The 72,089-nt window shown below is 43.0% G+C and overlaps 1 long non-coding RNA gene across 2 annotated transcripts; it reads right to left on the bottom strand.

The window, feature by feature from the left end:
- Nucleotides 1–43,553: 43,553 nt before the first annotated feature.
- Nucleotides 43,554–68,722, bottom strand: LOC119566472. Of its 2 annotated transcripts, none has more exons than XR_006291681.1 (5): nt 68,301–68,722; nt 53,120–53,218; nt 47,821–47,895; nt 47,245–47,305; nt 43,554–43,685 (listed from the first exon to the last, which is right to left on the bottom strand). It is a non-coding gene; the product is annotated as an uncharacterized LOC119566472 (long non-coding RNA). The 2 variants fall into 2 exon arrangements; XR_005225621.2 differs by having other exon boundaries at nt 47,847–47,895; nt 68,301–68,721.
- Between the last annotated feature and the right edge of the window lie 3,367 nt (nt 68,723–72,089).

Genomic DNA, 72,089 nt, shown 5'->3' with positions numbered 1-72,089 from the left:
TGGAAGTCTGTGCATGCGACCAGAGTATCTTACTCTGGCTAACAGGTATTTTCTTTCTCTGTGGGTTGTTTTATGCCTGATCTACGTATAAATCTTATTCCCATTTAGGGGGCCACAGAGATACTCTCACAATTTCCTTCTTATTCTTCCCTTGGCAAAGCAGAATTTGCCCCAGCTGGAAGTGGAAGGAGGTTTGCACTCCCCTCCCCCCCTTGCAGATCTTGAGGGGAGTGGGAAGGAGCTGGAGGGATGTGCCTTTTTGCCCAGAGGTCCGGTGCCTCTGCAGTGCTACTGGACCGCTTCACACACACACCATCAACTTTTCCAGCAGCATGGCAGCCTTATTTCTAGGGAGCTGTGCTTTGGGGGACTCCAGCTGCCTCCCCCGCCACCCAGAAGGATTCACAGCACTCAAGATAGTGCAGTCTCTGTCCCTTATTAACTTGCCTCAGGTTGACCCCCCGTTTTGTGGGAGACCAGTGACGTGAAGGGTGGCCTTCCCCCACTCTGGCCCAACCACTTCAGAGCTGCACCATGGACACCGCAGTAGGGGCTTTCACACAAGAGCATGTGTCAGAGCTGATACTCCCCTCTTTGCCCCAAAACACAGGCCAGGCCTGCTGGGCTCTGCTGCCTTTCACTCACACAAATAGAGGGTCCCTTGAAGCTCAAAGCCCATAAACACACAAATCTCCTCCTGTCTCAGGAGCATGGATGTTTGTGTGTAAATGATGTTCAATTAACTAAACAAAACCACCAACAGTATTCTGCTTTTGGATGCACACCAGTTCCAATGCGTCAAATTCTGATTTACGCTGCATGCAGCCATTGACTGACTCCTTCTGGAGACCTAACTTCCATGGGATTTTGGGAGGTGGAATTCCAGGGTCTGAATGAGGCCTACATGGTACAGAATTTGACCCAAGGTAGGTAACATGCATTGATCTCTGAGCCCATAATATATAAAGTAGAACAATCTCAGTTTCTCTTCTCTCATGTATGTTAACTTTTCTTAAATGTGTTCCTTTGGTTTTCATTTTTTAAAACACAGAGACGTTAAGTCTGTTGGGCAAATACCTCACCCACCTGGACTTATAGAAATGTTAATATCTTTTATTGGACCAACTTCTGTTGGTGAGAGAGACAAGCTTTTGAGCTTACCTCTAGAATATCTTGGGACCAACACAGCTACCACAACACTGCAAACATTTCTAGAAGTCAAGGCATTTTTAAAATGGGGACTGTAGCAGCACTAAAGGGCCATTACACGTTTTGTGATAAGTGTACTTAAAGACTAGTTAACTTGTGGAGACTGATTCATTCCTTAGATTGTAAAGGCTCCTTTGGTGACTCTCTGGTCTGTTTGGCTCCACCTGGGCTACATTTAGAAGTTTTGCCAGCATAGCTATGTTGGTTAGAAGTGTGAAAAATATCACCCTCCCCAAACTGACATAGCTGTGCGGGCAAAAGACCTTGTGTAGGTAAGTTATACCAGAAAAAATGTACCCAGAGCTTATTTTGTTCGGGGAACTGGTATAAGCTATACCCACAAAAGAACCCCTTTCCTGGTATAAGCTGTCTCCCTACTTGGAGGGTTGACCAGTATTGCTCCACCCTTTCTAGTACACAAGGCCATCTGCCAGCAAGTGAAGGGCAGGTGCTAAAAATAGCTATGAAATTTGTTGACAAAGTGACTTTGCATACAGAGCTGTCACCTTCCTTTACAAAAGGACCTTGTCATTTTTTATTAGTAGCAGCAACGATTATTACTTTGCATGTACGGCATGATTCAAAACTAGCCCAGATCCACATTATGCCTTAATGCTTTCTTCATTTTTTTTAAAAAAAAGCTCTTTATTTTTATTTCTAGATAACTTGAGAAGTCATCTGAAGCCACCTACCTTCTCTTTACTTTTTCTTTTTTTTAATTCAATGCAATCAAGTTAATTATTAAGATTTTTTTGAAAAATACCTTGTATGTAATTTTCAGCCTAGAGCCCATTTTTAATGTAAAATTCTGACCCCTCTAACTGGGGATTTATAATGGGAAGGCTGCTCTGTTCTTAACAAGAGTTGCTAAAAAACAGTGATAAGGTAGGATTCAGAGTAGCAGCCGTGTTAGTCTGTATTTGCAAAAAGAAAAGGAGTACTTGTGGCACCTTAGAGACTAACCAATTTATTTGAGCATAAGCTTTCGTGAGCTACAGTTCATAAAGTTACTGCCTCATTTAACTATCATGCCAACAATCTGTTTAGCTTGTGGAAACTTCTTCTTAAAGATTTATCTGTGGGGGATTTTTATTGGGTGGCGGGGGGTGGTTGTGGAGCTGACTGAATTTCTCTGATTGTGAAATAACTGCAATGTAGCTTGGGACTGGGTGTTTGTCTAATAATTATACAAAGCAAAGTCCATTAAATAACCTAACAGACTGCAAAGTTAAGTGTTTTTTGTGGATGCCTATCTTATCTTTAACTGGCTCACCTGTTGCACAGACCTATTGGTACCAGGGGATGTAATACTAGATAATAAGGGAGTTATAATTGCAATCTTCCTGCAGGATATTACTTAATGTACATCTTAATTACATTTTGAGTAGCTCGGTTGCAGAATTTTGAGGCTGTTTTCTGAAAAAAAGAGTGGGGGGGGGGGAGGGAATAACATGTCAGAGACAATCAGTGATAACATGAGAAGAACTGTAATTTTGGTTCACGAAAGGGCTGCGGTAAATAAAAATGCTTTGCACTTCTATAGCCATCTCAAAGCATTGTGGAAACATGAACAGAGTAAGCTTCACAGCCCCTCTGTGAGGTAGCTGATCACCTTAATTTTCAGATGCAGAAACTGACTCACAAACAGGGTGAGAGTGACTTTCCCGAATTTCTGTGGCAGAGCCAGGTACTGGACCCAGATTTCCTGACCTCCCCAGTCTAGTGTTTTTGAGCACAAAACCATCCTTCCTCCCGACTGAGCCATAAACAGTGCATCTGGAAGACTCTTTGGGTAAGTTGCATTGAAGTCAGTGAAGTTACTCCTTCCTTACACTTTGTGTAACTGAGATCAGAATCTGTCCCTTTGACTACACATGTATTTATGGTGTCCTTATGACAACACTCATGATTTTATTGTGATGCTTATGATAGTTTGTTTTTAAGTTCCAGCTCCTGGAGCTGAGAATCTGAGCTTTATTTCTAGCCCCCATAACTGCTGAGAAAACAAAAATAAACCCAAATTTATGTTTTTAAAATGTCATTACTTTTAAGCCAGTCTCATGATTTTGTGGGGCCTGACATGATTTTTGAAAGCTTGTGGTTGGCAATACCATGAAACCTGCTGTATGGGACCGGAGCACTGGAAGCTCTCTAAAAGTGGGAGGACCATGGGTGCCCAGACTGTGGCCTTGCCCCTCTCACACTGCCCCTTCTCCTGAAGACCCTGCCTCCACGCTGCCCCTTCCTCCAAGGCCCTGCCCCCCGCGCAACCTCTTCCCCTGAAGCCCTGCTCCCACGCCGCCTCTTCCCCTCAAGACCCTGTCCCTGCTCACTCTTCTCCACCCCTCCCCCTGTTGCTCGCCTTTAAGAGTAAAAAGTGATGGAGCCATGGCCCCCTGGCCCACCCTGAGTATGGGAAGCAGTAGTGGGTATCAACAAGTACTAAATTGTCAAGAGTGGCTGTGATGACACCAAGAGAGGCAAATTTGAAAAAGGGTCCTGTGGTCTGGTGGACAGACTGAAGCCAATGGGGCTGGGGGCACAACAGTGGTGATATCACCAGGTTGGAATACATTTTACTGTCGCTGGTTTGTTTTAGGCTAAATTTAAAAGGGATGGTTAAGGGAATTGGGCTTATTCTCCTCAGGAAAGGGAGGTCAGCAGGGTGTCTTCATAGTTCTCAAAATAATGTAATAAATCTATTGAAGTTAATGCACCGCTGAAAGGTTTCAATGACATGGGGATGAAAGGGTTGACTATCCCCTGTGCAAGAATAACAAGCCTAGGTCACTGGCAAGCATCTCTTCTCCCCAGGTGTTTTCTTTAGCCTACTAACTTTGGGCACTGGAGTTTAGCCCGGTGGAACAAGCAGGAAGTTTACATTCCTCCCTGAAGAGCCATTGACACACAGGGTTATCCCCTCACGGAAAGCCTGCACTACATTTTAAAACCTGCAGCAGCAAAGCTCAGAGCCTGGATCTACAGATGTGGGGCTTGGGCTATGGCACTAAAAAGGAGCTGTGCAGATGTTTGGGCTTGGGCTGGAGCTTGGGCTCTGAAGCCCGCAGAGAGGGGTGGGTTTCAGAGCCCAAGCTCCAGCCTGAGCCACAATGTCTACACTGCTGTTTTTAGTGCCGTAGCGCGAGCCCGCAGACCTTAGCTCTGAGACTTGCTGCTGTGGGCTTTTAAAATGCAATGTAGATACACCCTCAGAGGCCCTGTTCCTCTGCACTGCAGCCTAGCTTCCTGGGAGCATGGCTCTCTCAGAACCTTCCCTTGAACCATCCTCTAGGGACTGTCCTGTGCTCTTTGTCCTGGGCTGAATGGAGGGCAGAGGCTCTGGAGTTGGCTGCTGCTTGCCTTGGGCTCAGAGTAGGATCTGGCTGCTTCCAGCCATCACTTTGGGGTGCTCTGGCTGCCAGGCCCTACCTGAGTGTTTAGTGTGGTTGCTCCCTGTTCTTTCCTCCCTTGCTATGGGAGCTCTGGCTGTTGCACCCTGGTTACTACTTACAAACCTCTATGGCCAGGGAGAGATGACTACTGTACTGCCCTATACCACTTCAGCCATAGGTCCAAGTCTCTGGCCATGGGTGCACCGGGAAGACTGTGCTCTAGGCAGCGGCATATTAATGCCTAGGCCTAGGGTGGCAAATTTGCAGGGGCAGCAAATTTATAACAGCAGCCAGAGGCTGCTTCCCCTGGTGCCGGTTCGCAGCCCCCAGCCCTGCCCCAGCTCCACCCCTTCCCCGCCTTCATTCCCCGCCCCCTCCCTGTCCCTTTTGGTCCCCTTCCCCAAATCCCCGCCCCAGCCCCGCCTCCTCTCCTGAGCGTGCCGCGTTCCACCCCCCTCCTTCACAAAGCTGTTTTGCGCACAATCACTGGTGGGGAGAAGCGGGCCCTGGCGGTGCGCTCAGGGGAGGAGGTGGAGGCAGAGCGGAGGTGAGCTGGGGCGGGGGCGGCAATTATTTCTGGGCCTAGGGGCGGCAAAATCATTAATCCGCCACTGGCTCTAGGCTACATCTCTGTTGTGAGACATAACCTCTCTCAGCTCTGAGGCAGAGCAGAAGGCTGATAAAAGCAGGAAGGAGGCTCTTGGCTGCAGCGGGAGCCTGGGCAGGGATGAAACCACTATAATGGGTGTGAGTTTCCTTTGCAGCTTCAATTTATGTGCCAAATTTGGCCTTTGCTTTGAAAACAAAGGCCAAATCGTCAATTAAGGCTCCAGGCAGTTCTGATAGACAGATGGTGAAAGCAAAGGGAGTGAAACAATTGGAGACAAACCTAGATTTGTTCTTGAAGGAGGGGATCGTGTGGAAAAAAAATATGGTGGAATCAATATCAACCACAGGAGAGCAGGTATCTCAGGTCACATGGGCCTTCCCTGATGCTTCTTGTGTTGCCAATGTTATCTACTTGAAGGAAGCATAGTGTAGGTGGATCCACCCTTTCTAAAGACTATAACATACGTTGGATTATCTCCAGGAAATATGAATTTCCACCAAGAATATTTCAGACCTATGCAAAATAAAATACATTCTCTGGACAAATGATGATGATGATGATCAAAAAGGTATTAAGAAAATGTCTTTTGTTAGTATGCACTCTTTGGGATGGCAGTGTTGCCTAGTGGCTAGTGCACTAGACTGCGTCTAAGGATCTAGGTTCTATTCCCATCTTGGCCCCTACCCTGCTGTGTGTCTTTGAGCAAGTCACTTCACGGGCCCATGCCTCAGTATCCTCATCTGTAAAATGGGGATAATTATGTTTACCTTTGTAACATGCTTGGAGAGCTACTGGTGAAAAGTGTGATATAACAGCTGGGTATTATTATGGAAATATGGTCTAAACATTAAACTAAAGCTGGATGCCTAAATCGTTCAATAAAGGCGTTTGTTGGTTGAATCTGTTGTTTTCCATCAACTGCAAGGAATTTAGATTTTTGTTTTGCTCACCATAGGTTGTACATACATGCACACATATACCATCTCATGAGGTGCATCAATCCAAAATCTCCTAGCCATACTGACAGAATGGATGTGCAATTGAAGAAAAAGGTATGCATGGCTGGGGAGATGTGACTGAAGGTTACTGGGCACGATGGTGGCTTGAGAAGAGTAAACTAATAGGGAAGGAAAAGGAGGAATAGAAATGGGTGAAACAGGTCTTTGCTCTATGGAGATCTGACGAAAGTCTGATCATCACCCTCCCCTGCTGCCTCATAAACTTCTTACTTTTCCACTTGGGACTTGTCTACACACAAACTGATATGTATGAAAACAGGGACAGAAATAACTGAATCAATTGTAATTCCCCTCTCTAGTTATTTCAATGCAAACCTGTGTGGACACTCTTATTTTTTCAATAAGAGCACTCTATTTCAATATGCATTAAGTCATGGTTCCAGTTTCCATGTAGGCAAAGCCGCAGCTTGCCCCATAACAGAGCCAAGCTAAACTGCTCTAAGCCAGGTTTAAATGGATTTAAGAGTATCCCCACATATAGCTGGTCTGCACAACATCACGCAGCTGTATGTAGATGAAGCCTTAAAGCACAGTAGGTGCTTCCCAGCCCTGGTCCCTCCAAGAGATTCCTCTTCAGCTGATTTTCCTACTTGCCATCTTCCTCACCTAAAGTGCTTCTTCTGATCTCCAGACACAGGGAGCTAGCCCTTGTTAAATTCTAATGCTGGAGATAATTAAAATGTGCATAACAGGCGAGTGAGGGGGAAAGATAGCTAATGAACATTCTTTTCATATTTAAATGATTTTTCAATTGCATAGGCCACAACATGAAAGCACAGCTGTGTCAACAGTCTGTAAAGGCAAAAAGGTTGTTTACAGCCACGTTGGCTCTTGACAAAGATTTAAAGGGCTTGTTTGAAGCCAGCATGGCTCTAAGATTAAAGTGTGACTGTTTCTCTGCAGGGGTTATTACCAATATGAGCTTCCCAAAATCACTTTAGGCACCTGTGAAACTCAAAACTTCAGGAGGCTCCTGAGGAGGTACAGAAAGGTTAGTACAAAGAGAGACCGAACATCAGAGACTGTGGCTGAGTGCTACCTCAGATGCTAACAAGGACTCCCGGTTTGGGACTTGCTATAGAACACTGAACTCATTCATTCACTCTGCTGATAACAGAATTCAGCTTTCAATGGGGGGAAAAGGCAGATAAGTACAGCTTCAATCACAGTAGGTGACACAAACAATAGGTAAAGCTAAAGCAATGAGGGTGGGGTTCTCCCCCCCCACACTATCCAGGACATGGTGGAATGTAGCAAGGGCAGAGGTACAGAGATAGACAGCTTAGTGTGATGTATTGGATTAGTGAACAGAGAATGGAACAGAACATGTTGGGGGGACATATAAGGTTGTTATAAAGAGGATGGTGATCAATTGTTCTCCAGGGCCACTGAAGATAGGACAAGAAGTAATTGGCTTAGGGCTAGTCTATGCTGACAGTGCTAAAGCTTTAATGGGGCTTGTGTAGTCACAGCAGAGTGCTGGGAGAGAGCTCTCCCAGTGCTCTTAAAAAAAACAAACAACAACAAAAATAAAAACCACCTCCACGAGAGGTGTAGCTACCAGCACTGGAAGTGCGGCTCCCAGCACTGGTGCACTGTTTACACTGGCGCTTTACAGCTGTGAAACTTGCTGTGCTCAGGAGGGTGGTGTGAGGAGTTGTTTTTTTTATACCCCGAGTGAGAAAGTTGCTGCACTGTAAATTGCCAGTGTAGGCAAGCCCTTAGTTTGCAGCAAGAGAAATTTAGGTTAGATATTAGGAGAAACCTTCTAACTATATGGCTAGTAAGTACTGGAACAGGTTATCTAAGGAGGTTGTGGAATCCCCATCACTGGAGGTTTTAAAGAACAAGTCAGGCAAACACTTGTCAGAGATGGGTTAGGTATACTTAATCCTGCCTTAACCTGGGGGCTGGACTAAATAGTCTCTTGTGTTCCCTTCCAGTCTTACGATTCTATGAGTACAACTGTCCAAGCTGTCATGATCTGAGTCAGTCCCTCCCCCTTGTCACACTGATTTGGACCCACGTAAGCTAAAGATGGTTCTGAAGAGAGACAAACCCTTTTCCCACATTGCTGAGCTTCATTCCAGCCCCATTTGTACACTGTGCCTGAGAATTTATTTTAGCAGTAATACTTTCCTCTTTGTTTACTCATCCAAGAATCCCATGGTCATATGAGCTTAGCTTATACTAGCATGTTAACCTGCTGGTTCATTAGGTTCTTCAAGAGGGAAAGCTTTAAGAAAACACTTTGAATTAAAGTAAAATTGTGAATTTTACATACCGAGGTTAGCTGATCCTGAGATATACAGTAATATTCTGAAAATTAAAGGGATGCTCTCTACACTTCTCTGGCATTTTTTTAACCTGTTGGGGTCCAGATAATGCCTACATGTCTATACCTGAGAGATTAGACAGAAAGTATTTCTTTATTGTTTCCCGTTTTTTTGCTGTGTGCTTTTTGACATCACTTTGTTTACAGGCAGTTTTTCTGTTTCTTCTGTATTGTCAACCATTTGCCTTGTTTGTGTGTGTTTTTTGCTAAGCAACAGTGGAGAGAGGTTTTTTTTTTCTTTCTTTCTTTCTTTTTCTTAAATGGAAACTAGAATTTGTAAAACCAGAAATCATCAGGAGCACTTATTTTTTTCAAACTTGAGTGCCTAAAGTTAGATACCGAAATCTATAGTTAGGCACTTAACAAAATGACCTGATTTTCAGCATTGAGTACTTGCAAACCAAGTCGACTTGCACGATCAGGCACTCATAAATTTCCTAACAATGAGCTCTAGATATGCTTGCCTGGACTGCTTTAGGGACCTCCTCTCCCTCTTTGAGGTTGCTATGCACCTTTCAAACACCTGTAGATGGTTATAACTATGACTCTGGAAAAGCAATGAAACCTTTGCAAAGGGTTTCTTTTTTAAGCAACCTCCAGACTGCCCCAAAGTGTTCCCAAATGTACTGAGTGCAAGTTGACACCACCTGGACTAATCTGCAGGCAGGATCTGTTCTCCCTTTTCTGGAAATTGCCAAAATGTTTTGGAAGCTACTACATATACGTAATAAGACTGTAGCTTTTCAGCAGTCTCTTTCTGTCTGCCCTTAGGTGGTAGCTTAAGACAGGTTTCACTCTATTTAGTTATTTTAAGCTTTCTGTGTACAGTAAGTAATTTCCAGAGCAGTGCATCTGGCAATATTCTCTCACCTGCAAATGACTGCCTTTGGTTTTGTACCATTCTGTCATTTCTTAATAGTAATGGTTATAGATTACCTGATGGCCTCTAGGGCACATCGTACTGCCAAGTGGTGTAACCTGAGTTCTGCTCCTGCACTCACAAACTGGGAAGGATTATAAACTTTGTGGAGGCAAACAAAGTTTCCAAAGAAAAAGACCAGACCACAGTTCTGTTTGAAAACTTAGTTTTGAGTGTCCCTTTTATTTTTGTCCTGTACTTCGCACATTTTCCTGCAACTCCTTTGCAGTATTAAGATATTTTTCTGCTCATTAAATATCTTTCTCCACATAATTTTACACTGACTCTCCATGGGCTCAGGGAAATCAAAGTACCTTTTCAGAGCAGAGTGACAGATAAATTTGCAAAAGCAGATCAGCAAAGATGGCTCTGAATGAGCTACTTATTTCTTGCTGTATCCTCTGCATTTGATACTGGCAATCACAAGAAGTTGTTGCCAAGGTTACAAAATCTTGTCAGTCTAGATTCCTGTTCCTCTGTGGCTTCCCTCTTCTATTTCTAATTGTGCCTAGACTTTCTATTTAAATACTATCTGCCTCAGCTGCAATTTGCACAAGTGTCCCAAAAGGCTTAGCTCTTGATCCTCCATAATCTATCCTTTGTATGCTAACTCTCTGCAAGATTGTCTCATTACATAGAAAATGAAATTATATTTAAATAATGCTGGAACTGGGACATGAACCAACAAAAGTCAAGTCATTCAAATCTGGTGCTAACACTGTTTGGGCCAAATTTTGCCACCTGGGCTACCCCACTGAATTGAAGTTGAAGTCAAAGATATAAATTAAGGCAAAATTTGGCCCTATTTGATTAAAAGATTAAGGAGGGGGAGGTCTTAATTTCTCTACTCTATAATGCTCTACCTAGTGCATATTTTTGTTTATATTCTGCAGGCAGAGTTCCCGCTGATGTCAGTAGGAGCTCTGTGAGGAGAGTGAAGACTGCAAAAGCACTCCACATCAACAGGGTGAATCACAAAGGGCTTTAAACTGGCTGGGTCTTATGAGCTCATACATTGAATCCCTGAGATGGGTTTGGGGCAGGTTGGTTGCTGGCAAGGGGAATTATTTCAAAAATCTGTCTCTGACCTGGAGAATTTTGCTATGTACTAGTTAAATTCCATGATTGGTCACTTCCTGGAGGGCACCTTAAACATTGGAATCGGAGTGGGGAATTTTGCTTGGATATGATAGATATGCTTGGAGGTGTAAGTGTAATCAAAGACTGCAGAGGAAAATCCATTTGGATGTAGTTGTTTCCCTCTGTTGTTTGTTACACTTGCACTTCTTCGCCAGACTGCAAGTTTAGAAATGGTTCTGCAGATAACATTCTTTTTGAATATTCCATCGTTAATCTATTATCAGAGGTAAGGCAGCTAGCACCCCCATTATTAAGGTTTTGAGTCCTTATAACTTAGCTAAACTTTAACTGTTGAGACTGAAATTGTCCATCCTGGGTGTCTGTCTCAGGTGCTTCCCCCCGCCTCTCTCTTTTTTTTCTTCTTTCAATTTCAGCCAAAATGGCTCTGCTGTTTCTGAGACCAAGGCCAGGAAAAAATGTTTTGCTCATGTTAAAAAAAAATAATAATAATTCCAGTGATCTTTTCTGTGAGAAGCTCTAGCATCCCCATGCTTTGGAGTAGGGACTCGAAATTTTGTACTGGGACTTTTGTAAGTCTTTTTGTCAGGGCTGTGCCTTTTGCTGTTCCTGTGAAAATCCACCAAATTTGGCCAAGTGATAAGCCTTTGAAAAATCATAGTTTGCACATGCTTAGTGGAGACTTCCTAGAGCATTGCAGCTATATTCTTAGGAGGGGAAAATAGGGGGCAGATAGAACTCCTGGTACATGGTGGGAAATGGGAGACCCTGGCATGACGGGGAAAGGAGGAATGGGGGGCACACAACTACTGGCTTGGGGGACCCTGGAATCTGGGTCGAACAGAACCTCTGGTGGGGAAGAATATGGGACCCTGGCATGTGGGGGTGTGGGGGAGGAGGAATGGGGGACCATGGTATGGGAGGAGGGGAGAATGGGGGGCAAACAGAGCCCCTATCCAAGGAAGACTGGGGGGAGTTGCAGGGAGTCCGTGAAATAGAGGATGGGAGGGTGGCACACAGTGAGCTTGGGTGGGGAACGGAGGGATGCAAGGAAACCCTGGTGTGTGCATTGAGCTTAGCCTACAGAAGCCATGAAGCGTGCAGCCCCCTAGTTTATATGACCACATGCTGTATTTTTCCACAGGCCTCCCTGTCTCATTCAGTGCACAAGATGAACTTAGGCTGGGGTGAATCAGGGTTGTGGAGTAAAGGAAATTGTTGTTGTAGGACCCCTGACTTATTTGTTGCAGATCTTGGAAGGTGTGTAATGAAAGAGGCAGGGGATGGCAGGAAGAGAAAGGAGGGTCTCATGGCTAAGGCAGCTGAAAGTTGAACTGGATTCCATCTCTACCTCTGCCCCAGAGTTCCTGTGTGACGCTGGGCAAGTCACTTCAACCAGACTTTTCACAGGCAGCTCCCAGTGCTGGTGTACTGTCTACACTGGCACTTTACAGCGCTGAAACTTGCAGCACTCGGGGGTGTTTTTTTACACCCCGGAACAAAACAGTTGCAGCACTGTAAAGTGCCAGTGTAGACAAGCCCTAACTGTGTGTCCTTCATTTCCTGAGCGCCTGACTTGAGACCCTGGGTCTGAGCTGCAGAAGTGCTGAGCACTCACAACTGTAATGAGATGTTCAAAGCCCACTGATGTCAAAGTGCTGTATAATGCTGAGTACTCTGAAAAATCAGGTCCTAGGCGTCTCAGATTGGTGATTACAGAATTAGGGGATACTTTTGACGGTAAACTCTCTGTGCCTCACCACCCCCTCCCCTTGTAGGGGTGCTGTGAAAATCAGTCTATTAATGTTTGTGAAGCACTCAGGTACGATAGTGCTGAGCCCCCTAGATAAGCCCAGGAGGGCATTAAGAGCCCTGTCTCTCGAGCAGGGTTTAAATAGCATGCAGTAAATGGGGCATGGAGCCACCCACTGAACAATGGGAATAAAACAAAATGTTGAATAGCTGCTCATTAATTGAGCACCATTCATTCTGTGCACCGAATAAGGCAGGGGTCCCAGAGGAAATACAGTACATGATATGATTAGACTTTCATACTGCATATGTTACCCCCTTAATCACAAGACTCAGCTGTTCAAGGAGAACTTGGTTTATTCTGGGAAACCAAAATGTTTTTCTGTCGGAGCTTTGTGCGGGCTGAGACCTCCCCAGCCAGTGCCCAGCGATGGGCCACCGTCCTTTTGCAGCCCCAAAGATCTAACAGTCTAAACAAGACTGACAAAGGAGGGAAGGGAAACACTCCGAGAGAAGAAGAGACTTGCACAAGATTAGGGGAATTGGTCTTTTGACCCCCATTCATTGTCCTGTGTACTAGACCACACTGCCTCATCTGTGTGTGTGTGTGTGTGTAGGGGTTGGGGGGTGATTCAGAATGCTTGGGTAAGCCTCCTGACATCTGGGTGGGAGTTCTTGCCAAGCATCTGGATCACCCAGCACCAATGGCCCTTCCCTGGCTGCCCCATTCTCTCACACACGCACATTCCCACTCAGCTGTAGCTTCCCACCAGTGCTTCAGCCATAGCTCAGTTAAAATGATCGAAGAAAGAGGATAGCAAGTAACCACCTTATTACAATGCTGTTGCTTCTCCTGTCTCTCTCCTTGGAAAAGTCTTCCCAGGTCTGGATAAGCTGGCTTCCTTCCTCAGCACATTAGCTAATGTGACTAAAGCTGAATTAGATTGACTGCAAAGATTAATAAGAGGTTAGAGCTGAAAGATATCTGTATTCCTTACGGATGACTGGGGAATGCAGTACACACAATGTGCCCTGTGCTAAAGTATTTCTGTGCTGGAGGTTTCCACTGGGTACAAATGGAAGGTCGGCACCATTTGAAGCTGACTATCCAATAGCTATTTCTGGCCCTTATTTTACATATACCACAAACACATGTGCCACCAGGACTTCTCTGATCACTTTCTCAGTACAGTGTATAATAACCTAAACCTTGCAAGAGGAACAAAGTTGCTGCTACATCCCTTATTATCAGATGTATGTGGGAGGGAACCTTCAAAAGAGTCTTAACAAAGGTAATGGAATATTTATAAATATTCTTCAGAAAAAACAGAGGCCATGCATTGCTGCATTCTGGCGTGCAGCATATGTGTGCCCAGGGATGGGGGGAAACATCCCCTTTACACATCAAAAAGACAGGGCTGAAATACGTTGCTCATGAACCTGAGTGGCATTGCTACAGTGACAACGGTTGAGGCAATACCATTCTTTGTGTATTTCATGATCTATATTACATATGCCTCAAGCGAGATTGGGGCTTGTGTTTTAGCACTAACTGTACATAGCAAAAGATGGTCCCTGCCCCAAAGAGCTGATAAAGTGAAATAGCTAAGAGAGGCCAGAATAAGAGAGAGAGATTAAGGGCCAGATTTTCACAAGTGCTCAGTACCCATGATCAGGGCCCAATTTTCAGAGGAGCTCACCTCCCACTTAGGCACCAGAATAAATGGCCACATTTTCAAACAAACTGAGCATGGTGAGGGGGCTGATCTCTTAAAAATCTGGCCAGAAGTGTCACACTGGCTGTTTCTAAGACCTGAGCACTTCTGAAAATCTAGCCCTTATTCTGGGTGCTGATGCTGAGCACTTCAAAATCTAGTCCCATTGGACTTGAACATAAGAACAGCCATACTGGATCAGACCAATGGCCCATCTAGCCCACTATCCTGTCTTCTGACTGTGGCCAGTGCCAGATACTTCAGAGGGAATGAACTGAGCAGGGCAATTGATTAATCCATCACCTGTCATCCACTCCCTATTTCTGGCAGTCAGAGGTTTGTGGACATCCAGAGCATGGGATTGTGTCCTTGCCCATCTTGGCTAATAGCCATTGATGGACCTATCCTCCATGAATTTATCTAATTCTTTAGGCATTCTTTTTTTAACCCAATTATACTTTTGCCCAAGGTCACACAGGAAGCCTGTGCCAGAAGCAATGACTGAGCCCAGGCCTCCTGAGTCTGAACCACAAGATGATTTTCCTCTTTATTAGCTTGTTTCCTTTTTCTGAGGAGAAAAATCGAGTTTGGGCTGGCCCAAAGGTGAGTGTCTTTTTTTGGAACATTAGTTGGGACCAACTTTACGAACACATAGCAAGAATAGTACAGCAGAACCTCAGAGTTACGAACACATCGGGAATGGAGGTTGGTCATAACCCTGAAATGTTCATAACTTGTAATAAAACATCATGGTTGTTCGTTCAAAAGTTTCCAACTGAACATTGACTTAATGCAGCTTTGAAACCTTACTATGCAGAAGAAAATGCTAATTTTAACCATCTTAATTTTAATGAAACAAGCACAAACAGTTTTCTTATCTTGTCAAATCTTTTTTTTAAACTTTCCCTTTATTTTTTTAGTAGTTTAACACCGTTCTGTGCTGTATTTGCTTTTTTATTTTTGGTCTCTGCTGCTGGATTGCATATTTCCATTTCCAAATGAGGTGTGTGGTTGACGGGTCAGTTTTTAACTCAGTGTTTGTAACTCTGAGGTTCTACAGTAAGTTGCAAATGTGGGTAGCTCATCTGGTGGGTACACTTCCTAAAGGCTAAAAGAAAAGGAGTACTTGTGGCACCTTAGAGACTAACCAATTTATTTGAGCATAAGCTTTCGTGAGCTACAGCTCACTTCATCGGATGCATGCATATGCATCCGATGAAGTGAGCTGTAGCTCACGAAAGCTTATGCTCAAATAAATTGGTTAGTCTCTAAGGTGCCACAAGTACTCCTTTTCTTTTTGCGAATACAGACTAACACGGCTGTTACTCTGATTCCTAAAGGCTGTCTGTGATACATTTCTGATTAGTTAATACTTTGAAAGCTGGCATCCCAAACAGATACTAAATTTTCTGGCTCAGAAGAGAAACATAGGAAGAGAAGTGAATCAACGAAGGGAAAGTATTCTAAGCTCTGCAAAGATAATCATGTCCATCTGGAGAGGAATTTATAGTTTAACTTCTTTTAAGATTAGGGAAGGGATGTCCGCTATAAATTGACTGAATACTTTGCTTCTAACATGCAGCTTCTGCTCTTTCATGGGAAACTGAATAGGAATAGATAGAAATCAAACTACTGTAAAAGGAATGCCTAACATTTCTGACACAAAAGTCTAGTTAAAAGGATATGTCTTCACTGCAGAGGTAGCCTGGACTCTTACTCAGTTGTTGCCTCTAACTCTCTTCCTGTTCATACACAAAAACCTCCTACCTGAGGTTGGTGGTGCTTTAAAACTGGCCCAGGCAGGGGTTTGTGTTAGAGCTTATGTGATGTGTTCACCTGGGCTGGCAATTCACCCCCTCTGCAGTGAAAATACAGGCTAAATTACTTATGTGCTGCTAGTCCTCCAGTGCCTTCCCACAATTCTCCCCATGTGCTTGGAAGGACAAACAAGTTCTCTTACAATTCACTGGGAAAGAACCATAGAGTGGCTCAGCTTACTGCAGCACAAAGCATCATAGGATATGCCCTGAGATGTCCCAGCAGCACATGAAGGTGAGTGCAACATCAGCGAGGACACAGTAGCTAGTGTAGGTCTTTGCAGTGTGGTTGCTCACCCCAGGCTTAGGCTAACCTGAGTGCTCAGACTCTGGTACTGGTTGCTTCCATGAAGACATACCTGAAGAGGGGTCTACCAAGCAGATCTTCTGAGGTTATGATGATGCATACAGGAGGGTGTAAAAGCTAAACTGCTACAGAGGAATAAGGTATGTTTAAAAACCCTAACCTTGCAATTGATTCTTTGTGGGTGGAGTCCCATTTATTTCAGTCAGGAACTGCCCATGCATAAGTTGTAGGATTAAGACCCTATTGATGTCTTGCCAGTATCCTTATTACTGAAGCAAGTAATCAGCAATAATGTTTTACTGCAGCATAATCAGTATCAGGATTATTTTGGCTCACAATTTATAGAGTGGTATATTTTTGGTAGGTAGGCTGGGTATTTTTATTTCTGTGCTGTAGTAAAGAGACTGAGCCTTGATTAGAGCTAGTCAAAACAGTTTAGAGACGGTCATTGCTTCTGCAGGACTATTACATTTGGAATGTTTTACAATACAGAACAATTTGAGTAACGCAGCAGGATGTGGCTTAAATTGCCTTAGTTAGAGATTGTTCAACAGGATATACATTTTAACTCCCAGAGAGCTAGCGGTGTAGCTTTAAAGAAAGTAGTTTGAATTTCTAAGTAACAAGGAAAACTTGGTTGTTTTGCAAAATTTCACTTGCAAACCAGTGTGTGACACACAACTCACTTTGTTACACAAGAGGATGATGCAGTTTTGTTGTATATGACAGGAAGCATTTCTAATGAGTAAAGCAGAGGACTTGGAGCTGCCACAGACTTGCGTTCTGATCTCTGTGTCTTTGTTTCATCATCTGGAAGCTGTAGGGATACTTTACCTATCTAGCTCACAGGGTCAGCATGAGGGTTAATTTACTTATGTCTGTAAAGCACTTTGACCTCCTCACATGGAAGGTGCTATAAGGTGCAAGTTACTGAGACAAATCCAGCAGTTTGTGGAATGGCAGAATATAAGAACGGCCATACTGGGTCAGACCAAAGGTCCATCTAGCCCAGTATCCTGTCTTCTGACAGTGGCCAATGCCAGGTGCCCCAGAGGGAATGAACAGACCAGGTAATCATCAAGTGATCCATCCCCTGTTGCCCTTTCCCAGCTTCTGGCAAACAGAGGCTAGGGACATCATCCCTGCCCATCCTGGCTAACAGCCATTGATGGACCTATCCTCCATGAATTTATCTAGTTCTTTTTTGAACCCTGTTATAGTCTTGGCCTTCACAACATCCTGTGGCAAGGAGTTCCACAGGTTGACTGTACGTTGTGTGAAAAAATACTTTTGTTTGTTTCAAACCTGCTGCCTATTAATTTCATCTGATGACCCCCAGTTCTTGTGTTATGAGAAGGAGTAAATAGCACTTCCTTATTTACTTTCTCCACACCAGTAAGGATTTTATAGACATCTATCTTATCCCCCCTTAGTCATCTCTCTTCCAAACTGAAAAGTCCGAGTCTTATTAATCTCTCTTCATATGGCAGCCATTCCATACCACTAATAATTTTTGTTGCCCTTTTCTGAACTTCTTTTTCCAATTCCAATATATCTTTTTTGAGATGGGGCTACCACATCTACACATGCAGCTACACAGAAGCTGCAGTATTCAGTGTATGTTTTATTATCTATCCCTTTCTTAATGATTCCCAACATTCTGTTTGCTTTTTTGACTGCCGCTGCACATTGAGTGGATGTTTTCAGAGAACTATCCACAATGATTCCAAGATCTTTCTTGAATGGTAACAGGCAATTTGGCCCCCATCATTTTATATGCATAGTTGGGATTGTTCTCCAATGTGCATTACTTTGCATTTATCACCACTGAATTTCATCTGCCATTTTGTTGCCTAGTCACCCAGTTTTGAGAGATCCTTTTGTAACTCTTCGCAGTCTGCCTGGGACTTAACTATCTTGAGCAATTTTGTATCATCTGCAAATTTTGCCACCTCACTGTTTTTACTCCTTTTTCCAGATCATTTATGAATATATTGACTAGGACTGGGCCCAGTACAGACCTCTGGGGGACACCACTATTTACCTCTCTCCATTCTAAAAACTGACCATTTATTCCTACCCTTTGTTTCCTATCTTTTAAACAGTAACCAATCCATGAGAGCACCTTCCCTCTTATCCCATGACAACTTACTTTGCTTAAGAGCCTTTGGTGAGGGACCTTGTAAAAGGCTTTCTGAAAATCTAAGTACACTATATCCACTGGATTCCCCATTGTCCACGTGCTTGTTGACCCCCTCAAAAAAATTCTAGTAGATTGGTGAGGCATGATTTTCCGTTACAAAAACCATGTAGACTCTTCCCCAACAAATTATGTTCATCTATGTGTCTGACAATTTTGTTCTTTACTGTAGTTTCATCCAGTTTGCTCAGTACTGAAGTCAGGCTTACCAGCCTGTAATTACCAGGATCACCTCTGGAGCCCTTTTTAAAAATGGCAAGCTCACTGGTGCCTGTGAGGGTGGGGAGCTCATGTAGAAGGAAAAAGCACCAGGGCCCAGATCCACAAAGGTATGTAGGCTCTTAACTTACATTGATTTTAAATGGAAGTTAAGGAGCCTAAATACCTTTGTGGATATACCAAGTAAGTCTAGGAGTACGCTGTGAAAGGGGCACAAATGTGACTAGTAGCTCCGCAGTTATGTGGATCTACTGGCCGATGCTCCATGTGGAGAGAATGGGAGGGCAGGTGGACGCTGCTATAACTCAGACAGCTGTGCTAGTGGTCTGGGATAGGGGAGCAGGGAATCTGCTTCTTTGTTCAGGCTTAATCAAGGGTCAGGATTTGACTCATTACCAGTGTGATTCCAAAACTCCCTCTTAAGCTTGGTCTACACTAGCAAATTAGGTCATTTTAAGGACATCAATCAGGACTGTGAAAAATCCACCCTCCTGAGCGATGTAGTTAAGCTGACCCAAGTCCCCGTGTAGACAACACTTGGTTGACCGAATTCTTCTGTTGATCTTGCTACTGTCTCCCGGGGAGGTGGAAGATCCCCACTGATGGGAGAATCCCTCCAGTTGGCATAGGGAATGTCTCCACTGAAGCACTAAAGCAGGGGAGCTGTGGCGTTGTAAGTGTAGATAAGCCATTAGCTAGGCCCATGCTAGGGCAGCTGTGTCCCAGAGACAAGAAATGGGGGAGTTTCAGCACAAGGCATCTGTTAACACTGATTTGAATTTAAAATATTTGAAATGTTTTGGAATCAATGTTGAAAATGCAGTCTTGGCATCTGAAACAACACAAAAGCAAACACCAAATGGAGAGAGAAATCAATGATTGTGAATTATAACTGCTCCTAAGTGTTAATTAAGCCATATGTAAGTCTATGCCTCTTAATATGAAAATGTAAATCCTAAATCATGCCAACCTCTCCAGTATGTTTTATTCAAGCCTTAACTGTCTCCAGGAACACAGGTAATAATACTGCTATTGTATCCATATTCTTGCATCACCTTTAATGACTCTTATTTAATTTGCTAAGTGGCAATGTTCCATGTCACATTATGTAGGCATTATAAGGATTACTTTGTAGTCTTTAATTTTAAACATTTCTGAAATTCCAGGCATATAAATTGCTGCTTTTAAGCATTAGGTAAAAAGGAGAAAAATGAAAGGAGTATCACTGCAATTAAACAATATAGCATCTTGTGTTCTTCACAGTCTTCTTAACAATCACTCTATGCCATTGCTCTGGCCACACAAGCAGGAGCCAGCCTGAATCTCCATGTGAAAGACAGGAAGAGTTTGCCATCAGAGTTCCCCCACCTACAGCTATACAAAGCAGGAAAACATTCTAGGCCTGTCATGACATGCGAATGGACAGGAATAGGAAGTGCTGTGTAATTGCATCAGTACCACAGGAATGGGATGAAGGCAGTATTAGAGCAAGTGTGAGGAACTGGGCATTTGAAGTTTGCCATGTAATATATATTTAGGCTTTTAAATAAGTCAGTGAGGAGAGGTCATAGTAACTTTTGCTAATCCCTAGGAGGTGGAAATCTTGTAATTTGCCTTTTGATTCTTTTCCTCTGTCCCTCATTAGCCTTTGATTGCTAGAAGCTGGGAGTGGATGACAGGGGATGGATCACTGTGTGATTGCCCTGTTCTGTTCATTCCCTCTGAAGCACCTGGTATTGGCCACTATCAGAATACTAAGTACTGGGCTAGATGGACCATTGCTCTGATCCAATATGGCTCTTTTTATGTTCTAGCCCAACATCTCCCCTCTCCACAGCAGTCAACAGTAGGGTTGGCTGGAAAATAAAAATGCAGTTTCATGACATTTTTGAGGTTTCAACGTCTCCTTTTGTTCCACACCACAATGCATATTTGACCCAAAAAACAGGGAGAGAGAGACCCAATCCAGAATAGCCAATAGTGCATTGGTTACATCATTCACCTAGGACGTGGGAGAGTTTGTATGTTGGTCTTCCATAGCCCAGGTGAGTGACTATTCTGGGGTAGGGATCTCTCTCGGTTCTGTCTGGGAAGAGGAGGTAGTGGATGTAGAGAGCAAAATGGTTGGTCTTCACAATCCATGATGACTGAATACACAACTTTCCTAGTGCATCAAGGCAATATTCTCAGACCTAGTTAAGCTGCAAGGGTTGTATGCCACATTTATGGCCTCCCAGTCCTGCAGCTAGTTCAGTCCCTAGCACAAGCTAGGGCATGCAATGTCCTAGGTTTTAAACCCAGGCCTGGGCATCCCCCAGATAGCTGCCACTTCCTGGTCTCCACCCAATGGCTGCTGAAATTAACTGGGCTGAGAAGCTACTAGGGCTATAGCCAAGGCATCTCACACAGGAACTCTGGTTGGAGGATCACCCAGCTCCACTGATTGGTCCAGCTACACTATTTAAGCCAGGAGGAGGAAAAGGAAGTTTGTCTGAGCAGCAAGATGGTTTTTCTGTTGTGTCTGCTTCCTGCACTCAGTCTGGTTTCTGCTCGGCTCCTGCCTTACCCCTGCCTTTGCTCCTGTTCCCACCATGCTTGATCTTTGCCTCTCTTCCTGCCTTTATGACTTGCCTCCAATCCCCAGTGACCAGTCCTGGCTCTGACCCTGACTTCTGACCCTACCTTGACCTTTGGCTCTGGCATTTGGGATCTGCCCTTGGCTCTGACTCAGATTCAATTCTTGGTTCTGACTCTGGTTTGACCCCCTTGCTCTGGTAATCGGCAGTTGACTCTGGTGCTGACACTTGGCTTTGTTTCCCAACCTGTATGCCTGCTCCACCCACTACACCTGACCACCACCATCCCAGTCTATAACAGTGCAGCCTTTGGGCTGCTCAAGTTTGTGCTCAGCTGCAGCAGCCCCTGGAGTCATTTTAGTAGCTGGAGATCACTGGAGCAGAATTGTGCTCTGAACACACCCTCTATACTGAGGGGATTGGAAAAGGGTGATGTACAGCCTGCTATGTCAACCATATTCCACATGAAGAGTCTCCTAACCCCTCCTCCCAATCCCTTACTTGGAGGCAGCCTTGGCTCAGGCATTCCTTCCCAGTCCCTCACCTGGCAGCGGTGGGGCTCCAGCTGTCAGCCCTGGGGCAGCAGAAGCAGTGCAGAAGTAAGGGTGGCAATGAAGTGCTACGTCTGCTGTGTAAAGTGTTTACAAATATCACTTTTCATATTGTCAGCCACTCTTCTGCACTGCTGCTGGTGTGGTGCTGCCTTCAGAGCTGGGTGCCTGGCCAGCAGCCGCTGCTCTCTGCTCTGCCTTCAGATCTGGGTGGTAGTATATGTACCGGGGGGTGGGGCAGAGGAGGCATAAATGACTAGGACAAAGAAGGGGGCCCCGATCAAATAAGTTTGAGACCCATTGCACTAGACTGACAGAGTACTTGGAAATATAATACTTTTCACTCCTATCTCACTCATATCTGAAGATTTTAAAGTACTTTACACCCATGAATGAATGAAGTCTAACACTCACTCTGTGAGAGAAGGAAACATTGTCCCCATTTTAACATGGAGAAAATGAGGCCTAGGGAGGGTAACTTGCTTGACTGAGGTCATGCAGCAAGTTTGTGTCCGAGCTAGGAACAGAACATAGGCCTGCTGGCTCCCAGAGGTGTGCTGTAGCCATGAGAGCATGCTTCCTCTCAATGGTTAATGAGTCATCCTTTGAAACATTTATGGACATATACAGTTTGTTTACAGAGTTCACACGAATTTGACTGGAAAAGGAAATGCCAAAGAAAGTTCCCTGCACTGTTAGGCTCCCAGTGGTGTCTGTCTGCTCTCGTGAGTTAATGAAGACAGCCATGTCATGCTGTGCAAAGCCTTTCAGACGGCTCCACTGTTTAGGACCATGTGCATTAAACTTTAATGTGCTTTTTTTACACGTCTTGTGTTTGAAAGTATGCATTAATCGACTGAAAATGAGCTTTGTGCCAAAATGGTGCAATGCTGTTGACTCTTACTCCAAATCTTAGGACAAGTTCTCCAGCCTCTACTATACAAGAGGCTGAGTAGACCTAACCACCCATATACAAAAATTCCCCAAAGAGGTGTAGATTTTTCCCTGCTAAATTGAAGTGCTGTACTGGCATGTTGCAGATGTCTCCCCAGTACCTGTTTGTTTTTAACCCTTCCTGTTCCTCAGCTCTCATCAAAGGGATTAGATAGACAGCTTATGTAATGAGCGCTGGTATTCAGTTGTGGTACAAAGTTAGTTCACTAGCCTTTCAAGTTCAAATTCTAGGTACCTTGAAAAAATATGGTGGTCTCATTAATCCCTGGAACTTGTTTTCCATCAAAGAATGTAGGGTGTTTTCTGCAATGGATGTTGCAAATGGTTTGTTCCTATCTAGGTTTGTCCCTGTCTATCTTAACAGCCAAAGAGTTTTCAGCCCTTGTCGAGGGGTGACCATGGAGATATTTGGTAGACGATTATCATCTTTATCTTAGTGTAGGCAGGGCCTGTAGGTGTATTAAGAGAACCATGCACAACTTTTGGTCACACTACTTCCATCCCTCTAGTCTCTGTTTCATGAGCTCTGACTTCACCCACAGCATTTTGGATTTTGATCCCAGCATTGTGTGGGACATAGGTGGTGGGTGCCATTATACATTTCTAAACAAAGGGGGGTGGAAAAGGTGAGCAGGCCTGAAAATGGTAGGATGATGATCTAGGAGACAGTGGCCTTCCTTTTGCAACACACATCTTTAAATTGTCTGAAGTTTTATTTTTATAAAACTGTCAAAAGCATCAGGATAAATACACAGCTGTAGTTTTAAATGTTGAGAAGACCAAGCAATGAATGGTTTTTGGTGAAAGTCTTAGGCCCTGAGAACTTAATGACGAACAGGGCAGGCTTAAGTAACATGCTGCTTCTGACCTCTGTGAAAGATCAGCAAGAAGGTTAACACAGAATGTCGGACGCATTGGGCCACAACCATTCAGCTATTTAAAATTAAGCAGAAATAACAGCTTGAACTCAAGAGAGAGGTTGTTTTTTGTTTTTCTGGGAACAGTGTAAAGATTATGATTTAGTTGTGCATCTGGAAGAGACAAATTCTCTGAAAAAGGTGAGTGGGAATGTTCTATATGGCCTGTAGTGTGGATGTGATGTAAGCAGGGACTTCTCCAAATAAACAGCTGATATTAGGTTGATCAGGCTGAGAACGTGTAATGGTAAACTCAGTTTGGAGTCTAGGGGCTTTCCTCTGCTTTCAGCAAGAGTAAGTCCTTTGAAGTCAGTGTAAACCTGATCTGAGAGGAGAATCCTAGGCTGATGAGCATATTCATCAAATGCTCAGCACTGCAATAGCATAAATAAAAGTACTGTAGTGTTATGCCTGTGTTGTATGAATTGTGGATCTGAGGACTATAGTATGGAAAAAGAGAATCTGATATTCCTATTCCTTTATAAATTCCGTGTCGAGAGCTCTTTGCTTTGAACTGGTAAAATAAAGCACTACTGGTGTGTTACTCAGGGGATGGTGTCATGCTAGAAAATATAGATCCAAAAGTAGGAGCTACAGCTACTTACAGGATAAGTTGGTCTATGGAGTACTATGTTTTCCTGGCAACTTGTAGAAATGCTGGCATATACAGCTTTTCTGAATTACTGCCAGCATGCACAGTCCTGATAGAATTCAACATGAGAATTTTAATCACGGCGTTAAACTTTATTAAAATGCATTAAAAAGAAAAGTGGTGGGATAAAACAAAATAAAAGGCAAGTCCATAAAAAGCATTATTTACCAACACAAGCAGCTAGGGTGCAGTAGGAATCACAGGAAGCTACAGGAGTGGAAGTAGCCTCAGTTCTCTTTTGAGTTCTTCTGAGCAGAGTTAGCTGTGATTCTAGAAAAACTTTATATGTGATGTACTTTGTATGGACATATGTAAAATATACAGTATGTAGAAGTGTACAGTATGTAAAAATATATCTACAACAATGCATATTCAGTATACATTTACTACAATGTATCTGTTGTACATGAATATATATTATATGGTGAGATCATATTGTACTGGTAATTTACTCATGTGATGCAAAGTATGGGCCCAGTCCTGCATTCCATACTTATGTGACTTTCTGATGAAATCCCATTAAAAGCTGCAGGATCAGGTCTTCTCATATTTGAGACTATATGTATATATATATATATATATATATATATATATAGTATATACAGAATGGTGTGTGGCGGGGAAGTGTAACTGGAGGTAAATTGCTATATAAGTAAGAATAGTTATGGGTAATTCATTTAAGCAGGGAAGTTTGACGCAAACATAGCATCTAGTTCTCACTGAGGAGCCACAGTTTATCCAATATTCCATGTTATGTGACTGAAAAACAAAAGGTCAAATGACATACTTAAATTCAGGCATAATTCAGTGGCCCAGGCTAGATTAGAGCCCAATATCTTCCTTGCTATCAATTCTTTTCTTTAGCCACTAGATTTTATAGCCTTCATTTTGTATCACTTTATAGCATCAATCCAGTACTGCCTGTCTGGTCTGATATATCCTCCGTACACCTAGATATTAAGGCCTTTTATGAACACAACATGGTGTTTTCCCAAGCCTGTATATATTTTCTCATTTGATATATGTGCTGGATTTAGCCAAATCCCCATTTCAGGGCTGTACTCTATGTATCTAGATCAGTTGTAAAACAATTTTCATTGTAAATCTAGAATAATAAGCACTGCTCTTGGCAGAATTCTGTGGCAAAAACATTTCCATTTTAAGATATATGCATGTAAGTTTTTATGTAGGAAATATTGTCCAAGTGTTTCCTACCAGCACAAGGAGAACGTGGCAAGGAGGTTTAAGATATTCCAGGCTGCTGATTTTTAATCCTCTTTCATGCAAACACATCCAACAACTTGAGTTTATACTGGCCTCCTTCAGCATCTGCCTAACTAGAACTCGCTTCTGTCTGCTGCAGCAGGAGAAGGAGCAAAGAGACTACTCAGAGTATCCTGTGCCAAAGGACATGGCTGGAGTCTACTGGGAGGGCTAGGGGTTAGTTGTGATGTGCAACATATTTTGTTGCTCCTTTTAGTAATAGAAGCAAAGTGCACCTTGGCCTTGTTCTTGCAGTCATCTTAGGGGTGGGGTGGGGAGCGCTAGGTGCCTGTTAACATACAGGCCAGCCCATTACCTGTCTCGCCTAGGGTTGCCAGGTGTCCAGGTTTCAACTAGAACACCCGGTCAAAAAGGGACCCCGGTGGCTCCGGTTAGCAATGCTGACTGGGCCGTTAAAAGTCTGGTCCGCGGTGTAGCGGGGCTAAGGCAGGCTCCTTACTTGGCTCCACGCGGCTCCCTGGAAGCGGTGACATGTCCCTCGGCTCCTAGGCCGAGGTGCAGCCAAGGGGACCCTGTGTGCTGCCTTGCCCCAAGCACTGGCTCTGCAGCTCCCATTGACCAGGAACTGCAGCCAATGGGAGCTGCGGGGGCGGTGCCTGTGGGCAGAGGCAGCGCGCACAGCGCAGAGCCACCTGGCCGCCTCTGCACCTAGGAGCTGAGGGACATGTCATCGCGTCCAGAGAGCCACCTGAAGTACCTGCCACCCGGAGCCTACACCCCACACCTCCTCCCAACCCCCTGCCATCCCACCCCATGTTCCTTTGTGAGGAGGAAGCAGGGAAAAATCTGGGTGCCCTCCCACACAGTGCTCCTTGGCAACCTGGAGCAGTTTCTGACTCTACACTGGCAAGGCACACTGCCGCATGGCACCCCCTTGACCATGGAGCCGGGTGGCCCACCCCTAAGGCTGGCCCTGCTTAGAGGAGAGGCCTTTGTAGGGTCCAGGGAGCAGAGTTTTTACTAGAAATGTCATTAGTATTTATGGAAGGTGTCCCTCATTCAGGGTTGCCTTTAAGCACCAGCTAGCCAGGACTACCACTCATTGGAGGGGCCTATATCTTCTGCAAGCACTGCAATTCACAGACCGGCTTCAATTCCCTCTCTGGCACCAGGACCAGAGAGGGAGGAAACACATCTGGGAGATGGATCAGAAGGCAACTCCTGGCCTGAGCTTCATTCTCCACAGCTTGGTTCCTGCTGATGGTGAGCATGGGCCTTCTCCTGATTGTTTTTCTTTTTTTTTTCTTTCCCCTCAGAGTTCTGCCAGTGGGCTAACCCATCCTGTGGCTTAGGAGGACTGGGCGCAGCTCTCTGCTTTATGGGGGACTGCACTCTCCCCCCCAGAGACTGCAGACCCGGATCTGACATTCCTCCCTTGGGCTGGCCGGGAGTTAGTCTGACAGTTTAGTTTATTGGAAAATTGTTGCGCCAATTTAACACTAAAAGAATGGAATTTCCTGCAATGGGTATTCTACTCTCTCTAGTGCTGTGTTTCTGTACTAAACCCCAGCCTGGTCCAGTACATCCAGACACTATAGCCATCAACAGGGTTAAAACCCAGGATGCTCGTCCCCAAATATACACTCTACCACTTAGTTATTTATTTGCCTAAGGATAGTGATAGATAGGGCCCTACCAAATTCATAGTCCATTCTGGTCAATGTCCTGGCCAGAGGGTTTTAAAATTGGTCAATTTCACGTTTTCAGATATTTACATCTGAAATTATACTGTGGTGTAACCCTGGGGGTCCTGACCCAAAATGGGATCATAGGGGGTGGGGTGGGGTTGCAAAGTTGTTGTAGAGGGGTCCTAAGATTGCCACCCTCACTTTTGTGCTGCCTTCAGAGCAATTGGTAAGGGCCCTAGTGATAGACCAGGACTCCATTGTACATGCACTGTGCAAACATAAACAAAGACAGCCCTTGCCCCAAGAAGCTTAGAGTCTAAATCACTTGACGTAAAGGTTCAGCTGTGTTACCTGTAAGTACTAAACTGGTGACCGAGGTGGTGATGTTAGTGGGTATTATGATCACATATAAATTGCTTAATCATAGAAATGTAGCACTGGAAGGAACCTTAAGAGGTCATCTAGTCTATCCCCCTGTGTTAAAGCAAGACCATGTATATTTAGACCATCTCAGGTATTTGTCTAACCTGTTCTTAAAAATCGTCCAATGACGGGGATTCCACAACCTCTGTTGGAAGCCAGTTTCAGTGCTTAACTATCCGTACAGTTTTGAAGTATTTCCTAATATCTAACGTAAATCTCCCTTGCAGCAGATTAAGCCAATTACTTCTTGTCCTGCATTCAGTGGATCTGGAGAACTGATCACTGTTCTCTGTACAACAGCCGCTAACACACTTGAAGACATATGTTCCTCCCTCAATCTTCTTTCTCAGGACTAAACGTGCCCAGTTTTTTTAACCTTTTCACATAGGTCAGGTTTTCTAAATCTTTTATCATTTTTGTAGCTCTCTTCTGCACTGTCTCCCAGGCCTGCTGACGGCGGGGGGAGGAGAGGAAGCAAAGGGGGCAATTGCCCAGGGGCCTGGACAATTTAAAAGGGCCCAGGGGCCTCCGGCCACTGCCACTGCTGGCAGCACAGCAGAGCTAAAGCAGGCTTCCTGCCCGACCTCCCTCTGTGCCACTCCCGGAAGCCTCCAGAACGGTCCTACAGCGCCTGGGAGGGCAGGCTCCACACTGCCCCCTCCCCAAGCGCTGACTCCACAGCTTCCATTGGCCAGGAACTGCAGCCAATGGGAGCTGCAGGGCTGGTGCTTGCATGCAGCGGCGCACGGAGATCTTCCTGGGCCCCCCACCTGGGAGTCGCTGCCAGAGGCGTGTGCCGGTCGCTTTCGGGAGCCACCCGAGGTAAGCGCCGACCCCCCTGCCCCAGCCTAGAACCCACACCCCCCACCCAAATTCCCTCCTGCCCCCCAACCTCCTGCCCCAGCCCGGTGAAAATGTGGGAGAGTGAATGTCGGGGGGGGGGGATGGAGTGAGCAGGATGTGGGGCCTCAGAGAAGGGGCAGGACAGGGGCGTGGCCTCAGGGAAGGGGCAGGGCAGGGGTTGGGCAAAGGTCTTTGGGTTTGCACAATTAGGCAGTAGGCAACCCGACTGGGTGGGCATGTGGATGCCCTGGCCGTGCCGGAAGAGTGCGTCCAACAGCACAGCTGGCAGCTCGCTGGGCACCAGCCAGCACAGGTGCAGCACGGCCCAAATGTCAGGCAGACTGCGTCCGCGCGGGCACAGCTTGTGCATGCATGGGGCCCCATTGACTCTTCTGCCCCGGGGCCCAGAATTGCTGTCGGCAGACATGCTGTCTCCAGTTTGTCCACATCTTTCTTAAAATGTGGTGCCCAAAACTGGAGACAGTACTTCAGCTGAGGCCTCACCAGTGCTGAGTAGAGCAGGATAGTTCCCTCCCAGGTCTTACATACAACACTTCTGTTAATACACCCCAGAACGATATTAGCCTTTTTCACAACTGCATCAGATCATTGACTCATATTCAATTTGTGATCCACTATAAACCAGAGATCCTTTTCTGCAGTTCTACTGCCTAGACAGTTATTCCTCATTTTGTATTTGTGCATTTGATTTTTTCCTTCCTAAATGCAGCAGTGTGTACTTGAATTTCATCTTGTTGATTTCGGACCAATTTTCAAATTCATCAAGCTCACTTTCAATTCTAACTCTATTCTCTAAATCACTTGCAACCTCTCCCAGTTTGATGTCATCCACAGGTTTTTTTAAGCATATTCTCCACCCCATTATTAAGTAATTAATGAAAATACTGAATAGTACCAGGCCCAGGGTGGACCTCTGGAGGACCCCACTAGATATGTCTTCCAAATTTGAGGGCAAACCATTGATGATAACTTTTTGAGTAAAGTTTTTCAACCAGTTATGCACACAGTTTATAGTACTTTTATATAGACCACATTTCCTTAGTTTGTTCCATGAGTTCTCGTTAATGGTTCCGAGCTTGCATCAGCTAGTTCCTTAAGTATTCTCGGGTGAATTTCATCAGGCCCTGCCGACTCGAATATATCTAAGTTACCTAATATACTTTAATCTGTTCTTTCCATATTCTGGCTTGCGTTCCTTCCCCCTTGTTAATATTGTGTTAAGCATCTGGTCACAAAAAACTTTTTTTAGAGAAGATTTAAGTAAAATAGGCATTAAACACCAGGCTCAGCCTTCTTGGTGGTATCTGTTATTAGCTCTCCTTCCTGTTAAGTGGTGGACCTACACTTTCTTTCTTCTCTTGCTTTTAATGTATTTACAGAACCTCTTGTCTTTTGTATCCCTTGCTCGGTGTAATTCATTTTGTGCCTTACCCTTTCTGCTCTTGCCCCTACATAGTCATGCTATTCTTTTGTACTCATCCGTAGCAATTTGTCCATGTTTCCACTTTATGTAGGATTCCTTTTAGATTTTCATAATTGATTTTAATAATTAAGAACATGTGATCTGGTTAAATTTAGAGTGAAACCAGTTCTTGTTAACTGAAATGAATTTTACACATCTAATGTTGTTTATCTAGCATTCAGCACAATAAAAACCTCCAGCAGGTTGAACTTCTTACCAAATGTATTTTATTTTTGCATGAACAAGCAAATGCTCTGCTAATACAAACAAATAAAGCTTTAAAAAAATGCAGTAGCTCTGTACTTTATCAGAGAGTTGCCTTCCGTGGGACAGGGGCTTACCACGCTAACAGTAGTCATGTGCTGTGCTTATTTCAACATTTATGTAAAGCAGGGTTTGAAATAACCTTATAAAATGTTATTCATTTTTTATTTCCTTGGGACCCAATGGGCCAAATTTGTATCTTGGCTACACTGCATTAAGTCCAGAGTAATTCCACTGAAGTCATTTGGTCCTGTGTGTTGATGCTTTGTATTATTTTAATTACTTCCTCTCTCCTCATAATGAATATGAAAATACATAGATAATTTCCAGCAGAAGGTGGCTCCTGCTAATCTAGCAAATCATTTTCTAGTCTTACTTTGACTCGCTCTTGGAACAAGACAGGATGGATTTAGCTCTGCATGCAGAAACTAGGTTGAAAAAATGGGTGGGAGAAAAGACACAAGTCTCTTTGTCCTCTTTGGAATTCATTTAAAACCTCACAGATGAATAAGCCACTTTATTTAACCCAGCCTTACTAAAAATAGGTAGCACCACCTTAGCCTTTATGTAAACTACTGGAGTCAGCTGCGTCTCCTCAGTTGCAATCATACTTCACAGTCTTTGCTTTAAATTGAGGTGCGTATAGAGCACATGCAACTGGGCTGTTAAAAGTAACAGAGGACTCTGAATGTAGCTGTAGTGTTAAAATGGCGGCTAACATGGGGCAGGAAAAAGGTTTAAATTGAGATTGGTAGTGAGGGGGAGGGGAACCCCATAATGTCTTCTTTTTTTTTTTTTTTTTTTGTAAATAGCATGTAAAAACCTAGGGTCGGATTCTGCTCCAGTCATTCCATTGAGTCAACAGTTACTCTGGATTTATGTTGGTGAGATGGACAGGAGGATTTGGCCTCAAGTCTGGTGGGGATGCTGTTTTTAGTGCTTTGTTTTGTTTTTTCTCCTGTTCTATCTAGGGTGCCAAGATAGCAAGTATGAAAAATCGGGATGGGGGTGAGGGGTAATAGGCACCTATATAAGAAAAAGCCCCGAATATCGGGACTGTCCCTGTAAAATCAGGACATCTGGTCACCCTAGTTCTATCACTTTTCTATGAAGCACTGAATTCTCCCGAGGGTGCTGTACTCCAGGCTTCAGCTGGGCCTAATCTTGCTCCCATTGAAACTGTGAGCAAAATTCCCATTGGTTTCAATGCATGCAGGATCAGGTCCATTATTTCAATGGCATGCCGGGAGGCATGGCATAGGGTAGGTGAATAATGCTGTTGGAGTGCTACTACTGGGCAAACACTGTACATGCTACAACACAGAGTCGGGGGAAAATTGGAGTGTCATACAAACTGACAGGTTGTTTTCCCCCAAGAGAGGGAGTTTCCATGCCCAAGTCTCCTGCAGCAGAACTGAGACCATCCCATGTTATCTTACATAAAGGTAGTATGAAAACAAGCCTCATTTCCTTGACATTTGACCTCTTAATAAACAGTATCTTTCGCAGATATCCATAGCAACCTGGAACCTCACATTTGCCTTATGGAGTCTGTCTACCCTGCAATCAAAGGCATAATCTAGTGTAGGTGTGCCAATCAGTGCTGTAACCACACCTTTGATTGCAGTGTAGACATACCCACGATGTCGTCTTGAGATTTTTGGCTGCAAAGGAGGCAGGAAGTATGATCTCCTAACCTGAGGGACCTGCAGGGAAAGAGGGCCTATCTTTTTGTGCTGCTGATCAAGTCTGCACTACCAGGGCCAGTTCAAGCAAATCTGGGACCGACTGTGTGGTTGTGGCCTCTTGAAGGCAAGGTCCTAGATTTCATAACTTTCTTTCCACCCCCACCTGCGCCCAAAACCTCAGTCCAATGAGTAAAGGGTGCTGAGTAGTTGTGTTCAGATCTGGGGAGTATGTGTTTGGGGAAGGAATTAGGAGGGTAGTGGATGGAGCTCTCCTGTTAAGCAGGAAGAAGAGGAAACCTATGCTGTTGTGATGGGCCAATGTATTTCATGGCAAGTGGGACTAAATTTTGTGGCAAATTCACTAAAGAGGTTTTCACGGACTGATTTCTAAAAATGAAGAGTAAGTTCAGTAGCCTCTGTTGTTGTTGTTGATATTAAATACAGTTTATTTTATGCTAGCTCCATATTTTCAGTATTTAACATGTCAACATTTTTCTATTACCGAGGCCTAACTGCCTTGTAGAACTTATCAGGGAGGAAGCTTGAGATTTGGGCAGCTGTGTAGGGGACAGCTGGGTTTCCTGGCACCTGAGGAAATTGGAAGGATGTCTGCAATGGAGGGATAAGCACCTTTACCGGTTGTTTCTGCTAGAATTAACACTGATATTGAAAATTAACTCAAACCCAATGATAACACGCCAGTTCATATCTCTCAGAGGTGTTGTTTCAGGCTCTTCTGCTGATTCAGACAGACATTTGTGTATTTGTTACATGCACTTCACATTTTGTCACAACTACAAGGACTAGAGACTTAGGGCTTGTCTACACTACAGCTGTAAGTCAATCTTAGTTATGCTACTTCAGTTATGTAACTGAAGTTGACGTAACTTAGGTTGACTTACAGCGGTGTCTACACTGTGCTGTGTTGATAGGAGACATTCTCCCACCAACTTACCTTATTCTTCTTGGGGAGCTGGAGTACAGGAGTCAATGGGAGAGCACTCTGCCATAGACTTAATGGGTCTTCACCAGACCTGCTAAATCGACACCGTCGCATTGATCGCAGCAGTGCTGTTCTAGCCATAAGTTTAGAGAGAACCTTAGTTTTTGTAAAAATGAATAATAGATTGTGGAATACAAGATAGTAGCTGATGTGCAAAAGTACTGGTTCACTGATCACCATTAGTCATACCAATTCAACATCCCAATTCAACCCCTGCAGCCAGGCCCTTGATAAAGAGGGAATATCCTGCAGCCCCAAGGCAACTTATGTTATTGGAACAACTTACACTGTATATCATGAGGCACTGGAAAAAACGTTATGTATTAATAGGCTTTTCTACGGGACTCATCACTATAGCATTTGGGCACCTCACAAACACAATATTGCCAACCTAATCAGATATCATGAGTCAGACCTTCAAAAAATGTGATTGGCCCCCAAATGAATGATTTTAAAAAAAATCAAATCACATTTTTTAGTTTGTCTCTTGACTTTTTAATTCCCCTCTGTTCCTCTGCCCGTGAGCCTGTTTCAGGCTGAAAAAATAACCTATAATGCACACAAAAATGGCTGCTCATATGGAGACTCTACTTACCTGCTTTTCATCCTTAAGCTAGTGGAAATTCCCTCCACTTCCTTTTACTGTCTTCACCCAACAGCCCCACTCTCCTGCCTCCCACTACCCCAGGACACTCTGTCTGTTCTAAGGCTGCACATGAAGTCAGTGTTGAGTCGCAGGGCAGGTTTGTTGCAGGCACCAAAATCCTGCGATTCACGCTCAGTTTGTGAGAGTGGCAATACTGCTTTCCCTGGCTGCTCAGAGGGGACTTCCCTTCCCCACCACTACCTCCAGGCTGTGGGAGCTGCTATCCAACTGCCCATCACTATCCTCTGTACCCCTCAGCACCCTGCACCCCATTCCTCCTAAATCTACCTACTGCTCCCCCTCATTTTCCCCATGCACCTTTCACAGTGTCTCTGCTGCTCCTCACAATCCCTGCATCCTGTCCAAACAAACTATAGAGTGGCAGCCATTTTGCCTATTGGCATGGCTTCAATCTCATTGAAAACAATGAGAGGTTTATCAAGAGCAGCCTCGCGCCCATATGCAGATAGACTGTAGGCAAATGGCAGCCATTTTGCTGGCTGCAGCCATGCTGATAGTCAGTGGAAGTTGCCCTTTGAGTCTATTTTCCTTCGTCCTGAGACCATGAAACTTCAATTGAAATAAATGGGAGCTGTGGACGCTCATTGCATCTGAAAACCTGCAAGTGCAGGCAAGGTGGAGACCATGCCATGGAGGCAATTCCCCTCTGTCACCCGTTCTGCCCAGGCAAGATCTGCTGGGTTCTGCTCTTCTCCACCCATAGAAGCTGAGGGCAGCATTCAGGCCCATATTGAATTTACCTCATTTGGCTGAACATGAGCTCTCCTGCCAACACTACATATTAAAAAAGTAACATGTACTGTATAGTATTCGAATGCATCAGGTATGTTAGAAAACATGAAAAGTCCTTGGTATTTTATGTTATTTATAAATTAAATCATCAGTGCATACAAAAAGGTTGTCACAATCCATTAACAAAAACAATCTTGAGCTTTGGCTTGATTTCATATCTCTGATCAATTGTTGGAATTAATACAATTGCTTGCATTTTAAACAAATCCCATGCTTTATGTGTGTGAATTGTCAGAGGGCGTGAAAACGTACACATGTCCCTTGTAATGGAAGGTCCAGAGCCTCAAAGTGAGCATGACGGTATAAGAGAGACTGGGGTGAGGGATAATAATTCTGCTTGGCTGAAGATTCCATGTAATTGGATTCCTATTCATCAGTCTCAGTTATGTGATATAAGACAGGCCGGAGTTTTCTTAGATCACAAAGATTTTTGATAGAGCTAGTTGGAAAATATTGGGTATTTTTTTTTCTGCCACAAATTTTGTTTTCGTCAAGATTTTAAGAAAATTTCAACTTTTTATTGAAAAACTGAAACATTTTCAGCTTTTTGTTTTTCAACAAAAAATTGACAATTGGAGACATTTAGGGCTGGTCTACACTATGGGGGAGATCAATCTAAGTTAAGCAACTTCAACTACATGAATAATGTACTTAGCTCTCCCGTCGATTCCCCTTGCGCTTCTTGTTGAGGTGGAGTACCGGAGTCAATGCTAGAGCGATCGGCGGTCGATTGATCACGTCTATACTAAACATGGTAAATCGACCCCCGCTGGATCTATCGCTGCCTGTCGATCTGGCTGGTAGTGTAGATAAGCCCTCATTGAAAATCCAAACATCCAGAACTGAGTGAGCTTAAAAAAAAAACCAAACAAGGAAGCCCATTTAACATACCCCAGAGTGAGTCCCTGTTGGCACAAGTGAGCTCATTGGAATCTAGATACTGTACCTGGGATGTAAGAAATGATTGTATATTCCCAAAGTATAAAGAAGAGCGTTCTTCCAATCTATGCAGTAGCAGGCAAGAAGGATATGAGCAGCAGCTCTATACTGTGAACCTGAGGAATATGCTGTTTATCATGGGAGTCACTCCTCTGAACAAATATAAGATAAGAGTTTTCATACAGTAGAAAATTGACTTTTATGCTGGATTGTAGACTGAAAGATCGTAAGCACCAAATGAGGTTCTGATGATATAGGATAAAAAACTTTCATTAAACTCAGGACCAATTTCTAACAAATAGGGGATGTCAGATGTGTTGCTCATGTGAAATACATTGGGCTAAAATGTATGACTGTAGATACATAGGATTCTCCCGTACTTCCAAATGTTTTATGCCAGATCTCTTCTGTATTGGGGTTAATGGGATGTGGTTTGATACAAAAGTGGCACCTTTTAGCACAATGCACCACAACAATCAGATTATCCATTCCTGACAGTGCCTTAAATAAAGGCCACTTCATTTGAAAGAGGTGTTTTAGCCTTCACATAAAAATGTCAAGAAGCATGCATCATAGAGGAGACACCAATAAGTAGAAGGCTGAATAAATATTCATGAAAATGGTAGCACTTAACATTACATGAATTTCATAGATTCTAAATCCAGAAGAGACCACTGTGATCATCTAGTCCCCAAACTTTAACAACCTGTGAACCTCTTTCACTAAAATGTCAAAACCCCCCTCCTAATATATGTCTCGTGAACCCCCCTCCTAAAAATGAATATTTCCAGGGATTTTCTCCTTTACCTGAGTATAAATTATAAAAGCAGTGCTCTTGGAAATATAACATTTGTTTTTATGACATGCTTATTACACACTATTTATTATAAATTATTATTTATCATTATTTTTATTACATTATGAAAACGGCAACACTCTTCCAAGCTCTCACTTTTGTAGCTTGTATCACTTTGAATAAGACTGTTATAAGACAAGGCTTCTATGTTTCATCAAGGAGTATCAGATGTGAAACAGCATGAAAGTATTTAAGAAGCCAACTCAAAGAGTTCCTCCTATATAAGTATTCAGGTACAACACAAATTACAACAAAGCTTAAACTTGTTCTTCATAATAATTTTAAAAACAATACTAGCTGCCTATTTAATTTTAAAAACAGCAAAAAATATCCACCTTCCTTTCCATTTCTTATGAGGAGTCTTGAAGTTTAAATCTCCTCAGTGTGATAGATATGCTTGCTTTGATCTGCTTAGCTCTTGGAAGTCCAGGAGCTCCAGGCTGCTGGCCCCATGCTGCCCAAGGTCCCTAGGGACAGCTCCGTCCGCCATTACGGAATTTTTCCCCGAGAACCCCCTGTAACATTTTGCAAACCCCAGTTTGGAAACCACTGATCTAGTCTGACCTCGTGCATAATGCAGGCCATAGAACTTCCCCAAAATAATTCCAAGAGCATAGCTTTTAGAAAACACTTAATCGGACTCAAAAATTGTCAGTGATCCACAACCCTTGGTAAATTGTTCCAATGGTTTATTACCCTGTCAAAAATTTACACCCTATTTCCAGTCTGAATTTGTTTAGCTTCAACTTCCAGCCTCTGGATCATGCCACACCTTTTTCTGTGAGACTGAAGAGCCCACTATTAAAGATTTGTTCCCCGTGTAGACACACATATACTATAATCAAGTCACTCCTTAATTCTCTTTGTTAAAGCCAAATAGCTTGAGCTCTTTGGGTCTGTCACTATAAGGCATGTGTTCTAATCCTTTATGGCTTTTCTCTGAATCTTCTCCAATTTATCAACATCCTTCTTGAATTGTGGGCACCAGAACTGGAACAGGATTCCAGCACCAGTCGCACGAGTGACAAATACAGAAGTAAAATAATCTCTTTACTGCTACTTGAGATTCCCCTGTTCATGCATCCCAGGATCGCTTTTGGTCACAGTGTCACACTGGAAGCTCATGTTCAGTTGATTATCCACGTGACCCCCCAAATCTTTTTCAGATTTGAGACTTGGAGCTGGAATTTAGTTAGTTTTTTAAATATATCTATTGGGTAGGTTGGTAAAAGTATAATGCTGTCCTCATGCTTCATCCTAATTAAAGGTAAACTATTCATTGTCCTTAGACCAACACATTGAAATGTAACAATAAGAATCATGGCACAGCACAAATCTACTTGTACCTGCATAAAGTTCATTTGGGGGCACCTGCTGAAATCGGATACTTCTAGGATAAGCAAGCTGGGTTATAGGGTTTTCTCAAGTGTATGACCACCACTGAGTGAGTGAGTGAGTGAGAGAGCGCGCTCTCCAATGCTGAGTCATTTCAGGACCTGCTTTTCAGGTGTTGCAGTAGGAAGGATGGTCTAGTGCACTGGGTGATAGACTGGGTTTCAAAAAACTGGGTTCAATTCCTGGCTCAGCCACAGGCTTCTTGGATGAATTTGGGAAAGTCACTTAATAGATGTTGTTCTTCAGTTTTCTATCTATAAACTGGTGAGAATATGGTGTGTGAGGGGGGCTGTTTGGAGCCTAAATTAGATAGTTTGTGAGTTGCTGAAGTACTACCACGATGGGGGCCACATAAGCATGTAAATAGATGGCAGGCAGCCTCCCCAGTGCTATGCCACAAGCTAGTATAAAACAGCCAGAAAGTAAATCCCAGTCTTTTCTAAGGAAAAGCTATCATTTGCAGGATATCTATATATCTTCCGCTTCACTGACCTACATACCACAAAATGTTACAACCTCTCCTGCTTCCTTTTTAAATAGAATCTCTCGATAATTGTAAGCATGATTGACAGAGAGTCCAGCGCTCAAGTTTCATGATCTTTATCCTTTTGGTAACATGACATTTTTGGAAAACATTGTTCCATGATGGATTATCCCAGTCTTTCATCTTTTCTGCTGTATGATGCTGCTTTTCCAGCATAAGCACAGAGCTTCCAGTAATGTTAGTCCCTATTGGGCTCTACAACAATCTTTCAAACAAGTGTTTAAAATGTGCACTGTATTAAAAGATGAATGAAAATGAGCCAGCTGGCCTATTGCTAGTGTTTCATGCAACACAGGGCAACAGAATTAAGAAGGTTGTTTGAATAAGAGAAATTCAAACCTTAATAATTTTAAAGACAAGACATAACCCATGAATTCTGAGTTCCCTTGTCTGGGAACAGCTCTCTTAAAAAGAGGGGAAATGGTCAATACTGTATATAAGGAACTGGAATTGAATTTAGAATAGTTTATACAGAGGAAAGTGACCATTAACTGCATAAAAAACAATGTGAGAACATTCAGTTTGCAGGGCATGAGTTTGCTTAACTGACTAACTAAAATGGTTTCTGTATTATATGCGGAATGGGAAATGAGACCCCCCCAGATGCCATTTTGTATTTTTCAAGCAAGTCTTTGATGTACCAGGTCTTCAAATAGGTCTATTATAGGCTTTTAATAAATTGTGTAATACATCTATGGGACATACAGTAGTTGAATGTTATGTACAGATGACATTTTACAAAATTGGAAAGAACTGAAATAGAGCAAAATCTAACAATGTCTTATTCCATAAAACTTTTTTTCCACACTACATGAAATATTATACTACAAGCTAGACTAGAAAAATATGACAAGGTCTTTTTTTAGTTTCTACAAAGTTTTTTCATCCAGAAAAAATACAAAATAACCATTGAGTTTCAGATAGACAACACCGTTGTACAGAGACAAAATAATTTGACACATAGACCTGCAAATTGAAGAAACAGGGCTTGCTTTTTAAAAACAATGTTCTCTCTTTCTACCTTGCTCTTTTCTTTAGAGTCTCTGGCCTACTTTCAGGAAAATACAAACTTTTTTTTTTATTTTTGGTCTGTGAGTTTTGTTAAACTGAGGCCATTTGGCTTTAGTGGAAAGCTTTAATTTTAAGAATCCATTCACTTCCATTAAAATGCTTAAAAGGAGTAATATGAAAGAGGAAACAGGGAAGAGGAAAATGATTAGGTTGAACGGATGAGAAAGTACAGCAACTCTGTATGGGCTGTAGTCCTATGTAATTCAATGAAAAAAGTAATACTTGTGTGGCTATCTTGCCAATTTATGCCTAGGGTTTTTTGTTTTGTTTTTTGTGCTTCCTGGGAAAGTCCCTTTGTCTTCAGCTGGAAACAGGATACGGCCCCTATGAGGTAAGAAAGGGTAAGTTGTCCAAAAGCAGAAAGAGAATACTGGGGAATAATCAAGTTTTTCCATTTTGAAAAGAAAAATAAATGAGGTGGCATGTTTCAAGTCACCCCAAGTTCAGTTGGGCAAAGCTGCAGGTTATTACTTCAGTGAATTCTCAGAGCTAAACTCAGGGTTTTTCCAGACTGTTGTGAAAATTCTTGACAAGGAAAGCAAAAGTCCAGTGTTTTAGAGCATGCCACACACCCACTCAGTTGCCTCACTGCTGTGGTTGGCTACCTGTTTGTTTTTTCTGTCATAGTGGAAGTGATGTAGATCATACCAACTTAGGCCCCACTGCCCTGCTCCTGTCAGTGCTGTGTTATCACTGCCTCCATGCCTGGTCCCTGGGTACTCAATGTGTTACTCAAACAAAAATCTTGAGTTTGTTCTCACTTTTTTTTGGTAAGAGCAGTGCCACTAAGACCACCAGGCAGAAGGGGCTGACAAGAGTCAGCAGCCAGGCGCTGCAGAGGGCTATGAGGCCCTCCTCAAAGCTTCAGGTACTGTTGTGAATTTTGGACAGTCTTTAGCCAGACTCCCATCCAGCCAACAATCTCATTTTGTGAAAGAAAAGGTATGAAAGTCTACGGCAAAAGGCAAAACAGACTGTTATAAAGGTTTGAAGAGCAAAGTTCAACCAAATATTACATTATAACTATACTACGCTGCTTATAAAATGGTCACAAATCCCAAACACCCCAAATAGTGAACTATATACATATACATACATTAATGTTGCTTTGAAGTAAAATAGTCTCTTTCCTTTGTACTAATAAACATTCATTCCACAGAATTCTTTGTACGTAAATATATTAAATTTGGTGGCTAAGAATGTATAAAATTATCTTATTAACACATCTGGCCAGTAAATTTTATTGATCATCACACACTGAAAAGCTTCCTCTCGAGAAAATTATTACTGGACAAAAGAATGCACTTGAAAGTAAACAGAGTGAATGCTGGAAGAAATTGTATTATTTCTTTAAATCTGTAACAAGCTGCTTTTTCCGTCTGAGACATTAACTGGAAATACAGGACCCATCCAGTCCTGAAAAGGACGGAGACGTGGACAGTTCTAATTCCATAGTTTACAAGGCGTTTGTCAGTTGAAGAGTGGAATCCTGCTGAATGTATGCATATCCTCCATCAAACACTATCCACTGGGTAATATTTCTGGCCCAGATCATCACCTCCCATGGGATGGGGCCCAAGGACAGGGAATCTCTGTAAGGCTCCTCTCTGTTGGGGGCAAAGCTGGCTCCCCAGAGAAGGCTGTAGGGCCCATCCCCAGACATGGCTGATATGGAGAATCCAGGGGAGCCCAGGGTCATCCCTGGAGCTCCTGTGTCCCAACACCAGCTCTGACCTCCAGAAGATGGCTCCACTGGAGCTGTGCTACCAAAGCCTCACCCTGGCTGCACCTGCACCCAAGAGCTTAGCAGAAGAGATTAATGCAGGTCCAGCCCATATTACTTTTGCTGATTGATGACAGGGCGGGATGGGGGATGATATGCATTTACCCAGCACTATCCCACCTATTCCTACCAGAAACTGCCCTATCTTCACTCCCTCCCCTGGCGCAGACCTCACACCATGTGGCAAGGCCTCAAAGAGTCCAGAGGAAGGCTGATACCATTGCGGTCCCCCACTTTTGCAGGTCGAGGCGGAATGGTTTGGGCCTCTCTACTTATTTTTGATACACTAAACATAATGAAAGAATAATCACAACAGTTCCTATTAACATCTTGGGGCAAATTCAGCCTTGGTGTAAGCAGGGGCCATTTCTACTGGTGTTGGTGGCGATGACACTCAGTTACACCAGGGCTGAATCTGGACCCTGCAGTGTGTGCACAAACAGCACAGTCCACCCCATCAAATCTACAATAAACAGTCTCACTTCACAAACACCAGTGACTAGCTATTCCGGTTCAAGAATTGTACATCAACAAAGCATTTCTAAAACTTTTGCTCCTTGTTTACAACACTGTTAATAAGAGGCTGGTTCATTTGAATTTGCACAGATTGGTCAAAGGGAGAGTACTGCTCTTTTCTTCAGCTGTAAAGGTCGTCTTCAATTTCTGTGTAGCCATGTATGCAAATGTTATACTTGTGTCTCTATACAAAAAGTTACAAAGTCAAAGGGTGACATTATATTACATCTATTGTCCATAATATCACAGTGCTAGTTTTAAATGGCTAAAAACAAAGAAAGGTTTTAGATTTTTATATGTTCCTTCTGTAGAAATGCAAACCCTTTGTGCTGCTGTTGAAAGCAGCTTGGCTCTAATAAGGCGAATCCACTAAAATGTGCTAATTGAAATTGTGAGCATTTTCACTTTGTGATCTCACAGTAACTGGAATGTATTTCCTAATGTGTCCCATTGTTTCCTAAGGAAAATTTAAACAAATAATATGAATCCCAGCCTGAAAAATTAAATGTTCAAAAGAACAGTTCTAAAGCCCATACACTTCTTACCATGTACTAACTAAATAAAACCTTTGCAGATTTAAATACAGATTACTTTAACATGTCTTCAGAATGTGTTAGCTTTTCAACAACATTCACAATGAAGTTTCACTTCTGAGGCTGTGGAGTTCCTAGTCATCCTTTTCAGTTCTGCTTTCAGTGTTATCTGTATTGCCTTCCACTTCTGGAGCTGGATGTGCTAAAATATCTGTAAAGAAACAGTTCATTGGTGTTTATTTCCCCATATGACCATGATAACCTTACTTGATTCACTGTGTTCACTGAAGCAGATGATGTGTATTTATGGGCTCAGACTTGCAATTAGTAATTAACTGTACTTGCAAACCAGCTGTGAAATCCAAAATAAGAAACACTAACTACACAGCGACTTGACTTTACAGGTGACTTCAGAAACCAAAGATTGATATTATGCAAATGGGGAAGTACTGAGTCCTCTTGTTTGAGATCTAATGCCCACTGAAGTCATGGCAGTGTATTGGCTGAGTAAGGACTACAGGAGCATGCCTTATAAATCCCAATGTATTAGGCCTTCCACTACTTAAGGACCTCAGGTACAAGTGTCAGAAAAATGTTGTGGTCATGATGTGCAGACCAGATTTTTGAATACAGATCATGTTCACATTTCCTCTTGGAGCAGACAGAAGGATTATATTCTTCTATTGCCTCCAGCCTAAAATCCCAACATATTGACTGACATGGTAAATGGTCTGATTGATTTCAAGAACAGAACTATTTGTCCTTCCTCAATTTTTGGAGATAAGGGGGGGCTGCGTGCACTGAAGAAAGATTTTGCAGTCCCATCCTGCAACCATTTTTCTCACAGGCAGTCCTACTGAAGTCAACAGGAGTTTGGGGTAAGAAGGGCATGCAGTTTGGGATTCCAATGTTGATGCATTTAAATGCAAACTCCATAAAGGTTTAAGAAGACAGTCCTTTTTTCTTGGCCTCAAGTATTCTACTATCTATAACAATCTACAGAATGTAGGACTTCATGTAAGAACTATGCCCTTACACATTTATATCTTTTAGCCAGATATTTACCACCCATAGTCATAATAGTCCTAATATATGTATGTGTTAGCATGTATGTTGAACTAATGCATGTTTCAGTGACATAATGATGCTTTGGAAACATACAGTTATTAAATACTTTGCTTCTAGGCTTTTATATATATAAATAGAAGGGGATTATGACTGTTGACACATTTGTTTCCCAGTTCAGAGTGAAGTGCTAATAATGTGCAATAAGCTGGCTGTTAGCCAGCTGAATGACCAGTGGTAAACTTGAGTTTTAGGCATTTCAGATGCTCAGCAGCTAACCTTGATTGTTCAGTCCTTAAACAGATCTATATTCATCTCAGGTATTTCGAAGGCCCCTGTCCCTGTAGTATCTAACTACACATTTAGTGGCTTCTGTATATCAGCAATGAATTCCAACATGTTACCCTGTCTGGAAATGTCATTTTTGTATAGTGGAGGGTGAAGATCGTGAATTCATACTTTCCAGATCCATTTGCTGCTGTTGAACACAGACTCTTTGGTCAGCAAGGGGATTCTTGTCTTCCATGGATTTCAGGTCATCAGGTGGCCAGCGTAGCTCTCCACTTTCAACTTCCCCTGACTCAGTTGGCTCTACCACAATTGATGGCAACCGTTTTGACAGCTTGGGGTACTTCTCACATGAATCTGGAAAAGCCTAATAAAATACTGGGTTATATGTGAGTCAGAATAGAACACACTGATATTTTTTGTATTCGGGCTGTGATGGTGAGTACAGCAGAAGGCCTTCATAGGGAAGAGGTCCTCCTCCTTCCTAACTAACTCCAGGGTATCCTCCCCATTTGCCACTCTACTTTAATATCCATCATACTTTAAAGAGTCTGTGTCCTATCCACCCTACCTCCAGTCAAGAGGTACTGGATAGCATGCCATTGACACAGCTCCTTAACTGACTGATGTAATCACTGTTGGGGATTCACAGAAGCATTCCCTCCGGCTAGTGCTATGTGCATTGTCCTATGCACTGACAATCCTTGATTGTCTGAAGAGTAAGAGATTGGGCCCAGGAATCCAACACTTCTCCAGCATGCTGTGCAAGCAATTAGTGATCACTAGGGTGACCCAACATATTTAATAAAAATATTAAAAGAGTTTAGCAAAAAATTCCATTTCAATATAGATCACCTACTAGTCTAACATTCATATGTAATCACTGGAGGAACTGTAAGACACAAGACCACATCTGTGTTACTAAATCACACATCTTCAATCCTTTGCCCTTCACTACTATTGCTCAGATGTGATTTATTCATGATTTCTTGCCATGAAAGTTTATTTAGAAGCCAACATTTCGATGAGCTATTTTGTAAAAGGTACAATTCAATATTTAATAGCACATTCATGCAAAACAGGCATCCATGGAGACCATCATAAACCAAAGAACAGCTCAAGTTATTATTTTTAGTTGACCCATTAAATCTCCAGGTCACACACTATATAGCGATCAAAGCTAGAAACAGAACTTTTTTTTTTTTTTTTTTTAAAGGTAAGAAGCTTCATATATTAAATTGAAAACTACAGCTCACTAGATATTTTTAGCAAAGGATATATTACAACTTGTCAATAATTGTCTTTTGCTTTTCAACATTTGTAGATCATATAGTATTTTTGAATCCTTTGTTTTCTTAGGAAAGCAAGAAAATTAAATACAAACGCTTCCAGCATGCTAATGCAACGTTAATATTGTTGCCACTTTGCTGAAGCCTTACACTTGCATCTTCCCCAGCTTTTCTATGTTCAAGTCAGTACAGGTGTATTGTGTTATTTTCTTCTCAACATTTAAATTTCTCTTTATAACACTAGAGGAGAGTTGGAGACTAGTGGACGAAGCAAAGGACTGGGGGGCCAGGAACTCTCAAATTCAACTCCAGGCTCTGCCACTGATTCACTGTGTGATGCTGGGCAACTCACAAATTCCACTCCCACTCCCCCACCTCCATCTACACTAGAGTTATAACTACATCAGGGAACCCAGTTACATCATGGTTGTTATCTGACCCAGTTATAACCCGTTTCCAGTTAGAAGTAGAAACAGGACCTTTACCATGTTCCCCAACGAGGCTAAAACATTGAAAACGTGGTTCAGGTCCTGTCTACATGACAAACTGGAAATGAATCACAAGACAACTGCATTTTACCAGGTGCCTTGACTCAGAAAGTGGGCATAACTAAGTAACCACATGACCTTATTTTTGTAACCCTCATCCACTCAGGCTCCTAGTTACCCCACGTTGCGGTAGCTGTCATGTGTCGTATCATGTCTTCTATTAGAACGTAAGCTCTTTGGGGAAGGCGATGTCTATTCCTGTATGTCAGGAAAGCACCATTTTTCGCACTGCCATGATAGATAAAATATGTAACTGTAACCTCTGTACAGGTCTCCGCATCTGTAAAATGGGAAGGATGATAATTCGCTACCTCACAGTGGTGTTGTGAGGATTAATTAGTGTTTTAAAGCTCCCTGAAGATGCAGTGTTACACAGCATGCTTAATGTGACAGACTGCTAAAGAAATTATTAAATAAGGCCTTCAGTATACTAGAAAATTCCACTGTTTTAGCTCAACAGTTTAATAATTGTTCTAGTTAAACCTTTCCACCCCTAAAATAGATGCATTTTAAATGGCTGGACCCTTCCTTATTATAATCAGGGTTGGTAGCACACCTAGTACTAAGGTTGCCTGACACCTCCCATTATATGAGCATATTTTCAGCTGCTTATAACTTTGCCAGACTTTAACCATTTGGTTTGAAATTCTCCATCTCAGATGTCTGCCTCACACTGAATTTTTCTGGAAAATTTTCAGCCAAAATTGTTCAGCTGTATATGGGAATAGGGCTAGGGAAAAATTATAAATGGGTTGGAGCAGGGACTTGAAATCTGTGTGAGGCATATGCCTTTTGCCTTCTATGTGAAAACCTGTCCAAATTTGCCCAAGTATTAAACCTTTGAAAAACTGCAGTTTGTACATGCTTAGCAGAGACTTAGGATTTTAGCTGCTAAATTCCATCTTCACTGAGCATGCTCCTGCCTGGGGCCGAGCAAAACTTTCCCTGCAATTGCAGTTCTGGGCTCCTGTGAGCAGTGCTGGCTCTGGGTCTGATCACCTGAACTGGGAGCAGGAAGAATGCGTCTCTCTCGTGTACTCTCAATGACCCCTTCTTGGGCCAGCCAGTGTGGAGAAGGAAGCTGTCGGATTTGCATGCAGAGCGGACAAGAGTCAGAGTGGCAAGGGTGGGGAAAGTAGATTGGGACAAAAGGTGGGGGGGACGGAGACTGGACTAAAGGCTGGCTGGAGGGAAAGAGTGGGAGTTGGGATGGGGGGGGGGGGGGGGGGGTCTAGTCCTGGCTGGGCAAGGAGACTGGCAGCTGGGGAAAAAGTGATACCGGTTGGGCGAGGATACAGGAACTAAGAGCCGTTGGAGCAGAGAAAAGGTGGTGAGGAGAGACAGATGTGACTAAAAGCCAGAGTTTAGGAGGAGAACTGGGCCTGGCTGGGCAAAGAGACTGGGTCAAGGAATCCTGGAGGGCAGGAGGAAGGCTGAGATTAGACGAGGAGCTTGGTGAAAGAGATTGGGATTGGGAGCCAGTGGGGACAGGGAGTGTGGGTGGGATGGCGGGGTAACTGGAGGCCAGGGTATGCGGGGAGAGAGGGAGATCAGATGAGGAACCAGGAGGGGATGAACTGGGACTGGCTGGGCAAGGAGACTAGGGACAAGAAAATGGGAATGACTGGGCCAGGAGAGTAGGAATGAGACAGGAGAGATCGGGACAGAGAGTCAGGCGTGATGAGACTAGGACTTTAATCCTAATTTAATCCTGAAATAGATTATACGCATACTTGCAAAATCTACTTTTTTTTAAAAACAGTATGTTATGCCTTGTTGATAAACTTCACTCTTTGTCCGTACTGTAGCCCTGTCAGTGTCTGAACATTTATTATTGCATGAAACAAGGCTTCCTCCCATTCAAGTCAATAGCAATTTTGCAATTGGCTTCACTAGGAGAATGATCAGGCTCACAGACTTTACATTTTTTAAATTAAAACTGAATAGGATTACAAGTATATTTTAGACATTGTTTTTCTGTATCCCTTACTGTCAGTTGATCTAGATTGCTGGTTAACGTATAAAAGCTACCAGTTGTATTACGTTGCATATGTTTTTTGTAAAGCAATACAAAATACTTTCTGATTCAACTGAACTTACCTGGGTAGAAGGGCCGCCTTCTTCCATAACAGGTTCCCGTGTGTTCATCACCTCTGTCATGCTGAAAGTATTAAAATCAAATTGGATAAATTCAGCTTTGCACTTGTTAAAATAATTTTGTTACAGGCTGTCTTTTAACATAATCTCTTGAAATCTGTTTACTTATTAACAGTGTTTTTCCTCCTGTTAAAGTTCCTTCCCCACTCTGAACTCTAGGGTACAGATGTGGGGACCTGCACGAAAACCCCCCTAAGCTTATTTTTACTTAGGTTAAAAGCTTAGGTTAAAACTTCCCCAAGGTACAAACTATTTTACCTTTTGCCCTTGGACTTTATTTGCTGCCACCACCAAGCGTCTAACAGATATATAACCGGGAAAGAACCTGCTTGGAAATGTCTTTCCCCCCAAAATCCTCCCCAAACCCTACACCCCCTTTCCTGGGGAAGGCTTGATAAAAATCCTCACCAATTTGCATAGGTGAACACAGACCCAAACCCTTGAATCTTAAGAACAATGAAAAAAGCAACCAGGTTCTTAAAAGAAGAATTTTAATAGAAGAAAAAGTAAAAGAATCACCTCTGTAAAATCAGGATGGTAAATACCTTTCAGGGTAATCAGAATCAAAACATAGAGAATCCCTCTAGGCAAAACCTTAAGTGACAAAAAGACACAAAAACAGGAATATACATTCCATTCAGCACAGCTATTTTATCAGCCATTTAAACGAAACAGAATCTAACGCATATCTAGCTAGATTACTTACTAAATTCTAAGACTCCATTCCTTTTTTGTTCCCAGCAAAAGCATCACACAGACAGAGAGAACCCTTTGTTTCTTCCCCCCTCAGCTTTGAAAGTATCTTGTTTCCTCATTGGTCATTTTGGTCAGGTGCCGGTGAGGTCATCTTAGCTTCTTAACCCTTTACAGGCGAAAGGGTTTTTCCTCTGGCCAGGAGGGATTTAAAAGTGTTTACCCTTCCCTTTATATTTATGACACCTCCTTTGTACACACAATTATTGCTCATAGTCACAGGACTACTAAGATTGGGCCACATGCTACACTCTGCTATATGGTGCAGGAAGTTGCTAAACTGCCAAATTAGGAGCCAAATCCATAGGAGGACGGGAGGGCTGCAATATGCCCTCTTGTACGCCACAGACTCCCTGGAGGTCCGTCCATCTGGTTGGCACTTATGGCTCTTGGAGGTACAGTCAGAGGTGGGGAGAGGTATTGTATCAGATTCTAGATAGATAGGAAAGGGAAGAGCTGGCAGAACAGCTGCTAGACATGACATGGTCCTTTTCAGCCTGAGCAGAATTCCAAGCAGAAATCTACAAGCTGTTTATTACTGGTTAGTCCTGACATCTCTGGGTTTATGTGGTCAACCCCCTTCTGCCTCTGAATGGGAGATTAGAGAAGAAACTCCAAATTCCCACACTCCTTGATAGAAAAATTGGCATTAGGGCAGCATTTTGCAAAGCAGAAGTACCAAAGTATTTGTGTTGGGGGAAAACAGAGAAGGAGAAACATATAACAAGAAATCAAGGCTAGTTTGGGGCCTGCCAACCTTGACAGTGACCTGTTAATTATTAATATGTGGTCATATAGATTGTATCTATAGGCAAATATGTACCCAAAGAAATACTAAACAAACTTGAACTAAACTAACTTGTGATATTTTATAATGACAGACGCTTACAATGACAAGATGTCTTTCCCATTTATTAATGACACAATAATTCCTACTAAACCATTAACTGCATACAACCAAATTGTTTTGATGTCTAGGGGCCAGACTTTCAAAGGTGTAGATAGGCACCTAGTGGATTTTCAAAAGCACCTAAGCTGGTTAGGCCTGTAGGACCAGATTTTAAAGGTAGTATCTGGGCACCTAGCTCCTGTTGAAATCAATGCGAGTTAGCTACCTAAACACCTGGACAAATCGATCCCCCAAATCTTATTAAACCAATGGGTGTTAGGTGCTTAACCTGCTTAAGTGTGGCTATAAATCCCACTAGCACCTATCTGCATCTCTAGGCACCTAAATACCTTTGCAAATCTGGCCCTAGCTTTCTTCTGATCCTGTCTAGCACACATATAACTGAAAATAGAGGGATCTAAGAGGGACCAGACATTGGCAAGGAGATGGTCACACAATGATCTTCACTGCAGTGAGTTACTTAGTCTACTGCATATCTATTATTTTATACTTACTTCCATACAATTAGGATTTTCCCCATACTTGAGCTTTATAAATAAAATATTTGTCCTTCTACTGAAAAAAATTATGGTAGTGACTGAAAATGACACAAATCATTAGGAAAACTGCAGCCATCAAAAGATAAATCAATCTCCCAATTAATTATCTAAATGTATGATCTACCGACAAAATGGGCTAAAATCATCTTGGGTGTAACTCCATTATCTTTAGTGGAGTTATGCCCTCGATGAATTGGGTCCAGTGTGTTTAGTTCTATCTACTAAGAGTTCAGCAAATGAAAAGCTACTCACTATGTGAGACTCCTTTAGAATATGTAATGCCGGCACTATCAGTTACACAGTTCTGCTATTTGCCACAGCAAAGACTGTTTGATGCATCCTGAAATGCCACTAGTCCTATTGGTCTCATCTCTCAAACTGAGGCCTACATTGTTAAGACTATTTCCACACAAAACAACAAACACACACATCTTAAGGAGAACATTTTTCAGGCCCATGTGACCAACTGCCCCATGAATCTAAAACATACAGTCTCTGGAGTTAATATAAAACTCTTCACAATTACTTTAATTATCAGCAGCACAGAACAGCATGGTATCATTGGGATTGTAAAATCCCACTGAATCATGTTTTTAAAACAAAACCAAACCACAGATCTGCTACAAACTTGAGATTAGACATGGGCCGGAACCAAAATCGCAGAAGCATTCTCTGGCTTCAAAAATTTCTTTGGCCAGATTCGATCTAATACATGCTATTAGCTCAGTTGAATTCAATGGTGTTTATTCTGATAGACAGCAGAGTAAATGAGAGCAGAATCAAGCCCATCATCTCTGCAGTGGGCAGAACCAAAAGCCTGAATCTGAGCATTCCTAAGCTTAGATGTTCTAAATCCACATCAAAATCTTCAAGTTTTTTCAAGAATCTTCAGATTCTGCCCATTATAGATAGAGGTTCAAGATGAGGGCTCTAATCTGGGACTTGGACCCATCCTAAGGAGATAGGAAGATTGACAGACATTTCACCTTGCTATTCACTCTGCTTCTGCTATCCAGTATTGAAAACACTTCCCTGCCCTTGTTCCATAGAGCAATAGCCTTATGCATATATTTAAACGAGTTGTCTAAGCAAAAAAATGTCACTGCGACATAATGAAATCTCATTATTGGTCAATAACTGACTTGGTACTTCCCTGAGACCACGGTAAGCCCTGCACATTGTTTCTAAATGACTAAGATAAATGATTCTGGCTGGGAAAGTGGAGACAGTCGTGCCAGTGTCACAAAAGATGCCTTAGTGAATCAGCACTCAAGCTGTTGAAGTCCAGTTCATTCCCTTCAAAAAAATCTATGGACCTTCAGCGTTTGGTTGAATAGGATGGCAGAAGTAATTGTACTTCATGCATTTCAGAAAAGAATGTAGGGCCATAGAATTGGCAAGGAATTAGGTTTTAACTGAAATAGATTAATTGTTCACAAGCTCTGGTTATAAACACTGAAGGAGAGCAAGAGCTGTCTCTATAGTCTAGGGAATGCAGTGATGTTTGTAACACATTTAACTAAGTATTTAATATTAATAGCTAGCAATAAGAGAACTGAAAATGCAGCTGCACATCAATTCAGCTGAAAGATGGAAATCGCTTGCAGGACACTGGAGAATGATTTCTAGCACTGCTGAATCTGAAAGACCTTTTGTGGCTGTGACATGATATTAACAGAAAATAATTTTTTATTCTTGAGGTGATCTTGGTGGGTTTTATTGCTGCTTTTATATAAGTAGCTCTAAACCACAATGGCAGGTAATTAACATAAAATTTATCATTTATCATAAGAACTGCATACTCTTTTAAACGGGGTCTTGATTTCATTTTATGTACAGTACTCTATGTGCTGACATCACCAATGACATACAGTAGCCATAGCAATGCAAAGCAAGGCGATAAATAGCATTTTACAAACAAAGGGAATAAATTCTGTTCTAATGGATGAGTCACCTACTCTGAGCCTTAAAATTCTTTTAGCGATGAATTAAGAGACACATTTACATTCCCTTGGCTTTAATTGAGCTAGAATATACTAATTAAAAAAGTAGCAGAATCTATTCTTGCTTTTCTGTGAAAAACCTAGATGCAGAGAACATTCTCTCAAATGCAATCAGTCAAATTTTAAACTAAATGTGATGAAGACACAGCAACAATTCCATGCTCTGTTGGTATAATCCCGTCCCAATTTCGTTTTGGAGGCACTAGCAAACAAACAAGCTTTGTCTTTCTGCTGGTGATGCTACTTAAAAAGGTCAGTGGGGTAAAGAGCACTAAACTGTTTGACAAATGATGAGCCTCTTATCACATGAGTGAATACATAGAGAGAATGTCATAACTATGTTTAAAAACAATATAAGAAATTGCTTTTTTACACAGGCATTAACCTATGGAACTCACTGTCAAAGGATAGCACTCAGGCCAAGAAGAGCTTCAGCTTCAAAAACATTAGACACTTATATGGCTAATAAGAACATCCACAGTCACATAAGACATTTCATAAACAGGGTAAACACACTTCAGGGCAAAAACCACCACAAATTAGGACTAAATCTCCCCACGAGCAGGTATTGTCCATTCCAGGATTTCTTGCACCTTCTTCTGAAACATCTGGTACCTGTCACTGTTGGATATATGATACCAGACTGGATGGGCCGCTGCTCTGATCTAATCTAAACAACTCTGAAATGGTTGTACACTTGGTTTAATGGAGGCTGCAGCTAGGGCAGGGATAGAAATAGCTCAGTATCACTGGCAACTTGCCAGGAACCTTGCTCTTAAATTGGATGTACGTATACTATATGTTTCTATTAAAGATGAATGAAAGCTAGATACTTGTATTTGCATGTACTTTGATAGAAGAACTGAAATGGCGGTTTTAGTTCCCCTTTATAAACCTGTCATCAATCAGCTTTGGCCTCCCCTTGCAATTCCCAGCTGCATTTCATGACTCTGTGAGTATCTGGCTCTATGGTATCATGTAGGGTGTCACAGTCCAGTGAATCTTCAAGTAACTGTAGAGTTCTCAGACTTCATGCTCCTCTCGTTGGCATCAACACTTCCTCCGTTGATTTCAAAGAAGTTAATCCAGATTTACACCAGAGTGCAAGAGCAGCATTAGACCCACTATGGGTTTGTAAACCAGTGCCACCAGAACACGTTTCAAGAGAGGGACCATGATGCGGCACAGCCATTCCAGAATATTACAGTACCGACACTGGAAGCATTTGTTTGCAGCACTCAGACAAACTCGAGGGTGAACAGTCATCTGTTTCAGATATTTCATTGTGCTTCAGGAAGAGACCCTGTATGATACTGCCAAATTTTTGCAGTTGACAGACAGAACCATATAGTTCACTCTCTGACTCAATGAGGTTTTTTTTCTTTTCTTTTTCTTTTTTCTTTTTTTTTAACAAAAAGCTAAGACTGAAATTGAGAGCAAAGGCTTTCAGAGTGTCAGGATAGCAGCAAATATGACCCTGAGATAAATGCCAGGAAGGTCTTTTGATTCTTAGGAAAAAACAGGAAAGGAAGGGAGAGCAAGATAACAGCAACAGCTTCTAAACTGGAGTGATAAATAATAAACACAGGACAATGAAATGAGTAGTATATTACCTTTAATCACATGAATGGATGTCGTTTCCAAAAACTGTCTTTGCTGCCAATGCTCACTTTGGTGATGAAGTGTCTCTCAGAGTCAAATCCTAAATGTATCTGAAAGAGACAACATTAGAGAAAATCAAAAAATGAAATGAAAATGACAAAGCTGGCAGAGCCCGGTATGAAAGATTACTACTGTAAACTTCATGCTTTAGAGGGAGGAGGCAGAAACTCCTACTTTGGAGGCTTGTATAATTTTCTATGCCAAATGGAAATCAATCTTGATTAGGAAACAGCTATTAGCAAATCCTAGTGAATTACTGAGGCAGTTAATACTCTAGAGCCCCCAAAAGGCTGTTGGTTCAAATAGCTTGGCATTTGACTCTTCATGACTAGGGAACCTTAGTCCCTAATCAGAAGCAAAGCCACATGCTCGTTATTGAAACTGGGACACGCTTTGATTCTTACACATAGGAATTTTGGTTTTATGCGGGAAAACAGCTAATAAGTAGTAACAATAATGTAAGTCGTTTAGTTTAGTATTGACAATGTGCTTGGTGCAGTACAAAACATAAAGTAAAGACATTCCCTGCCCAAAGAGTCATCAATCAAGAAACATAGAAGACACATACTGGGAAACCCAGAGAAGGGGATAATTTAGGGGGGCAGATCTATATTACTGTATTCTTATGGGCATCACAGAAGAAGTGATTTTTAGGAGGAATCTGAATGAGGAGAAGGTGATGCCCTGAACAATGACAGAATGGCTGCTTGGTGAACTGAGATAGGGCTCCCACTATAGTAACATGCATCACCCATTTTTCTACTTAGTTTTGGGTGTAAAATATTAGCTAAATAGCTTGAAAAGTTACAGTGATGAAAAACAGTACATAGCTGAACTAAACAGACTTTGAGAAATACATTTTGCCCTATGATTTGCCAAAGCTACTTTTATGCCAGCCACAGCTATTTCTTTGGACGTGAAAAAGGCATTTTCCCTGACGTGAATGGCAGTAGTGTATACATTTTATACCCTCCAGTGGTTTGGATTCTGACCCAAGTGAATAAACAAACCTACCTGTTCTGGAGGTCTTTCTGCCAGAATTTATATTCCTGCATTAACTGCACACTGATTTTATTCAAAAAGAGTGGCTAGGCAAAATTGCCTCTTGTGTTCTAAAGCTTCTTCTCTTGCTAGAGCCCATGGCTATTGCCTTTAAAGAAGGAGACAGTCTCAGTGTGCTTCTGGTGCAAGCCACGTACCTTGGCATTTCTCTCCAAGTCAACACAGTCCTCTCATATCCCCAGAATTCAGTTCAAAACTGTTTAATTCTTGTCAGGTGATTTTTCACTCCTCTCCAATTATCAGATCAACTTGAGAGAATCTGTTACTCTGTCCCTTAAGAAATTCATGACTGTACTCAATATTTTACTCTTATTTGGAAACTGGACAGCATTCAAAACCTAGTGATCCAATACACCGGTAGGAAGATTTTAATCCCACTGACCACTATAATACTGCTATTAGTAAAACCCATGAAAATGCAGCAAGAACTGACCTATGTTAAATCTCTCCTTTAGAAAAGATTAGATGTTGTAAGGACAGTTATTATACCCTGAGTCAGCTATCAGTGACAGAGTAAATGATGTACGGAATTATTAAATGGTTATAGAATTGCTTTCCTCTAGGTAATTGCTATGAATCCAGCCCAGGACAGCAGCTCCATGAAATTATCATCATCTGATAGCTGTTCAGTGGCATATAAGAATCCAGTAGCTTCAGTCCACTCCCTGCGGAACAATTCACCAAAAACACCATCATTACTACCACTTGTCCAGTCTCAGCAGAGAAGTCAGTGATTCAACTGACTGGGACACTGAACTTCTGCCTAGAACAAGGTTGAGCCCCCTTGGCTACATAACACCTGCCCATGCAGCACCTGCTCTCTGAGGGAGCTTTAGCCTTTGATGTTAAGTCACATGAAAATTATAATGAGAAAGAATCAACCTAAAAAATGTCCAGTGGAAAGAGACCCAAACCCTCCAGCAAAGCCATATTTAAAACAAAAAAAAAAAACTTTTTCAGTCTAGAAGTCTTAGAGGGAAATTCTTCCAAAGTACAAAGCAATCGGAATGCCGTTATTCTCTGCGTGGAGATATACTCACTTCATCCAGTTAATAGACATGATTATCTTCTTTGGTTGACATTAAAGGAAACATTAACTAATATCCTTCCTTCAGCAATATTGCTTAATCTTTTAAAACAAGGCACAGCTATTGAGGCCACATGGTGAGCTTTAATGATGTGGAAGCACTGCCTGAAAATTACTCCAATAAAACCCCTCCCTGTTGATCTGCTCTTGTCTCTTATTACGCTACCGCACCTCCTTTGCTGTGCCACTGATGCCAGCCTTGAGTGCCAATTTGTCTATATTTGTCACAAATAAGTGTGCACTTTCTTCTACGCTACCCCTTGCACATGGAATGCCCTCCCTGCATTAATCTGCAGACCCATTTCCCGTCCCCTTCTGATGCCCCCCCTCAAGACAACTTCTGCTGTGGTGCCTGTAAGGGATCAGCCAAAGGATGATGACTTAGCTAGGCAGCTGTCTGGGATAGCTCCTATTTTATTTTATTTATGTCACAAGAAACCAAAAAATTCAGTTGATCTGAAACCACCAAGTTGTGCAGCAACTGAGCTATGTCACTGGGTGAGCCTGGAATCCTTACCGCCAACCTCCCTTTCTCGTCAACTGTTTGTCATACTCATGTGCCGAGTCTTAGATGCGATTGTAAGATTTCTGGAGCAGGGATTGTGTGTTGTACCGTGCCTAGCACAATGGAGCCTGAATTCTGATTGGGGCCTTTAGGGCACTACTGCAAGACACATAATAAATATATGAATGATGCCTACAGCATTGGAACCACTCCAATGCACAGATCTATTCACACACCCTTCTCAGCGTGGCGAGCTGAACCACAGTGTCCCCGAGGGGCACTGTGACTGAGAGTGCAATGACATCAATCCAGGATGCTTAACAAAAGAGCCCTGATTCCCTCAGTAACAAACGGCCCAAACAGCCCCTTCAGCAGAGGCGACGCGTGGGGGAGTATGTGGGGGTCACATGTCCCCCCACCAGATTTGCTGCTTGGCTTGTACTGCGCATGCTCAGTAACATCTGCTGAAGCCACTGCCCTCACTCATCCTCCCTCTCTTCCCCCCTCCCCCCAATCAGCAGGTATGGGTCATCTCTGCCCTTCAGCCTTGGTTCATTAGCCCAGATTAGGTCACCACCTTCCCTTCGGGCCATGACTGATTTGTACGTCCAATGCCCAGCAAGCATCTCTGGCCACACACCAAGGCAGCTGGCTGGGCCTGTCTCCCGGTCCAAAGCTCAGCCTCTGGGCCTGCTGTCCCAAATGGTGCTTTCTAGAGTGCCATTTCCATCCTCCAGTGGGAAAAGAGCTGGCAGCAGGAAGCAGGGGTGGGATTTGCAACCAGCTCTCTAGCCTCCCCAGGTGGATTGGGGAAGCCAGTTGCTCCTTTGGGCTCCGCCCCTAACCAGTCAGAGCTGTGGGGGCAGGGCTGGCCTTCCCATGTGGGGAAGCGGGCGGCTCTGTGATGGTCCGTGGCAGATTAACTACAGTATTGGCAACGCCGAAGGTTCAAAAAGTCATGAGTCGGACCCCAAAATGCCATGAGATTGGCCAAAATCATTCAATCTTTACAACAGATTGTACTGTGCTTTTGGGGCCGTCTTTTGATTCTTGAACTCCCCCTGCCCATCCCCAGGGCGTGGGTAACTTAGTGTTGCCAACTCTCCCAGGTTTATTAAGGTGATTTTGGCCCCCCCAAGGGCGATCATCCATCCATCCCTTATTTCAAGAGATTGTTCCTTATTTCATTGATTTTCCCACGAGGGTGACCACCCATCCCTTATTTAAGATGTATTGAAATGTATTAAACCTGGTAAGTACCATTTCAAACAGTAAATTGAAGCTTATGATAATTGCATTGTATACTTGAGGGCAGTAGAAATTTACACTTGAGAGAAAAATACATGCTATGCTAAAGGAAATGGTGTTTCCTTAAAATAAAAGCATTCTCCCTTATTTTTCATGTGGTTTTCCCTTATTTCCATTCAGCAAAGTGGCTCACCCTATCTCACCCCCACATCTGCTCATCCCCCTACCCAGCAACTAATTCTGCCCCAATCCCTAAATCAATCCTGCTCCCCCTAATCCCCCCACATCAATTCTGCCCCCACATCTGTCTGTCCACTAGCTCCCGATCATTTCTGCCCCCACATCTTCCCCCCAACTCCTCCATTCAGTTCTGACACCCCTGTTGCCTCACATCTGCTTATCCTGCAGTTTCACAGGTTTTTCACTCCACTCTCCTGGGCCCATGGATGGGGGAGCTGCAGAGGGTCCCATCCCCCTTCTCAGGCCAGGCATTGCAGGGAAGCAGGAGCAAAGGAGCCGCCCCATTGCACACAGAAGATGAGGAGAGTGTGGAGATGCTGGGCTCTTTCTGTTCACTCTCTCCCCTTCTGGGAGAAGGGCATCAGCTCCTGAGGAGAGGAAGAGACCACAGCCTGCATCCTGCAGCAGCTCTGATTGGCTGCTCTTCCCCAGGAGGCAGGCAAGTGGAGACGGCCAGGCTGAAATTCACAAGGGGGCAGGAGCCTCTCATGTCGTCATGAGGCTGCCGGCTGAGATTCCATGACTCATGAAAAAATCGTGAGAGTTGGCAACACTCACAGACTCATAAACTTTAAGCCCAGAAGGGACCATCATGATCATCTAGTCTGACCTGCAGATTGCAGGCCACAAATCCTCACCCATCCTCTGCTGCAGAAGGCCTATAACCTCTGGCTGAGTTACTGAAATCCTAAAATCCTGATTTAGGACTTGAAGTTACAGAATCCACCACTTACACTAGTTCAAACCAGCAAGCGATTCATGCCCCATGCTGCAGAAGAAGGCGAAAAAAACCCCCAGGGTCCCACCAATCTAACCGGGGGGAAATTCCTTCCTGACCCCAAATATGGTGATTAGTTAGACCCTGAGCATGTGGGCAAGACCCATCAGCCAGATACCTGGGAAACAATTCACTGTAGCAACTCAGAGCCCTCCCCATCTATTGTCTCGTCTTTGGCCACTGGAGATACTTGCTAAGAGCAGTCATGGATGGCCCATATGCCATCATGCCATCCCCTCCATAAATTTATCAACCTCAGTCATAAAATAAGCTAGGTTTTTTTGCCCCCACTACTCCCCTTGGAAGGCTGTTCCAGAACTTCACTCCTTTGATTATTATAAACCTTTGTCTAATTTCAAGCCTAAACTTATTGATGGCCAATTTATATCTATTTGTTCTTGATCCAGCACTAGCCCTTAACTGAAATAACTCCTCTCTCTCACTCGTGTTGATCCCTCAGATGTATTTATAGCGAGCGATCATAGTTCCCCTCATCCTTCCCTTTGTTAAGCTAAACAAGCCAAGCCCCTTAAGTTTCCTTCCGTAATGTAAGTTCTCCATTACTCAGACCATCCTAGCAGACCTTCTCTGTACCTGTTCCAGTTTGAATTAATCTTTTTAAACATAGGAGACCAGAACTGCACACAGTATTCCAGATGAGGTCTCACCAGCGCCTTGTATAGTACTTCCCTATCTCTACAGATGCATCTTAGGATTGCATGAACCTTTTTCACAGTCGCATCACATTGGCAGCTCATAGTCATCCTGTGACTGACCCATTCCTCCAGGTCTTTCTCCTCCTCTGTCATTTCCGACTGATACATCCATAGTTTATAGCAAAAGCTCTTGTTGTTTGTCTGCAAATGCATGACCCTTCACTTTGCACTATTAAATTTCATCCAATTTCTATTACTCCAGTTGTCAAGGTCCTTCAGATCTTCTTATGTCCTCCTCCATATTGGCAATACCTCCCAATTTTGTGTCATCTGCAAATTTTATTAGCACACTCCCACTTTTTGTGCCAAGATCATGAATGAAAAGATTAAATAGGATGAGTTCCAAGAACAATCCCTGAGAAAGTCGACTAGTAACCTGCCTCAAGCCTGAGAGTTCACCTTTTTGTATGATCCGTTATAATCTCCCCTTTAACCAGTACCTTATCCACCTTTCAATTCTTGTATTAATCCCCATATTCTCCCATTTAACTAATAATTTCCCATGTGGAGCTGTATCAAATGCTTTACTAAAATCCAGGTAGATTAGATCTACTGCATTTCCTTTGTCTCAAAAATCAGTTAACTTCTCAAAGAAAGAGATCAGGTTTGTCTGACACGAATTACCTTTCATAAAACCATTCTGTATTTTATCCCAATTACCACTTACCTCTGTGCTTTATTCTGTCTTTCAAAATTTGTTCTAAGACCCTGAATATAATTAATGCCAAAGTAATGGGCCTGTAGTTTCTCAGGTCACTTTCCTCCCCGCCCCCTTTCTTAAATATTGGTACTATATTTACAATTCTCCAGTCACAGTGTGTGACCCCAAAGTTTATGGATTCAATAAAAATCTGTGCTATTGGGCTTGAAATTTCATGTGTAAATTAATTGAAAATTGCAAAACTGAAATTCCCAATACACATGTTCTATCAATGCAATTGAAATAAAAGGTGGTGAACTTTTTTAAGCTCCGGTGCCTAAAGTTGGAATCCTAAGTAAAAGTGCCCTTGTTTGCCAAGTGCTAAGCACCTGCAACTCCTACTAATTTCAATGAGAGCTGTGCATTCTTGACATGTCTAAAAGTCAGTCCACCTTTATTTAGGCACCTAGATATGCACGTAACAGCCACACCTCAGCCAACTCAGTACAAAACTGTTAGCCTGCTCACCAAAAGCTTCCCAGGTATCCTAGACAATAGAAAAATGATTATTACAGAAGTGACCTGTAAGAATATTAGCAAGACTGATCATCCAACAAATTTAATAATAATAAATAAAAGTTTAACATCAGATTAACAGCTGTTTTACAGGACAGGTATTTCCCTTCCATCTTCTCCGTCCTCTTTATGGTTCACAAGTAAATAAATCTTCCATATAACAGTAATGGAAATATTAACAGCCTAACAATATTGCATTGAAGTTCACCTTGTTATAAATAGCTGTAAATTGGCCATATAGAGTTATTTGACATGCAGATTTATTTTATAATTTAAAAAGTCACCGCAGGAACTGTGCTGCCATACCATGAGCTTTACTGACTATTTAAATAGTACTCAGGGGTTCCACACCCTCTCCCCTCTGTAAAGGTGCACAGTAGCTCCATATATGGTTTAACTGTAAACAATGTAATCTTGGAGCTCAATCCTGCTATCTTGTACACAAAGCTGCCACTGACTTTCAATGGAGTTTTGAGTGCACAATGATTTCAAGACTAGGCCCTCTGCCTCCCACTTCCTTACCCCACTTAACAGCTCTGTAGAACGGCAAGCATTTCTCTGGCCAACAGGGTGTTCTCTTCATTTTCATTACAAAAAGCTACTGACTGAGAAGAAAACTGGAATAAAGCTGATGTGGAAATACAACATTAAAGCGGAGAAGCCATGATTTGCTGCTAAGTATATCCAAACTGGAGAGCCTCAGTAAACAACAGGGAATTTTGGACAGTGACTGAAAATGAGTATTTGGGTATCAACCAATTTGCTCAATAAAAGAAGGAAGGAGATGCATTATTTTTGGCAGATTTCTCTGCAGAAGGTAAAGTCTGTCAATTTTGCAAAGCCTGGGAGTGATCCCTGGCTGAGTTGCAATTGTTGTGGCAAATGAAGAACAAAAAAACCGATGAGATGCTCATCCAGGAGAAGGAGGGTACATTCAGTTTTCTAGTGCCAGGTGTTTCTGCATAGCCAGTTCTTTTGTGCCTTGTTTAAGACTGATTCATCCTACGTTATTATCCTAGATAGCTTCTGGGTTTACTGATCTTTTCCCATTAGCATTGTTTCCATTATCAGCTATACAAGCTTTTTTCCCCCAGTTCATCTTTCTTAATGTATTCATTATAAAATCTCAATACCGACCAGGAAACAAAAAGTGGTTGTTGTCAGACCACCTCTAAGATCTAAAAACTTCAGTTGACACGTGTTATCGACAGCTGAATGTGAATGTAAGCTTAATATTACTAACAGTATTTTAACTTCCATTCACTCTTGTCTTCCCATCCATCACTTATCTTAACTGATGATCTTTAAATATTCAAGTTCTCTCTTAAGTCTCATCAAACAAGAAGATTATGTTAAATCATGGCTTTGAAAGGAAGAAGATATGCAGACAGTGTACTATAGATGTCAAGAAAGAAACCAGTAGATAATTCCCCCTCTGGTGAACTCTGGAAAAAGTTAACTATTTCTTCTTTGGGCTAGTTTCTGATCTCCACCCCTCTCAGCACTAAATGCAGTTTTATACTTTCAAATTATGCTCTTTGTATTTCCAGGTGTTTGTACTCTCTTCCCCCACACCTTGCCACTGTTTAAAATCTTGAACAATGTTCCCCTTTTCCTTAGTATTCATTGTAAGTAAGTACTGTAATCACTAAACAGATTATTAATTCAGCCTACTCAATGGTTTGGTTCTTGCAGATGGAGAAATTCTGCATTTGCAACTTGTTTACTTATTTTAATTTAAAATCTTTTGAGCTGTGCAAGCAGGGTGCTTCCCACCACTATCACGTGTCCCTTCTGGGATCAATGGTTTCTACCTCAAGCTTAGGACACCATTCCACCACTTCTGTTCAAGTATTGCTTGTAGATAGATACAGTATTTGATTGCAAGGTCTTTTAGAATCCTCACTATGAGGTTGTTCAGGAGATGTACTACAAGTGCAAAGAAAGCTATTTGCAGTTGCAACCATGCTGCTTTGGGCAGGGAGCTTGTCTGATCTCACAAGGTTGACTGGGATGGGCTAGGCAGTAGTATTTGGATGGAAGATTGCCAAGGTATTCTGCAGGAAGTGGTACTGTGTGTTTAGTGTGGGTATACGTTTTTTCCCCCCTATATCAACGCTGATTATATATTTGTACTGAACTGTATCTTAGGCTCTTGGATGCCTAAGATATCACCTTGTGGATGAGATGTAAAAACTCCTGACCACTTGTGGTTATTAGAAACTCATGGCACTTCTGCAGGAGCTGGAGGACTAGCTTCAGTGTCCTGGAAAACTTCCAAGTTGAATCAGTACCTACCTTTGATCCTGCACCCTACAGCTTTGATGGAGACCACTTCCTTCTTCTCCACCTATCCTAAGCTGTTAAACAGTGGGAAACATTAGACAGCTTTCTTGTTTCCTCTGGCTGTACTTCTGTGATAGATGGATGTGCATTTTATAAAGTTCTTTGGGATCCAAGGAGCTATGTAAATGTAAATTAGTCTTATAACATGGACCACTGAATTGAGATTTACACATGTGAGATCTTGCTTAAACCTCCCACTTCTGTTTGGATGCAAATATTTTTCCTAAGCAACCGAGACAAGTGAAATATGTGTCAGAGTCTGGAGGTTAGATATCTGTTCTATTCTTTCATTTCAGAAGGTGCTCTGGTCTCTTCCCTCCCACACTGTACTTGAGTTCTCCTCTCCACAAGTCCAGAGCTGCCTTCCTCTTCACAGCTTCCTGTGTTAGGTATAAGAGTTGATTTCTCTGAAAAAGCAGCAGCAAGCTAAAATGACTCGATGTGGAGGAGCAGCACTTCGGAATGAGACATAGCATGGAGTTCTAGAAAGTGAAAGGGGGTAGGAGGCTTCTATTTCTGGAGTGTGCTGCTCTCTCTTTGCTAACTTCATGAAGAGCTAGTTTTTACTTTTTTCTGTACCAGTCTCCAGATCAGCTAGCAGTGTAAGATCAACTCGGTTAGAGTTTTGCCACTGTTGATCTACAAAGTATTGGTTTGGGGCCTCCAAAGAGCTGGCAAGTCACTCTACTCAGTCTCACTAGTTTTTGTGGTTGTATTGTGAGTCTAATGATATTTAGTGTTTTTCTTAAAGCCTCAGCTCCTGGAGTCCTGGGATTACATGAGAATCTGAGCTTTCTTTTCTTTTTTTTTAGTAAGTGTCTAGCCCTCCCGGTTGCAGAATAAAGCTGGAAAAGTGAATCCTAACCACTCAAAAATAATAATAAATAAAACAGAAGGAAAATTCAAAATGTATTTTAAAAAACCTCATGGCCTCTGGGGGTGGCCTGACTCATGGTTTTTGAACATATAGGATTGGCAATACCGCTTGATACTCCTCTTTTCCAGATGTTTTACAGGCACTTAAGTTTGTGAACCCTTGATCTCAACACTTAATTACAGGAGCTTTCTGAACAAGGTACTCCACAGGGGCAGGGGACAGGAAGAGAGGAAGCAAGGGCAGCAAGCCAGCATGAGCAGAGGCAGGAGGAGGGCCAGGCAGCCGGGAAGCAATATGCAGAGGAGCAGAGGGAGAGAGAAATGGAGCAGATGGGAAGAGTGACTAAATGAATTTCTCTGAATGTTAGTAGGCCTCAGTATCATGGAAATCTCCACAGACTCCACATAGAACTGTGGATCTGTGCCAACGGAAGGATTTTTGCCATTCAATACAGGAACTGGTTGACGCGAGAGGACCTCATTAAAAATCAACCCCATAGATACTAAAGATAAGCCTCAACAAGCTGTTGATACATTTTTACAGATATGTGTTCTGTTACTTGCTGTACAAATAACATCTCTGTTGAGAACTTACTTTTGGAATCTGAAAATGCCCTTAATGAGCAGCATGTTCCTACACTTCACTTGTCACTGCAGAGAACACTGTGGGCTTCCTGGTTTGTTCAAGAAGTATCACACACCAAACACTTTACAAATGAGCATATAAACCCTCCTAATTCAAAGCACAAGCCAACTGGTCATTAAATGGGGTTAGGGAGAAACTTCCAATAATTCCATAATTATCCACGATGGGGTTTCTTGCACCTTCCTTGAATGAAGCTGGTACTTCTTTTTTTTTGACACTGTTTGAGGCAGGATACTGGACTCCCATTAGGGCTGTCCCACACCTTGTAGTAGCTTTGGGAGTTGACGGCAGACAAGATTCTGTTCCGCCTCCTTAACAGGGTCCTAATTTTAGTGCTTCTGATCAATAGAACAGGTGGTTGTGCTGGCTGACTCTTCTGTTCTTTAGAGCATGAAAATTGGATTCCTGTACTTCACTACTTGTCAATTCTTCTGGATTGTCCCAGTATTAGATAGCATTTCCACTAGCAGAAGAATGTATGCATGTCAGAGCATCAACACAGACTAGGCAATTAGTAGAAGGAAAAGTAGTCTGAGATGGATTCCAAATTGTCTGTTCTCTTTTTGGAAGGCATCACGAAAGAATGTTCCAGTTTGTCCATCACACAAAGTGCAGATTTATAGGTAACAGAATTAGGACAAGAGCAGGTTAGACATATGGAATTGCAGTTACCTAAAAGATGAAAACTAGGTATTTCCGTATAATTCCCTATATAATCTCGGATATATGCAATGAGGTACGATAGACACTACACTATGATCTTGTAACCATGAGCCTTTTAGTTCAGAGTTTAATATAGCCAAAGTATTTGAACAGAAATGTAAAAGATTGGCCTTAAAAAAGAGACACCTATGCACGAACAAAGATACAGACTCGACTCTTAATGTAATTAACAGAAGAATGGAAGGTGTCACGATACCATCTCTTAGCACTAGGGATGGAGGAGTTTTTTCTTTCTGATTTAAAAATCGAAAGCTCAGCAACAAGAATTAAATTGAATTTCCAAAGTACTAAACATTGCCACATTCTGAGTCGGCTAACGTGGGAATGCAATGTGCTGTCCCAGAAGGGGTAGTCCAGTTGCATATAGCAGGCAACACATGGAAAAAATAAAGAAGGGAAACTATTTTTTTTTAAAAAAACAACACTGCCTGATTCTTGAAATAAGCCATGAAATCTAAAAGCACACATGCTGAAACACTGCAAAGGGCCACCCTTCCAACCAGTTTCTAAACATGCACCTGAAAGATCTCCAGGTCTGTTTGACGTACATTAGTCACTCAGTCAGCATGGGCAAATGCACATGCCCACTCAAGACTGTGGGCACACTGACAGACATTAGTTGGAAATTCAGGCAATTTATTACAAATATTACAGAGGTCTGAACAGATGTGCTGTACTTTCAAAACTTTACTGACTTCTAACATAACGTGACTGCAGATTCTTTGTCAGTACACCCAGACAACCCCATTGACAGCAACAGGCTTGCAAAGTTGTAGCACAGCAAAATTTGGCCCACACTGCTGACAAGAGATCTCCTGTTGTTATTATTTGGATTATGGTGGCACACTCAATATGCTAGGCGCTTTCCAAACATATAATAAGATGCAATCCCTTCCCCAAAGTGTTCACAATCAAAGAAAGAACAAACAAAGGATGAGGGAGAGGGATAAGACATACTTCTGTTCAAATTAAAAAATGGTTGCGTCAATTACCCCACTTTCCTTGTATTTAGTCATTATTAGTTGCCAGTTTCTATAGGCCTCCTAGTAGAAGGGAGTCTTGGGGAGGGATTTAAAAAAGGAAAGGGTCGTGGATTTATTCACACATATGTGCATGCACATACTTTTAGAAAGGACAAGGAAGTCATTTCACTGTGTATGATACTCGGCAGATCTGATAGCTGATCTATGCAAAAACATGTTGCTCAATACAAAGAGGTCATTGTGAGGAAGAGAGAAGGTAGTGACTGTATTTGCACATTCATTATTCTACTAAAGTAATGTACCAGAGAAGTTGGAGAAAATACCACATGATTGACATATTGTCAAGCCACATCAGGAAAGCAAGGAAACCGTGTCAAATAGTTCCTTGTTTTTCTTCTTTGTAATCATAAGATTGACTCTTGCATTTAAAATGGAATAATAATAATTAGAATATTGAGCTACGTGCTGCATTCTTTTCTGGGGACCAAATGTATTGCTCATAAAGCTAAGGGACATAAAACACTGGCTTTGGAAGGGGTTTTGTGCAGGCATGCAGCGTGCAAGCTTCCCCCTCTCCAGCTCAGCCAAGTACGCTTCAGTCCAGAAAACGGCTATTTTGTTCTTGGGCTTCTTTCAAGATTGCTTATAGTGCCAAACTATAGGGCGGATTTGTAATGCAGACAAATTAAGGCTCTGATGTGAGTACACTCTGCTGTGTCCCAATCCACTACATCAGCTAGTTCGTAGTATTTTAGTAAAGATGTCAGCCAACAAAACCTACTAAAAAGAGAAAGCTGCCCTGAAGACGTATGTCCAGTACAACTTGCTTTTTTTAGCTAGAAGGTTTATTCTATCACACTTTTAGCCTAACTCTCCCCCAGTGACTGAGGCCATACTCAGAAAAATACAAACAGATCTCTGTACCAAATAAATGAAAATTTTTGTGGTATTTTTCATTTGGCAATCTCTGGGATCATATGAAAACATTCACACTTCATGCTCAGAGTAATCATTATCCCTGCTTACAAGGAATAGTAGACTCATTATTTCTATAAATGAAATTATAATTGTGATATTTGCTAATTTAATGGAAAGCACCAGAACTCAGGATACTTTTAATCAGAATATCCAAACTACAAGTAAAAGCCTAGTCTTTTAAAAGTTACATTTTGTTACCTTTCAAAATTCATCTTGCAAATGGTGAAATAAATGAGTAGCTAAGATAATCACCAGCCAAAGTCTCTTGATGCTATTAGAAAAAGAGTACTTGTGGCACCTTAGAGATTAACGAATTTATTTGAGCATAAGCTTTTGTGAGCTACAGCTCACTTCATCGGATGCATAAGCTTTTGTGAGCTACAGCTCACTTCATCGGATGCATAAGCTTTTGTGAGCTACAGCTCACTTCATCGGATGCATCCGATGAAGTGAGCTGTAGCTCACGAAAGCTTATGCTCAAATAAATTCGTTAGTCTCTAAGGTGCCACAGATACTCCTTTTCTTTTTGAGGATACAGATTAATACGGCTGCTACTCTGAAACCTGTCTTGATGCTATTGTTATTCATCATGGTTCCTTCAAACCTAGGCCATCCAGCTACCAAATGGGATTTTTTAAAAAGTATGCACTGACAATAACCATTCTTTAGTTAATCCTGCTTAACCTCCTTTGCTGGGTAAAAGAACTATATTTAAAAGGGGGGAAAGCAATGCACATGCAATTGTTATTCCTTCCTTCACACACAACTTACGATGCATGTAACTATTTACAAGCAGTAAAAGACATTTTCTAAGATGTTCCAGTATATTATATGCACTCATCTATATACACACTTCTTAAATTTCACTGCATAACTCCTAAGTAGTTGGAGCTAAAGAAGACCACATACGGTTGCGAACAGTGATAGGTTACAGTTATTCCTTAAGTGGTTTTTGACCAGAAAATTGTAGGTATAAACTTTTGAATGTTGTTGATGCCATTATCAGTGTTGTCAGATTCTATGATTTCTAGGGGGGGTTCTATTTCCAGGTGGTGCAGAATATCCTCTGCAGAGAGCTGTTAGAAGTGTAATCTCCTTCCTTTGAAGTATTTGGGACCTATGACTACAACTCCCATTAATGGGAGTTTGAGATATAAATCTACCATACACTGAGGGGAAGTGTGGCCGATGTATTTAATTATAGGTCCGTGTGAACTGATGGGTAGCAGACCGCAGCCACAAGTGTCTTGTGCATGATCATTCCTGCACAGAATGAAAATAAAGAGAGCGTAACACTGCTGCCTGCCCCTTTCTGTTTATACCATACCACTTTGTGCCCTTATCTTGAATAAAAATAGCCTTTGGGTTGCCAAGAAATCGAATCGAATTCTCCCTCCAGTGAGGCTGCTCTGGGCTGCCTCCACGCCACGGCTGCGTCCTGTCCTTGCTTCGGCCCCCTTGCCCTGCCTTGGCTTCCTGCCCCAAGCGCCTTCCCTGCCTGCGCCTCCTACTCCAGTTCCTGCCCCAGCCCTAGTCGGGGTTCCCCAGCGCACGAGAAGCTCCGGAGTCCGGCTCCTTGCCCGGGCAGAGCGGCCCCAGCCCTCCCGCAGCCACCCACCTTCTCCCCCCCCCCGCCCTCCAGCGCTGCCCGGGACCGCGCCACTCCGCTGCCCCAGCGAGCCCCGAAAGCGCAGCGGCTCCCGCGGCGGGGGGCAGCTGGCGGCTCACCTGCTGCTGCGGTGCGAGGCGCCCGGTCGCCTCCGCGTGTCCCAGCCCGGGCTGCCCGGTGCAGCAGGGAAGCTGCGAGGAAATGGCCAGCAGCTGCCGCTTTGTGCCGCTAGGAGAGAGGCAGAGCTCCAGGCAGGCAGGCAGCCCTCTACCTCCCATGCACAGGAACAGAGGGAGCCTCAGCTCCTCAGCACATCCACATCATCAGTGACCAAGGGCTGGCACCACGCTGCTGCTGCCGCTGCTGCACCTCCTCGCATGCAAACGAGCTCTGCCGCTCCCGGGGCCGAGAAACCCCTCCCCTAGGCTGAGTGCCGGCAGAGTTCGTGACTCGGCGGTGCGGGAGCAGCGCGGGAGCCACGGGCCCCGGCAACAGTGGGGCTGAGCCGCCTCAGCTCCCCACGTCCTCCCCCCCCACCCTCAGGCTTCGTGTCGAAGCTCCTGAGTTTGGAAAGCAGGCAAGAGGGTACTGAGCGAAGTGATTTTCAAACTGCAGGCCCCATGGAAAAGTCCTACATAGCACACTGAGCAGCACGTGGCTGCTTTGCTACAGGTTTGTGTTAAACCGTCCTGTCGACTTTAACAGGGAAAATATATATATTTTTGCTATAGAAATTTGTGGGATGGTTTTTGAAAATGCCTACAGGCAGACATTGTTGTAGCCTGTTAGTGCCAGGGTTTTAGAGAGACATAAGCGGAAGATCATGCTCTGTGAAATTCTATAGGATATTTAATGTAACTTTATTAAAATCCGCTATTTGTACTGAACCCTCTCGATTTAAACATCTTTTACATTTTACAGGACTTTTCCATAAAGGAAGCAGCAAAGCTATTTCTACCCACCTCTGTGCGGAGGAGAAATTATATTACTAATACATTAGAGATGACACTGACCAAACACTTCCAGATTTGGGGCTGGAGGGAGTTTTGTCATCTTACCCTGCAAACGACCTTTATCATAAACAGGATGAAAAACCATAGTACAAACACCCATAAACTTTGAGATGTTCACATTAAACTTTCAGATCTGAATTTCATGGCTTGAACTCATCTGCCCAGGGCTAAAACATGACAGCATGCAAACAGATACAGTGCAAAATTCTATACATCATAGAATCATAGAATATCAGGGTTCGAAGGGACCTCAGAAGGTCATCTAGTCCAACCCCCTGCTCAAAGCAGGACCAATCCCCAACTAAATCATCCCAGCCAGGGCTTTGTCAAGCCTGACCTTAAAAATATCTAAGAAAAGAGATTCCACCACCTCCCTAAGTGACCCATTCCAGTGCTTCACCATCCTCTTAGTGAAAAAGTTTTTCCTAATATCCAACCTAAACCTCCCCCACTGCAACTTGAGACCATTACTCCTCGCTCTGTCATCTGCTACCACTGAGAACAGTCTAGATCCATCCTCTTTGGAACCCCCTTTCAGGTAGTTGAAAGCAGCTATCAAATCCCCCTCATTCTTCTCTTCCGCAGACTAAACAATCCCACTTCCCTCAGCCTCTCCTCATACGTCATGTGTTCCAGTCCCCTAATCATTTTTGTTGCCCTCCGCTGTACGCTTTCCAATTTTTCCACATCCTTCTTGTAGTGTGGGGCCCAAAAGGGGACACAGTACTCCAGATGAGGTCTCACCAATGCTGAATAGAGGGGAATGATCACGTCCCTCTATCTGCTGGTAATGCTCCTACTTATACAGCCCAAAATGCCGTTAGCCTTCCTGGCAACAAGGGCACACTGTTGACTCATATCCAGCTTCTCATCCACCATAACCCCTAGGTCCTTTTCTGCAGAACTGCTGCCTAGCCATTTGGTCCCTAGTCTGTAGCGGTGCATGGGATTCTTCCATCCTAAGTGCAGGCCTCTGCACTTGTCCTTGTTGAACCTCATCAGATTTCTTTTGGCCCAATCCTCTAATTTGTCTAGGTCCCTCTGTATCCTATTCCTACCCTCCAGCCTATCTACCACTCCTCCCAGTTTAGTGTCATCTGCAAACTTGCTGAGGCTGCAATCCACACCATCCTCCAGATCATTAATGAAGATATTGAACAAAACCGGTCCCAGGACTGACCCTTGGGGCATTCTGCTTGATACTGGCTGCCAATTAGACATGGAGCCATTGATCACTACATGTTGAGCCCGATGATCTAGCCAGCTTTTTATCTACCTTATAGTCCAGCATCATCCCAGTGTGCCTTGCATTTTAACGGGATGGACCACTGCTAAGGAGGGAGTTTTGGTTTTGATGGCCCATTTGAGCAGACTGCTACTGAAGGGCAACAGGGGCCTCTTCTCAGCCACCAGGAACTCAGCAGAGGGCTGGGAGCAAACTTCAGACCTTCTGGGTGGTGGCCTGTTTGTGGGTTGTTGTTTTTTTATGGTGTATTCTTCGTGTTGAGAGATTTAGATCTGGGAGTAGTTATTGTGATTGAGAGGGTTTCCAATGGTGGGACGAAAGGCCAGCAGGGTAAGAAATCATTAAAATGAGACTCCTGTAGGATGGAATTTATGGGCTAGCTTCTGTGGCAGGGATTATGGCTATAGGTGATAGTGGCATCAGAAATGTGGATAGCATGCGGCATGTGTGTGGTTGTCTTGATGTTCCTCTCCATTTGGCCACAGTGGCCACTGTCAAATGGCCAAGAGAATGGAACAATACTGGGACTATGGAGGCCCAGCATGGGGTGTGGGTGTGGGGGCTTGGAGTCCTCAATCCCTGTGGTAGCTGGCAGTGGGAGACCAGATGATAATACATTTGTAAGGAGACTCTAAACCAGGAACAAAAGGTTTAATTTCTGTTCCTTTGGTCTCTCAGGAAGTCTAGTTGTCAAGAGATAGGGATCCTGGTCTTCCGTTCATGATGATTAAGGCTCAGTCAGTGAGAAATAAAACATCAACTTTCTATGATTTGTTAAAAGGTGAAACACCTGACTGTGCCAGGCGCTGACAGCAGCAAAAAGGGCTGGGTTCCATTTTCTAGGGCTTTCTGTAAAGACTTAACTAACACCAGCTGGAACTCGCTTCCAGAATCCTGGGAAACTATATCAAGTCCCAAGGGCACCCTGATGAGCAATACTTCCCCACTTGCAAGCATTGAGTCTGGGGGTTTAAAATAAAGAAAACTATATTAAAGGAGGCACCGGGGGTGGGGGATGATAACAGAATAAACTTGGGAAAAATAACAATTAATAAATTGAGACATTATCTGAGGTAAGACTCCCTCCTCCCAGGGGCCCATAACAATCAACCTTAGTGCTCCTGGCGGTGTGTCTAGTTGGTGTGCCAGGCAGTTCCCTCCTTCCCAGCTGTCCACTCTCAGTTAGCTGTCCTGAACAGGAAAAGTTCAAAGATCCTGGCAGGCCCAGGCTCCTCTGAAGGCTCTACCACCTGGCCCAGCTGAGATGATTTCAGCTTTAACTGCTGGGTAGGGTGGCCACAATTCTTAGGCTGCTGCTCTGTCTGTGCCTTCAGGCCAACCTGCCCCAGGTCTATCCCAGCCCCTGCTGTTCTGCTCCATCCATTGCCTCCAATTTGCCTTTGCTGCACTGGGTCAACCATCACCTCAGAGCTGCTGCCCGCCACCACAGCTATTTTATGCTGTCTGTCGCTTCAAAGCTGCCACTGCCAGTCTGCATCATCCTCTGTCTCCGTTCAGCTCTTTAGAGAGGCATCGGGGCACTGATGGATCCTTAACAGAGTCCTCACCATCAGAGAGGCACTCCCCACAGCCGTCCCTCCCCTGCTGTCTTCTGGCACCCTCACCAAACTGTGCCTGACAGCAGTCCA

The sequence above is a fragment of the Chelonia mydas genome, chromosome 6, assembly GCF_015237465.2.
Source record: "Chelonia mydas isolate rCheMyd1 chromosome 6, rCheMyd1.pri.v2, whole genome shotgun sequence".
NCBI lineage: Eukaryota > Metazoa > Chordata > Testudines > Cheloniidae > Chelonia > Chelonia mydas.
The sequence above is the reverse complement of the archived record's forward strand: the minus strand, read 5'-3'. Positions and strand labels throughout refer to the sequence as shown.